This window comes from Stenella coeruleoalba (genome assembly GCF_951394435.1).
Source record: "Stenella coeruleoalba genome assembly, chromosome: 15".
Lineage (NCBI taxonomy): Eukaryota > Metazoa > Chordata > Mammalia > Artiodactyla > Delphinidae > Stenella > Stenella coeruleoalba.
Window position 1 is genome coordinate 52800814 of NC_137161.1, and position 56038 is coordinate 52856851.

At 48.8% G+C, this 56038-nt stretch overlaps 2 protein-coding genes across 9 annotated transcripts; one reads left to right on the plus strand and one right to left on the minus strand.

The window, feature by feature from the left end:
- Nucleotides 1–3798: 3798 nt before the first annotated feature.
- Nucleotides 3799–30810, plus strand: HMOX2 (heme oxygenase 2). 5 transcript variants are annotated; one of them, XM_079945055.1, is made up of 7 exons: nt 3802–3898; nt 12034–12169; nt 25883–26003; nt 27900–28017; nt 28387–28878; nt 29814–29940; nt 30030–30810. In XM_079945055.1, the coding sequence occupies exons 3-7, from the start codon at nt 25918–25920 to the stop codon at nt 30155–30157; spliced, it is 951 nt and encodes a 316-aa protein (XP_079801181.1). In that variant the 5' UTR covers nt 3802–3898; nt 12034–12169; nt 25883–25917; the 3' UTR covers nt 30158–30810. The 5 variants fall into 5 exon arrangements, with proteins under 5 accessions (XP_079801178.1, XP_079801181.1, XP_079801179.1 ...); XM_079945053.1 differs by having other exon boundaries at nt 12034–12161; nt 25877–26003; XM_079945052.1 differs by lacking the exon at nt 12034–12169 and having other exon boundaries at nt 3799–3898; nt 25877–26003; nt 30030–30809.
- Nucleotides 30811–31056: 246 nt separating this feature from the next.
- On the minus strand, nt 31057–55219 carry CDIP1 (cell death inducing p53 target 1). 4 transcript variants are annotated; one of them, XM_079945060.1, is made up of 6 exons: nt 55089–55147; nt 35076–35159; nt 34396–34501; nt 34107–34262; nt 33097–33370; nt 31057–32975 (listed from the first exon to the last, which is right to left on the minus strand). In XM_079945060.1, the coding sequence occupies exons 3-6, from the start codon at nt 34478–34480 to the stop codon at nt 32864–32866; spliced, it is 627 nt and encodes a 208-aa protein (XP_079801186.1). In that variant the 5' UTR covers nt 34481–34501; nt 35076–35159; nt 55089–55147; the 3' UTR covers nt 31057–32863. The 4 variants fall into 4 exon arrangements, with proteins under 4 accessions (XP_079801186.1, XP_079801183.1, XP_079801184.1 ...); XM_079945057.1 differs by lacking the exon at nt 35076–35159 and having other exon boundaries at nt 54747–55219; XM_079945058.1 differs by lacking the exon at nt 35076–35159 and having other exon boundaries at nt 55089–55195.
- Nucleotides 55220–56038: the final 819 nt, after the last annotated feature.

Genomic DNA, 56038 nt, shown 5'->3' on the forward strand with positions numbered 1-56038 from the left:
ATTTATTTATTTGGCTGCACCAGGTCTTAGTTTTGGCATGTGGGATCTTTGTTGCCGCATGCGGGATCTAGTTCCCTGCCCAGGGATCAAACCTGGGCTCCCTGCATTGGGAGTGTGGAGTCTTAACCACTGGACCACCAGGGATGTCCCAAGATTCATTCTTTTAAATTTGATTTTGATAGCATAATGCATTTATTCATTCTCATAAAAAGTTTAAATGGTACAGATATATAGCACAAGTGAGCCTTGACATCCCTCTGTCATTCTAGTGTGTAAACCTTCCCTCTTTTGGATGCATTTACATGCCTAAACATGAACATGTAGAAAGATAACATTTTGCAGTTAAAAAAATAAAACAGAAAACAATTTTTAATATAAAAAATAAAAGGGATTGTTGACTAAAAAAATTAAATAGTCAATCTAAGAAAGAAATGGAAAATTTTATTCTCATCAACCTGAGCTCTGAGAACTGTTCCAAAGAGGTAAGGGAGGAGGCCAGAATATATGTGATTTTGATGAAGGGTTACATGCAGTCAAGCACACATCCTGGGAGAAGCCTACTGCTATTCATGAGGAACAGATATCTTAGTTAATTGTTTTAGTGCTTTTCTAAGTATGGGAAGATACAGGAAACTGGGTTCTTAAAAATTTCTCCTGAAAATATCTGAGGGCCATTTCTGTCAGTTTTCCTAGAGCACAAAGTGCCTCATCCTGATCTTTGCTCTTTCAGGGTGGGTTGTAGGTCAGTGACTCTAGTGGCTAATGACAATTCTTGTAGAACTGGCTGGTGGGCAACATTCTTTATTTTACAATCTCCTCCCTTTCAGTCTTAATTTCAACCAAGTTTTGGGAGGCATTTTGTGACCAGTTTGTCCCATGGAACTAGGAATGCTCATTCTCAGGTCAGGATTTCATTGATAGGCCACTTAATGTACTATTACTGGACTAGGCCCTGCTTAGAGTAGTCAAAAGCCTCTGGACCACCTGTCTTACAGTCTGTCATGGTCAAGGAAATGATTCTCTCTTGTTGCTTCTTCCCATATGTAGAGTTATACTATTACAATCATTGATCTTCTAGAACTATATATAAGGTCAATTGTTTCAAGTTGCTTAATCGTCATTAATTTGATCTGAGGCTCAGTCACACATTTGGTAATGCAAGAAACATTAATCTTGTAAACGTAGAATACAAGTAATTCAGCTAGTTACATTAATAAAGTCATAAATAAATATTTAAGCTAAGAACTTCCATTAGGTGCAACCCAGTATCTCCCCAAGATATCTGCATCCTGACCCCTTACAGGATTGAGAAAGGAATGTTATGGTCTCAGGAATTTCATGACTGGCTTCAGAAGGGGAAAAATTGGTATTTATGGTTGAGCAGGTATTTCTGCCGCTAGGGAGGGCTGGTTAATGCATAAAGCAGATACACATAATGCACACTAGAGGGGAGGGAGGAGGCCCAAACAGAATTTTTTTTTTTTTTGGCAAAGTTGTGAAGCTTGTGGGATCTTAGTTCCCTGACCAGGGACTGAACCCGGGCCCTCGGCGGTGAAAGCGCAGAGTCTAACCACTGGACAGCCAAGGAATTCCCAGAATTTTTCTTGTCTCAAAATGTGAATTTTTACTTCATCAGTATCATATTGAATATATTTTTCCCCTGAATTTTATTATGAAAATTTGTGAACATAAAAAAAACTTGAAAGAACTCTATAGTAAGCAGCTATATATTAATACCACTTTCATTCTTTTTTTTTTTTTTTTTGGCCATGCCATGTGGCATGTGGGATCTTAATGCCCCGACCTGGGATGGAAATCACACCCCCTGCAATGGAAGCATGGAGTCTTTTAAAATTTTTTTAATTATTGTTTTAAATAACAACAATTTATTTAGTTTTTAAAATAAATTTATTTATTTATTTTTGGCTGTGCTGAGTCTTTGTAGCTGCGCGAGGGTTTTCTCTAGTTGCAGTGAGCGGTGGCTACTCTTCCTTGCGGTGTGAGGGCTTCTCATTGAGCTGGCTTCTCTTGTGGAGCACGGGCTCTAAGCCTGAGGGCTTCAGTAGTTGTGGCTCTTGGGCTTAGTTGCTCCGTGTCATGTGGGATCTTCCTGGACCAGGGATCAAACCTGTGTCCTCTGCATTGGCAGGTTGATTCTTAACCATTGGACCACCAAGGAAGTCCAAAGGGCAGAGTCTTAACCACCGGACCTTCAGCGAAATCTCACCACTTTCATTCTTAACATTTTGCTATATTTGCTTTATCAGATATCTATCTAGCCATCAACTAATCTTATTTTTTTATGTTTTTTTCTAGTGAGTTGCAGACATCAGTACTCTTTTTTTGTTTGCGGTACGCGGGCCTCTCACTGTTGTGGCCTCTCCCGTTGTGGAGCACAGGCTCCAGACGCGCAGGCTCAGCGGCCATGGCTCACGGGCCCAGCCGCTCCGCGGCATGTGGGATCTTCCCGGACCGGGGCACGAACCCGTGTCCCCTGCATCGGCAGGCGGACTCCCAACCACTGCGCCACCAGGGAAGCCCCATCAGTACTCTTTACCCTTTAACACTTCAGCACACACATTGTTTAGAGTTCAATATTTGTTTTTAAGATTAAATTTACATACTATCAAATGTATTTTAAAAAAATTTTATTGGAGTATAGTTGATTTACAATGTTGTTAGTTTCAGGTGTACTGTAAAGTGAATCAGTTACACATATACATATAACCACTCTTTTATTATTTTCCCATATAGGTCATTACAGAGTATTGAGTAGAGTTCCCAGTGCTATACAGTAGGTCCTTATTAGTTACCTATTTTATATATAATAGTGTGTATACGTCAATCTCAATTTCCCAATTTATCCCCCCCCCCCCAGCCTTTTCCCTCCTGGTAACGGTAAGTTTGTTTTCTACATCTGTGACTCTCTTTTGTAAATCAGTTCATTTGCACCATTTTTTTTTAAATTCCACATGTAAGAGATATCATATATTTGTCTTTCTCTGTCTGACTTACTTCACTCAGTATGACAATCTCTAGGTTCGAATGTATTTTTGTATTTTCCTACCACTTGCTTTTCCCCCTTCTACTTGATGTCCGCCCTTCCTTTTTTTTTTTTTTTTTTTTGCGGAATCCTAGTTCTCCGACCAGGGATGAAAGCGGCCGAGACCTAACTACTGGACCGCCAGGGAATTCCCTGCCCTTCCTTTTTATTCGGCACAGCTCTGTTGAATAGATGTGCCCCTGTCAACCCCAACCCCATCGTCTTTTGATAGACGTTAAGGTTGTTTCAAGGTTTTCACCGAAATGCTGTTGCAATGACCTTCCTTGTTTGTGTCTCTTGGGGTTCTTGTGTTTCTCTAGAACAGCTACCCAAAAGTGGAAGTACTGGATCAAAGAGAATGCCTATTCTGAATTTTAACAGATATTTTGCAAAACTGTTCCCCCTTTCCCAATATCTCCCGCAAATACCGCTCATTCCCCACACCTTTGCCAGTACCGGACAATACGAGTCTTTTAATCTGCAGCCAGTCGCGTGGTTAAGGAAATGACGGGAAACCAGTGTGGCTGAAACAGAAGGGACAGGTGGAGCCCAGTGTTAGATGAGCCTGAAGAGGATGTGACAAAAGGCAAGAAAAGCGCCTAGCCCCGAGACGTCCTCATAAACACCCCCTCTAATGAATGGATCATTCAGTCGCAAGCACTTTCGACTTCCGCAGCCGACCAGCGTTCTGGGATTGCAGCCACTTGCCCGCCGCAGGGGTGTGTCCTCCGCAGGCCCCGCCTCCGCTGCGTGCGCACGTCGGGCCGCCTGCTTGGCTGCGGCGGCCGCGGCGCTGAGCTAGACGCTGAGTGACGCGCGGACTCGGCGCTGACGGGCAGCAGACCTCAGCGGCCGGTGAGTGTCCGCGCCCTGCCGCCCCTCCCTCGGGGCTCCTCCGCGGGCCTGGCCCGCCCGGGCCCTCGGGAGCTGGGCTCGGTCGGCCATGGCCCGCTGCGCCCCAGCGCCCGCTTGAGGGAGCCGTGGCGGGCCAGGGGCGGGGGGCGGCCCGGAGAGGGCGAACGCGGCGAGCGGGGTGGGGGCCGAGCGGGGGGACCCCGCTTCCTAGACGGCGTTTCAGAGGCCCAGGGAGGCCTAAGCCGCGAGTTCGCGTAGTTGTGCCCCGGGGGAGGTGACCCCCTGGTCGCCGCGGGCGGACTTGGCGTTCCCGCGGGGCCTGCAGCCTCTGGCCGCCCAGCCCGCACGTCTGTCCACCTTGGGCCGGCGAGGACCCAGACCTGGCCCGGCGGCGGAGAGCCGTGCCTGGGCTGTTGGCGTGGGCCGGGGCTCTGCCCTTCCTGCTCTTGACTCACCTCGGTCCGTAGGGCCCTTTGAGTCACTGTCTTGACTGACGGAGTGACCCGCGGCCGCCAGATTGCGAGGGACCAACGTCAGGGGCAACCGGTTAGTCTGGCAGGGAGTCTGCTTGTCACCTCATAAGCGCAGTGCCCTAGGTGTATTAATTGTCTCGTAAAAGCTGCCAGGACCGCCTTGCACAGTCTTTGCACAAGGCCTGTGTCATGTCATTTAAATGACTTCTGATGAACTGGTTGTTGTGGTCTGTGGCTGTTCATCCTATTGTCTTGTATTCATGGCTCTGTGAACCACACAAGGCGGAGCATGATTGAAAAAATATAAACATCCTATGGCGCTCTACAGTTCAGGAAGCCCTCTCACTCTCAGCCCCTAACAAAACCCTGTGAGTTGATAGTTTTCCCACAGGTGAAATGGGTTTTAATGATGAATCTTGAGTTAAGAGATTTAACCTGCATCCCACAATCAAGAAGATGGCACAGATGGCCTTGTACCTGGTGGTCTGCTCCCAGATCCCATGCTCTTTCCTAAACAGAGCCATGGAGGTTGGAAATGGATTATGTTATTTAAACTAGACATTTTTCCCTCTCCCCCTAAACTGCCCTCCCAAGCAGAAGGAAACAGGGAGCTTACTGGTTTTATGTATTTGAATTTCTGTTAGGCATTAACCAGGTGTTTTGATTAAAATTTTAACTGTCATATTAAAATTTTTAGGTTTTCTTTTGCGAGGAGGAGGATAAGGAATATAAATGAGTAAATCTGTGCTTTTAAAAAAATTATTATTTTATATTTATTTATTTATTGGCTGCTTTGGGTCTTCGTTGCTGTGCGCGGGCTTTCTCTAGTTGCGGAGATCGGGGGCTACTCTTTGTTGTGGTGCATGGGCTTCTCATTGCAGTGGCTTCTCTTATTGTGGAGCACGGTCTCTAGGTGTGCGGGCTTCAGTAGTTGTGGCTCGCGCACTCTAGAGTGCAGGCTCAGTAGTTGTGGCGCCCGGGCTCAGTTGCTCCGCGGCATGTGGGATCTTCCTGGGCCACGGCTCGAACCGGGGTCCCCTGCATTGGCAGGCGGATTCTTAACCACTGCACCACCAGGGAAGTCCCTAAATCTGTGCTTTATTCATTATGTTTTTTTCAAGAAACATCACAAGACAAGACATCACAAGCTTACCAAGAGCTAACAGTTCAGTTGGGCATTTCAAGTTTACTTGGTGAAATTGGGAAGAGTTTTCAAATACAGTACCTAAGCCAAAATACTCTTGGGGGTATGGGAATTCCAGGGAGCTTGGAAACACACTTACTGAGTGACCTTGTCAGACTGGCTATGTGAAGAGGAAAAATCTGTGATTCCCCCATTGTCTGACTTGATTTCCTTTTTTCCTTTGCCTGAGCCAATGAGATGATATGCTGTGAGTCACCAGAGTCAGGAGTATGAGCTACTCCAGAAATGACAATGCCAAGGAGAAGGTGAATTACAGAAAGTAAAGTATTCATTGCCTTTGGCTTACCGTTCCTTGAGTCTGTTGAAAAGCAAAATAGCTGGGACCTTTGGGCTACCTTGGTTTTTTGGTTTCTTTTTAAAAGCTGACTCTCTTCATAGGATAGTTGGGCTCTGTTCATAGGATAGTTGGGCTCTGTATCAGGTTTGCACCAAAAACTGAAATATTACTCCTCTAGGAGGAAGATATTTTTGAAAATTGGAATTGTATATTTCAGTGTAAAATTCAGAATTTAGTTTGTAACTCCTTGGAGAGAAAGATTTGAACAATACATTACCTCCTTGTATATTATTGACCATAGTTAACTAAAAAGTGATAAATAGACATTTAATGCAGTCTCTTTTTCTGATACTAGTTAATGGGAGAATTAAGAGATCTGGGTCACATTTCCTTTTGTGTTGAACACAGTGAAGGTTTTTTGCTTTTTAACTTAATTTATTATATCTGTTAGGTTTGTTTGTGTAAAAGTATAGGACGAAAGCTCTGCCTTTTATTATTTATTTATTTATTTTTTTAAGAAGATGTCGGGGTAGGATCTTATTAATTTAATTTATTTTTGCTGTGTTGGGTCTTCGTTTCTGTGCGAGGGCTTTCTCTCGTTGTGGCAAGTGGGGGCCCCTCTTCATCGCGGTGCACAGGCCTCTCACTATCACGGCCTCTCTTGTTGCAGAGCACAGGCTCCAGATGCGCAGGCTCAGTAGCTGTGGCTCACGGGCCTAGCTGCTCCGCGGCATGTGGGATCCTCCCAGACCAGGGCTCGAACCTGTGTCCCCTGCATTAGCAGGCAGATTCTCAACCACTGCACCACCAGGGAAGCCCCTCTTCCTTTTATTGTAATCTGAATAATCTCTCAGGGTATTTTTTCCCTGCTGAGAAGCAGTGCCATTACTGATTAATTCTTGCCAGCAATGAGAGAAAGTGGAGGGGGCATATCTTTAATTGGAACAGTTAATATAACTGCTTATACTGGGGTCTTCCTGTTTTTTATATGGAAGTTATTTCACTCTGGTGACCACTCGGGTGCTCTGTGATAGTTCACTCCAAGGTTTACTTTTCCCTGTTGACTTCATTTATTTACCATAAGATGTCTCCCATTATATTACACATTGTAAAGCCAGCTAATGAAGGCATCTGGCTTTAAATTCTTTTAAACTTTCTAAAAATCTGACACACAGTACTGAAATACAGCAGCCCATAACTGATGGTCTGGTCTAACAGTGTTACATATGTTTACAGGATATGCAGTTACATTTATTCATAAATCCTTTCTGTATGACCAGTGTCTTTCCATTAAGAATAACAATGGTTTTGTAGTTCACTATAGATAATTTAGAGGTGCGTAGCTATTATAAAGGGAATATGTTTACAATCAGCCCATCAGAGGACTGCATCTAAATTGCGATTGTGGCTGACTGCAGTGGAGCCAGGAACTCTTTCTGGGTCGTCATATCAACCACATCTATAGTCAGACCTTACAAGGTAATATTCTAAACCTTAACTAGGCATTTCAAAACAGCAGTTAAATTCATGAGGCTCTTCTCAGTGAGCAGGTTTTAATGTTGCTTTGATGTAATTTTAAAAGGCTTTTAGCAAACGTGCATTTCCCTATGTGATACATTTCTTTTAAGCAAATATTTTAATAGTAATCCAAGGGCTGTTTAGTCTGCTTTTGGAGTAGGAATTGCATCAGATTGCGTGTCTTCTTGCTGTTCAATGATGTGATGTTGAGGAGGGTTCTTTTTTCAAATGTATGCTTAAGTATCTCTCTCTCTGAAAGTCTACATATACACTAACTTTTTGTTTGCACTTCAAAATGATTGGATTAAGTACAAAATTGAGCTGATTAATCAATTTGTAACCATTATTTTCACAAACAGCTATTCAACACTAGACAATGTTGTTTTACATGTGTGTATATGTATCCAAATAATACATATTAATTTATATTAGAAAGAGTGAAAAATAAACGGTTTGTTTCTCCCCAAAAAGGAAGCTGTGGTATATTTTTGATCATGAGAAAAACATTAGCCCCTTGAGCTGCAGTTTCTGTGTCTGAAAAATGAGATTAATTCTTGATGAGCCTTCAAGTCTTGAGTGCCTTGAATGCTGCTTTTCAATCTAAGACAGGGGTTTCCAAACTTTTCTGTTTCACTAAGTTTGGGGTTGGGCCTGGGAACCTGTGTTTTTAAAGTTTCCCATGTGATTCTTGTTTGGGGCCTCCTTGTCTAAAGCCCAGGCTGGATGGAAGAGGGAATAGATGGTAGGAAGGCAGAGAAGTAAGCGACAGGATACATGAGGAAGGAGACAGCAGAGAGGACAGGAAGGGCGGATTGCTGCACACAGTGACTGTGGTCAGCTTTTCTGCCAGAGGCCCAGCAAGTGGATATTCTTTTCTCTCCACTTAGGGGAAAAATTAATTTTTGTCACACGAATAGATTTGTTTCCTTCCCAGGAATATCATAAGTCTAATTATTGTCATAGTTCTCAGTAACTTTAAAAGGGCTTTGTGGAAGAATGGCATAAAGAGACAGGTGTCTAGCACCCCGCCAGCCTGACTTTTTCTCAATACTCCCAGCTTCTTGCCTTTCTCCCAGTGAGCTCTCTCAGTCTTGGAAGCCTCAAGTTTCACTGTCTTGTATTATATTCAATCCCGCAGTTACCTTAGGGCTATGGGAAGGTGCTAGCATGATTAAAAACAATTTGCCATCATGCTTTTAGCTAATCTAGTTGGCTGACCTGCCTCCTCAGTCACTGGGGTGATCATATTTATTATGCCAAACAGTGGGACCCATAGTCTGAGCATACAGGTATACTGAAGGAGTTGGTGAGACAGGATATTTGAGTCAGAACTGTCCTGGAAAATCTGGAACATAAGGCTCCATCTTTAGCACTGTTGTCTGTACTGCACAATTAGCATTTATACTATAATATACCTGTTACGTCATTTATCTTTCTATTTCTCTCTGTCTCTTTCTCATTTGAAAGCTGCTTGAGGTCCTGAACATCTTAGGCCTCCTTGTAGTCGTAGAGCCCATGAGCATTATAAGTGTTTGTTGATGATAAGATGGCATGTCACATGCCTTCCTTAGTACTGGATCTGCTATTCTCTCTGGCAAGACCACTAGGAGCTGCTGCAGAGGAGCTGTTGTCACCTGGAACTATTTCCAGGGCAATTTGGAGGAGGGCAGGCAGATGAAGGGGAACAATCGGTGAGCAAAACTGAGTGTGGGTGGGAGTGGGGACTAGGTAGTAGTGTTTGAAGGCAGATGAGAAAAGCAGACGTAATGAAGTGGCATTAAACCTTTACTCCCTTGATTTTCTACAGGAAGGCAAGGGAAGAGTCACGCCTCCTCTTTGCTTAGTAGTAGCAGGTATCCCACTAATTAGAAAAGAACTTTTAAAACACTCTATTCTGGGACGTCCTTGGCAGTCCAGTGGTTAAGACTTCGCCTTCCAATGCAGGGGGTGTGGGTTCGATCCCTGGTTGGGGAGTTAAGATCCCACGTGCCTCGGGGCCAAAAAACCAAAATATTCAAAAACAAAAACAAACAAAAACACTCTATTCCTCTGCCACACTTGGGTTTTTGTCAGCCTCAGCAAAATTTCTAAGTGTCTGTGCTCAGTGTCATGTTTGTCTTGCTTTGTAACACTTTTTGTGTTTGCAAAAAGTCTTACCGGCAGACCCAGAAGGAACAAAGTGGGGTGACTGGCTGCTCTAGGTTATGCTTTCTTCCCTTTGCATGTGGCTTTTCCGGGACTTATGCCCAGATTTTAAAGTCAACACATTCAAGTGCAAATGCCTACAGGTAGAAGGACAAAGAAGCTAACTATCTGCCCATTTGGCACACATGTCTTGCCTCTATGGTGTGCAGACTATTGGCACTGAGGGGATGTACAAAAACAACAGCAAATCCAGCAATCCTTGTTCACAGGGGGTTGGCAGTCACCTTGAGGAGGTGCAAAACAGTAAATTCACTTTGTATGGTTTATGTTTGTTGTTTTGACACTCAATATTCTGCGAGGTCAGGGAAGTATGGAGCTGAGAAGTGGAAAAGATGATAATTTGAATGAAACCCACTGGGTTAGGTAAAAGACAGAGTAGGAAGAGAAAAGAAGGAAGGAGGGGAAACCCCTCTTTAATGAATAAGCATTAAGGGGTTTTACTAAAAACATATTACCCACAAAAGGAATGTCTCTCATAAAGTAACTCATCTAGAATAGGGATTCTTAACCTGAATTCTCGGTCCACAGGTGAACTTTAGGGGCCTGTGGTTGCTCTGGAATGGCATAGGTAGCATTTTTTAAATATATAATTGTTCTGGAGAGAGAGTTTGAAGTCTTCATCTGATTTTCAAAGGGATTTGCAACTTCAAAAGGCTAATGATTATTATATTCTGACAAATACCCTTGCTACCCATCTTCAGAAGTGCACGTCTGTGAATTTGTATCTTCAGATGAGGAGGTATTTCCATGGAAGATTAGAGACAGAAACCGTAGGATTCCTTTGTAAACAAGAAGCCTTCTACCAAATATCAAGTGTCATGGGACATACTTGAGTGTTCATGCAAAGGGCAGCATGTTCCCACATACACAGTGGTCTAATCTGGTTCCCAGGAGTGGGGTAGCTAAAGTGCCTTTACCTGACTGGTGTGAGTAAGGCTCCAGGTCTGCCCTCAGGGACCTTATAGTCAAGTGCAGCCAATAGAGTGTGTACCTGTCTGTGATACAGAGCTAGAGCCAAGCAGGAGTGTTGGGGAGAGGGTGAGTTGGCACAGAAATCACATGCTTTTTGGAAGGTCAGGATGTTTTTCAGAAACTACTAGACTGTTGGAAACAAGGTATGAAAGAGTGGAGGGAGCCCTGGGCAGGTCTGTGAACAGTGCCTAATTCAAGACCAGCTTCCCTCTGCTGCTTTGGACATGCAGACCAGAGCTGCCGTCACTTAGCACACACGGCGAGAATGGAAACCATCTGTTTCAGAGTGAGTGCCCTAGCTGCCCCAGACCACAGCCAGCAAAGCATGCTGAGCTCAGGGCTCCTGAGGGCGGAGGAGGAGCTGAGCTCCTGCCTCGCACCCGCCCTGACTGCTTTAACTGTGGATGCTCCACTGTACTTGCTCCATGTATTAGCCTTCCGTGTAGGGTTTGGTTTGAGAAAAGGGGTGAGCATACCTCTCAAAGCCCTGGAGCACATGATTCTCTTCCTTTCTTGACATTTGCCCTCCCCATCGTGTCTACCTTTTTTACCCCTAGTTATTCATTCATTATTGCCTAATCAGGTCCTTAGTCAGCAGTAGATGTTCTGGGCTATTTGAGTTTCCTCTCGATAATGATTAGTGGTGACAATGATGTTTGACCAGTTCTGGAGACCTCTTGGGAATTACAGGCACCCATTTCATGTATCTTTTTTTTTTTTTTTTTTAATTTATTTATTTTACTTTTGGCTGTGTTGGGTCTTTGTTGCTGTGCGCGGGCTTTCTCTAGTTGCGGCGAGCGGGGGCTACTCTTCGTTGCAGTGCATGGGCTTCTCATTGCGGTGGCCTCTCTTCTTGCGGAGCACGGCCCTAGGCACACGGGCTTCAGTAGTTGTGGCACGTGGGCTCAGTAGTTGTGGCGCACGGGCTTAGTCGCTCGCAGCATGTGGGATCCTCCCGGACCAGGGCCCGAACCCGTGTCCCCTGCATCAGCAGGCGGACTCCCAACCTCTGCGCCACCAGGGAAGCCCTCATGTATCTTTAATTTATGTATTTTGTGCAGGCTGCCTCATGGAACAGGAAGTTATTCGTTTTACAGTGGCAAAATGCTGTTTTTTTAATTTTATTTTATTTTTGGTAAATTGCGATCACTGTAGCATTTTGCTTTTCCCCCTTGCAATAATAACCTAATGCCTTGGTGTATTTCCTCCAAAATGTGCTTAAAGACAGGATATGGGCATGTTAAAAGAAGGTTGACACCTTCCCTAGACTAACGAACATGAAGAGAATTCTGCTGTGAAATCCCTTCTCTAAAGCCAACTGGGGGAAAATAAAGGGTTTTCACAGAGGTGGACAGCAGGAAGGGTCAGTGGTTTGTGCATGCATGGAGTGGAGGAGTGCTGGTAAGTGTTTGTTACCTGGACTGTTAAAATTTTGCCTATCCATTTCTTTTCTTTGCTTTTTTTTTTTTTCGGCCGCGCTGCGCAGCATGTGGGATCTTAGTTTCCTGACCAGGAATCGAACCCGCATCCCCTGCAGTGGAAGTGCAGAGTCTTAACCACTGGACCACCAGCGAAGTCCCACCTATCCATTTCTTTAAAAAAAAAAAAAAAAAGGTAAGGCAGTATTCTGCTCTTAATCAGGCTTTCAAAGTCCTTAAAATCTAAAAGGTGTGTGGTCAATAGCTGTATCTGTAGAATGTTAGGAAGCCAGTTTAAAACCAATGCAGTGCAACATTTCTCTTTCAGTGAGCTATTTGAGCACAGAGCATCATGTGCTTGGTCCCCCTACAAGGTCTGTGTCACCCCCCACCCTCCATCAGTAGCAATTTCTGCAGTAAAAATACTGCTCAAAGATGCTTACTCACTAGCCAGGCATTTTTCTTATTTCTGGGATTCACTGTTAAATGTTCTCTTTGTCATCTGCTCTTTGAGAATACCTTGATTTTGAGAATACCTTACATTCTGGAAATTGTCTATTCACTCAGCAAACCCTGATTAGGTAGGTACCCTGTGTTGGGCTGTAGGAGACAAAGATAAATGAGCCATAATCCGGAAAAAAGACATGTGTACAAATAAATACTGTAACAGAATACAAGTGCTATAATAGATCATGAAAGGCTTACTTAGGTAGCCCTTAATGTAACATCATGCCTCCAATATCATCCAGCTCATTGTTATCTAGACCTTATTTTTACAAGCAGTACAACTCCATTTTCAGAGGAATAGGGGAGCTGCTCTGTCTGAAATGGGTGGGGGAAACCCAGTCTTTCCTGCTCTGCCTCCTGTTAAATACCATCTTCCCTGCAGCTCACTGAGAAGTGCCTCTTATTTTATAAATGAGGATGTTGGAGTTCAGGGCAGTCGTGTAATACAGCTAGCTAGCGCAGACCTGGTAGTGGAGCTTAGTTCTCATCCTTAGCCTACTTGTCAGTCAGACACCAGACTGATAAACAATAATTAGATTTTCTCCCAGTTTTATGTTCTATTCCTCCAAGAAGTCAGTGAGTACATTTCTGTCAGGGCTTCACCTCTGCCTGGCTTTGTTACTGAGCCTACTTTAAAGGTTTTGCCTCCTAGCGATCTAAATACAAATCAGTCCTATTCCCAGGAAGGTACTGTGACCCTTTTCATTGTCATCTGTGGGCAGTGCCAAGTTGCCCCACCTACAGCCTCTTCTGTTTTCTGGTGGAAATTCAGTTTCCTCAGAAATCTCTGTAAAGGATATTTGATGAAGGTGTGATGGATGGTGTGAAGCTTAGCCTGAAAACAAAGCTCTTCTTGTCTCTGTAAACTGATGAAGGGATGAGAGGTTCGAGCGGGGTTTTTCAGCCTTGGTGCTGTTGACGTTTTGGGCTGGATAATTGTTGTTGTTATTGGGGTGTGTGTGTGTGTGTGTGTGTGTGTGTGTGTGTGTGCACACTTGTGCTTTCTGTGGGATGTTGAGCAGCATCAGACCGACCTCAGACCCACTAGATACCAGTAGCACAGCCCATCCTCCAGTTGTGACAACCAAACATGTCTCCAGGCATGGCCAAATGTCCCTTGAGGGATAAAACGGCCCCCATCTGAGAACTGCTGGGTTAGGGATTGATCGGCAAGAGACCTAAATGGAAATCAGAATTTTCAAGTACATTTTTCATTTACCTAAACTTTTATTTACAGCGATGAGCTGCTCTAAAGAAACAGAACAGTAACATGTCCCGTCCCCGATCCTGACCCTCTGTGGCATGGAGGGGCTTCACCTAACTCATGTTCAGAGCCTCCTTAAAAGAATTTGAACTCTGGTGATCATCTTCCTTTAGGTCCTTTGCAAATTTTATTTTGCTAGAAATTCCAAGGTTTTTCTGTTCCTTTCTTGGTATCTAGTGTTATCAGAATGAAAACAGAGGTTCTTCACAGTGAGCATTCAACTCAGTCTGTGATCCCAGTATAGATTTGATGCTACCTGTAGGGCCTTTCATAGAGACAGGGGTTTTTCCATTTCTTAACTAAAAGTATACAGGAACATTTGTTAACTTTAAGTGACACTTTCTTTAGTTTATTAATCAGCATCATACTATATGGCAGTTTTATAAGTAAATTATCTCATTTTTATACCTACGTTGCAGAGTTGTTATTACTATCCTTACAGATGAAGAAACTGAGACTCAGAGAGGTACCTGGTCGAGGGCCACCCAGCAGGTGTGCAGCAGAACCAGGGTTTTCTCTCTATCCTGCCTGACTAGAGCCTGTGCCTTGACCACAGCCCTTTGCTGCCTCTCAGCCTGTGTGTGGCAGGGGATTCTCTCTTGGCTGGGCTTAGTTCAGGTCAGGTTTGTTGGACGCTTACCATAGGCCAGCTCTAGAGATCATCATGCAATTCAGTCATTGCCTCAACTCCTTTGGTGTCCTGTCAGCACATTAGCATTGTGCTGTGCAGGTAGGACTTCTGTGTGTATGGCTGCTGTTAGATTTGTTGAGCCCATCTTCCAGAAACTTTGAGGTGGAGGGATTCGGTCTGCATGTCATAGGATGTATACCGAAATACAAATACTTATATTTGTATCTAAGTTAATAGTCACATTTATACAGATGCTGAGCTACTGCCGGTGACTACTGCATGGGGAGGCTGTGTCCTGGGCATTTCGTCTTGGTGAGGAAACTAATGCACATGGCTGTGGAAATTTCATGGATAGACCAGGTAGAGTAATGTGTGATGATCTGTTATCTCTTACCTTGGATCTGAGAAGGCTTCAGTGAAGACCTAGAGTATCTAGAAAAAGAGTTTGAGGGCATTTTGCTAAGTAATCACTGTGCCACCTTGATTTTCCTGCCTTTCAAGTATGGTTTTGAGGGGTGTTGCAAGTAAATTGTTACTAACGGTGAAATTTTTGAATATTTTGTCTTTCAAAAAATAAGTTTTATTGAGTTAAAGATTATCCTTATAAGTCAGCTCTCATTCTGAGATGCTTTTTAGAGTGGAAGAGAGGGCTGCTGTTACAACTAACTGCTGATAACTTCACATCACCTACAGTATATTTTTTCTACCCTCTAGCTCCTGGCTACTCCTAGGGATATTTTCATCCATGTACAAATAGGCCAGATATACTGAGGGAGGAAAACAGTTGCGCACCCCCATTCCTAGGAGCTGTTGCCTCATTTATTAATACAGGGAACCAGAGAGTTGAGTGGCAGCAGGCTGCCTACTCTGTGCTCCTGACTGCTCCTCCAGTGGAGGCAGGACCTGCTGGGAACGCTGGGAAAGCCGAGCCTCTTACTCTAAGAAAGTCCGGTAGCTATTGCTGCTGGTCCCCTGCCACCATAGACACAAGCCTGTGAGGACAGGGCCAGGCTCTTGGAGTTGCCAGTTCTTGGTCAGGGCTTGTTTCCTTGCCACCACTTCACCCACCCCTTCCCCTGCTGCCAGAATCTAGGCAGTCGTGAAAAAGCCTGAGAATGACACCTAACTCTGTAGGGCTGTGGAAATATGTCAAGATCCCAAACAGGTCCAAAGTGAGACAGAGGAGCCACCTCATTAGATTATTAGATTGACCAATGCCTTGGCCTGTGGAGTTGCTAATCTTATAAGAAGTTTATGTTGATGTACTTCCTATCCATCACACTACTGTTTCAAAGGCAGATGTATTTTCAGTAGACAGAAAGGACTGAATAGGTCTTAGACACTTAACACATGGAGGACACGCTTTCAGATTCTTAAAACCAGATCTTCTGTTTCTCTGTAGTTACTATGGTAATAGGTACTATAGAAATGTGCAGACTCTATTGTGACTTCCTCTTGGTGTTGGGATGCCCCAGAGCCTCTGGCTTCATCGTCCACCAAGACCTGGCAGATCTGGCTGCTTCCTTCCAGGCACTGAGTGGTGGCAGGGGTCGGGGAATGGAGTCCCAATCCTCCCCCTTGGGACCAACCATCTCCAGCCTTGGCCTGCCGTGTTAGTCAACAAAAGTAGGGCTCTCCAGGGGACAACCTTCTCGGGTTGCCCTGTATTCTGAGTGAGCCAAGATGAGAGTTGTGGGGATGGGCAGCAGCAGCTTCTGAATCTTCAAATGGGAGCCTGAGCATTTACTTCTCAGAAATCATAGGACTGAGCTCACTTTTCATACTAAAAAAACAAATGGCACTCAGTGGTTTAGCAAACCCCTCCACTGTTAGCGTAAATGCAGTGTAATATAACCTCAGTTTCCATGTTGCTAGTAGTCTGTCATGACACCCTACTAATTTCACGTTCATGTACCACTGAGGGTTAGCTGGGGACACAGGAGGAATCACCTTGCATTCAGAAGGACTCAGGTTTGGTCCCAGCTCGACTGTTTACTCTGAGTGACCTTGGCCATATTACTTAATTCTCTTGATCTTAGTTCCTTCATAGTCATGGGATTCTGCTCGAAAGTGACTTAGTCTGGTGTGTCCACATCTGTTAGACTTTAGTCTGGTGCTCTTCCTCTGCACCACCCTCTCTGGGGTGAACTTGAGGGCCTTTGGTCCCTGCAAGGATGCTGCTTAGGTTCTGTTGATCCTGTTTGTACAGAGGAAATTACCTGGGAGCCCATAGCACTTCTAGGTTTTCCAAAATGGAAATTCAGCAGAAGCATCCTAATCATCCACTCTCTCCCTCAACTCCCAAATGCTATTTGTAGTCATCATTTATGAGAGAAGCTGAAGTCACAGGTGACAGTTGTTGCACCTGAGTGAAAGGAAATGTGGCTGATCACTTAACCCACAGGACATGTGCTTTCAAGATTGTTCCAAAGTTGGAATGATTTTTGTTTGATGGAGATGACCCACCAGCATTTACTCTGTTACAACCAGCCCTGTAGATGTCTGGTGCCTAGGCTTTGTTCTTATAAAATCCCAACCTAACCATTTTAGAATTCAGTCAGTACTTCAGCCCCTATCCCTCCAGGTCCTTCTCATGGGACTAAAGAGTCTTGTCTTCTCAGCCCTGAGACCCAGTGGCACTCAGGGAACAAGGGCAGGTCTTGTATTTATTTCATTTGTAGTAGGAAGTGGCGTCTTTGGTGCCAGCAGCAGTAGATTTCTGGCCTCTTCTCTGCTCTTTTCAGTGTTTCAGGTTTCGTCCCAGTGTTTGCTTTTGAATTCTTGCTCAGCTGTATTAGAATGTGCTACAGATGAGCCCACCCCTCCATAGTGAAAAAAGCCTGCCAGAGAAGTCTTGGACTTCCTGAATCACGCCAGTTTTTGAGGTTACTAAGAGACTAGTGCCCTTAGTTGCTTTCTGGTTGCTTGTTGCCCAAATATGCAGGTGTGTGTTGAGTAAATCTGATGCAAGAGCTTTGTGTCCCTGGACTCCCCACTTTTCCAGGAATCCTTGTTTGAACTTGCTCTTTGTCAAGAGGTTAATAGTCATCCATTCATTCAATGAACTGTGGGATTGAATTCACCCAGTGATCAAAATGAAATGGGTGAAGCTTGTGTGTAAGATTTCCTGAGGTATGGCAGCACCAGAGTTCAGAGACCTCAGGTCATTTATTCTTGAAACTCAGAAGGTATTGATCTAGGTGATGTGGTTTCCTCAGGGTTTTGGGAGGCCCCTCTTATAACTGCTTCGTAGGGTAAGAGCTGAGTCAACCCTGTGCACCGCTTCCAACATCCAACTTAGCCAGCATCAAGCAGCATCTGCAGTGTGGATTTTCTAGCTTCAGTGGTCACAGGTCTCACCTCAGAAAGAGCAGGAATTCCCATTTCCTGACACTGTCAGAGGATGAGGGCTGAGTCAGAAGTCCTCAGGTGTGACCTGCCCAGAATTATCTATGGATTCACCAAATTTCACATTCTTCCTCAGTGTTTCAGAATCACCCAGCTGCCCGTTTTCGCCAACAACTTTCTCAAGAGAGCATTTGAGCAGCGTTAAGTTTCATGAAGCACTTGTGCACACATTAGCTCATTTAGTCCTCACAGCACACTCGAGAATGTGGAGCAAAGAGAGTTTTGTTACCCAGTTTTATGGATGATGAAACTCAGCCTTCAGAAGGTTATGACTTACCTATAGCCATGGAGCTACTAAGCATTGGAACTCCAACCCAGATCTTTCTAACTCTAAAGACCATACCCTTTGTGCAGGGCCCAGCTACCTTTCCATTCCCGAAGGTGAGCTGGGTCTAGAGCAATAATCAACAGTAAGTGGGAGCCCAAAAGTGGCCCCTGTAAACTGACAGGTCCACTGAGCTCCCCCCTCCCCTGCATCATTCCAGCCCTCCCTGAGGTCTGGGAGCAGTGCAGGGACAGTCAAGGCTGTTTGCTACAGAAAACAGGTTGCACCTCCTCTTCATATCCATATGCCAGCTGGGGTGCAAAACTGGCCCTTGGTGCAGGGTTTACGCTTATAAATACTGGATTTTAAACAGTGCTGAGGAGAGCAAGTTTATTTCCACGTTGCATCCGGGAACAGGGCTTCTTCCCCCTGTTGAGAATTTCCTGGTGTCCTAGCACGGTCTGAAAAAAGCTCACCAGGAGTGTCTTCTAGGGTAGACCAGCTAGTAAACAGTTCTGAGTTCATTCTCAATTCTTTTTGTAACATTAACATTTGTTATAAAGTGGTTTCATGGTCATTATCCTGTTTGAGCCTAGTAATAGTCTTTTGTTGAATGCTGGGCAAGTATTCATTGCATTTTACAGGTGAAAAATGGAGAAAGCTGGAGAGATTTGGAAGCTCTGAAGAGATGCACCTTCCTGCCCCCTGGCTTCCTCTCTCCTTCTCCCTCTCCCTCCACAGTAGCCCTAGCATTGTTTGTTCCCCAGATGATATATAGGGTTAGAAGGAGGATGTTAGAATTTACTCGTTTTGTGTAGACAGATATTCAGAAAAGAACTTGCATGATGAGTAAGCAACCCATTTCTTTCTTTTTTTTTTTTAACATCTTTATTGGAAAAAATATGGAATGCTTCACAAATTTGCATGTCATCCTTACGCAGGGGCCATGCTAATCTTCTCTGTATCGTTCCAGTTTTAGTATATGTGCTGCCGAAGCAAGCACAACAACCCATTTCTTTATCTGCTGAGGCTTGCCTGATAGGAGTATGTGGCACCATTAAGAATTGACTTGGCCTGATTATGGGATTGTTCAACAGAAACAGGTATTCTCACTTAAAGGTGAAAAGGGGATGTAGAGAAGGAACAAATCCTATAGTCCAGGAAAGGGGGTGTCTTGGACTCTTGTATTCTGTGTTTATCATCTGAAAACATTTATGGGGCACATATTGTACATGGTTTCTGTGACAGGTGATGCATCGTTTTTAACTATGACCCTCCTGAATGTCACAATATGTGGGTGGGGTGAGATCATAGACAAAGATGTATACAGTTGAAAGGTATTAGTTCAGCCAGAAGAGTGGAAAACACACAAACACATCTCCATGGGCTGTGGGAGGAAGGCTGCACCAATGACCAGAGGCACCTTGAGACAGAAGAAACCAGAGGCCTCATTACCAGCAGTACTGGCTAAGAAAAGGAGTCAGAGCCTGCTGAGGCGCCTGCCCTCACAGGCCCGCGGGTGAGGAGCAGCCTTGCTGGGCAAGGGGAGAGAGGATGTGGGACTGGGCCTGTGTGGTGCTGTCAGAGGGACCCAGGGAGTCAGTGTCCACCTCTGATGTGGGGAGAGCAGCCCGGGGCAGGGACTATGGGGGAGACCCTGGGCTGCTGGAGCCCTGGGAGAGGACTCTGGGGGAGCAGCAGAAAAAACAACACTGGCTCCTAAACGAAAGCAACAGCCCAGCTGGGCCCTGTGAGGTGAGAATGGCCTTGGCCAGCTCAGAGGCATGGGAATTATAAACAAGTCATTAGTTAGAAAAAAACCAGACCACCAGAAAGAGGGGTGGAGGTAGAGAGAAGGAGGGAAGGAGGGAGGGAAGGAGTCAGATTTGAAGAAAAATAAAACCAGATTTCATACCATTTAATTCAGAGAGGTAGTACCCAACTAAATTTTTTTATTATTTTACTTGGTATTTTAGAATTTAATCCATATTTTATTGTCACCCCTCACCCGCCCCCTTCATTTAGCTAGCTTTGTCAGTAGGCATTTCATTCATGCATCAGCAACAATTACAGCTCAGGTTGGAGACTCCTCAGGGTGCTGTGCTGTACATGATTTGGAACATGGTATTGGACTCTGGGAAGCTCAGAGTATGAGGGAATCTTGATCTGTCTTGTAGGATGCTTATAGTTTAATGGGGTGGGAAACAGGCTGATGGCACTTGTGGAAGATGAAGAATAATCATCTCTTATAAATGTGACGCCACTTCTAGACCGGAGTGAACTCTGAGCCACCAACAGCCTTCTAGGAGGCAGGCAGGGACTTCTGGTGCCCAGTAGGAAGCCATTCGGTAGGGAGGGAGCAGCCACTCACCTTCCGTCTGGCTGCTTCCTCCTCTGTGTATGTGGGAAAACAGCACTAGCTCATGTTGTGGGCATCCCATGAGTTGCGGTAGCTGATAGCTGGTCACTGTCAATTCCAGTCAGGCAGGAGAACTGTTCTCATTTCAGGGAGCTGGTTGCCTGCCTTTTCTCCCCCTTCCCCGCTCCTTCCTCTCTAGTTCTGGCCAAGCTCAGCAACCTGCCCCCTTCCCTCACTTGTGGTTTTCCAGGGCAAAGAAGAAGAATGGGAATGAAAAAAAGAATTGTTACGGATGAAGTCTCCACTGTGCCTTTTGGGATCACCAGGTGGGGAAGGAGTGGTGATTGTGTTTCCGTCTGGCAGCCGTGTCCCAGGCTGACTGACCTGAGATTTGCTGACGTGAGTCTCTATGGAGGAGGATTTAATGTCTTTGAACATGACTGTTTTTTCAGAAGCCCTAGAGTCTTGATTGAGCCTGTCATTTACCAGGGCAGAGGCTTTGAAATGAGTGTTGTGGATCTGCTGGGCCAGGTCCACAGGAGGGAACATTGGTGATCGGGACGTTGCTGCCGCTTCTCTCAGATCAGGTGTAGGAGTGGGAGTGAAAACCAGTAGTGATCGGGTGAACAGCTAGGAGTACAGGAATTATGGAGTTATGGAAGTAGATTTTACAAACAGAAAGTCACAGTTTTCTGGAAGTAGAAGAGAGAGGGCAGATCGACCTTTCTAGAATTAGTAAGAGCAAAGTAAAGGGCCCAGGGGACTTCCTGGTGACCACTTGGTACAGTACAGGGTCTTAGCTGGTTTCCTTGGTCCAATTGCTCTCTCTCTCCCTCCTCCCATGCCTTTCCTTCCCCCCTTTCAAGAGAATTGAGCCACTTTATATGAAAGAAGGAGCCAGTTAGCTAAAAAGTCCAACAAATAACAAGTATTCATAGTTTTCCAAATTCCCTTCCTGTCACCATCAGTATACTTAGTTGTAGATAGTCGTAGTCAGTGTTTGGGGGCCTTTTTTTAACAAAGAAGTTTATGTAGACTTCTTTATGCAGGGGTAGAGCCCGTCAACTTGTTGCTGTGGTGCCAGGATTCCATTGTTTACTGTTGTTTGAGTAGCCCTGCCCTGTATTGTTAGACTGTGTGACTTTTTGCAAATGTCATAGTATGGCTACTTATCATTTTGATTACTGTTAATACTTCTTGAAGTGTATTTCCCACAGTGGAATATTTTGGGATCTTTCTGTTTTTGTTGGGGGGGTTGGGGCAGCTTCTTGTTGATAACAAGAGGTTGAAGTCTAGAAAGGTTCCACATTTATGATTTGGCCTCTGATTTTCTAGGGATTACAGTGGTTCCTACAAAGAAAAAAGGATTTGAGTGTAGAAGTCAGCCTGACCAAGTTTGGCCATGTAGCTTTTCAGAGAATGAAGTGATTTCTGTTTCTGACGTGCAAGGTGGCTCCTGAATGCTGCACCCCAGGCCACTCCCTTGAGGAACAGTGGCCAGGCCTCAGGAATGGACACAGCCCTCTTCCTGGCACCGAGCCTGTGTGGGTTGAATGTACTAACTGAGCCTTGCTGAGAATGTTCTCCTTCCCTGCCAGATGGAGTTTTTAGCCTGTGTAAAAACTCCAGGACTCAGTATTCTTGCCACTGGGATGGAATAAGCTGGTATCTGTCCTTGTTTCAAAGCAAAATCCTTAAACCGTGTTTTGAGTTTAGAACCTGTTGAAGTAGTGGACCGCAGAGTGCGCTTTGCTGGCCACAGATGCCTGCTGTTGGCGGCACGCATTACACCCACCTTCATTCCTTTGGATTTGTTGTTCAACATGTGTTTATGGAGAGCCTGTTATTTTGGGGGCCCTGGAGCTACAGCAGTGAAGCAGACAGCTGTGGCCACGCCCCTGGGGGCAGAGTCGGGCCTCCTGAGAGCTGGGAGGAAGGAATTAGGGGCTGTTGGGCAGGACCAGGTTGAAGAGCGTGGGCGGAGGGTGTGCCTGAGGGAGGACTGGCACAAATAAAGTGCTGCTGAGAAAAAAAAAGCCAAGACGGGCACTGGAGGAAAACTGGCTTTGCCTTCCTCTGTGTTTTTAAGAGAAGCAGAAGCCTTGTTGCTCAAGTGACTACACCTCCCAGAATGTGCAGTTATCAAGTAAAACAGTTAATGGTCAGATTTAATCGCTCATACAATCACTGCTGTGCAGCATGATGTTCAGGTGGAGGAATTTACCTAAGTTACTGCAGTTGGTAACCTAGGCAACCGAATGGCATTTGTTCTTGTCTTTGCCTGATTTTAGTTTTTTCCTGTAAGCAGCATGCGGGCTGCAGTCCTCAGGTGCCTGGGGCGTGTCCTCAGTGTGGCCGTGCACCTGCCTAGAGCCTCTGGGGCCTTTTACTGCAGCTCCCTCCTGTGGGAAGCCTAGAACTCTCATCTCAGCACCCTCTTCTCTCTGCAGTCTGAGTGCCGAGCAGCTGGGGACAAATTGTGGCTCTCAGGGTCCCTAAGGGAGTGGAGCTCAGATGTTCTTTCTTAAAAGTCTGGGGAATTCCCGGGTGGTCCAGTGGTTAGGACGCCACACTTTCACTGCTGAGGGCCCGGGTTCCATCCCTGGTCAGGGAACTAAGATCCCATAAGATCCCGCAGGCCGCGCGGTGTGGCCAAAAAAGAAGTCTGTAAAGTTGGGTCAGTATGAACAAGCTGGGGGAAGCTATGTGGGGCTTATTCCACAGTTGGCAGAGTCTACCTCGACCCCTCAGAAAGAGGACACATAGCTGGGTAGCCTTTCACCATCTCTGTGGACTGTCCAGTTTCTAGCTTTGTTCATACTGTTGCTTGATCTAGAGGCACTTCCTCTCCCCCATCCCAGATCCCGTCTGTTGTTGATGGTCTGCACCATACCGTCACCAACACTTTGATAGAGAAGAGTGTATCTAATTTGGAGTCAAAAGAAGGTCCCATTTTCTATATTTTGCTGTTTCTTTTTTTTTTTTGCGGTACGCGGGCCTCTCACCGCCGCGCCCCCTCCTGTTGCGGAGCACAGGCTCCAGACGTGCAGGCCCAGTGGCCATGGCCCACGGACCCAGCTGCTACGAGGCATGTGGGATCCTCCCGGACCAGGGCACGATCCTGTGTCCCCTGCATCGGCAAGCGGACTTAACCACTGCGCCACCAGGGAAGCCCTATTTTGCTGTTTCTTTTCTCTCTTCTTTTCAGCTTTATTGAGTTATAATTGACAAAATTGTAATTGTTTAAAGTGTGCAACGTGATGATTTGGTATATGCATACATTGTGAAAGGATCCCCACAATTAAGTTAACACATCCATCACCTCACATATTTACCTTTTTTAAAAAAATAAATTTATTTATTTTATTTATTTTTGGCTGTGTTAGGTGTTCGTTGCTGCGCGCGGGCTTTCTCTAGTTGTGGTGAGCGGGGGCTACTCTTCGTTGCAGTGCGCGGGCTTCTCATTGTGGTGGCTTCTCTTGTTGCAGAGCACGGGCTCTAGGCGCACGGGCTTCAGTAGTTGTGGTCTGCAGCCTCAGTAGCTGTGGCTTGCAGGCTCTAGAGTGCAGGCTCAGTACGTGTGGCGCGTGGGCTTAGCTGCTCCGTGGCATGTGGGATCTTCCCAGACCAGGGCTCGAACCAATGTCCCCTGCATTGGCAGGCAGATGCTTAACCACTGTGCCACCAGGGAAGCCCCTACCTTTTTTTTTTTAAGTGAGAACACTGAAGATCTATTCTCTTAGCAAATTTCAGTTACGCAGTACACTATTATCAGCTATAGTCACCATGCTATTCATTAGCTTCTCAGACCTTATTCAAACTGAAAATTTGTACCCTTTTACCAGGCATTACCCATTGCCCCCACTCCGAGGCAGCCCCCGTTCCACTGTGTTCTATGAACTGAACCTTTTTTTTTAAAGATTGTGCATGGAAATGGTACCATGCTTTGTCTGGCTTATTTAACTTTCTGCTATTTTCTAAGTGTTCTTGGGCAAGTACAAACCATTATATCTAATATTTACTGAGTGCTTACCAAATGGCAGGCACTATGCTTCCGTATTTTCACTTAATCCTTCCTGTCATTAATCCGATTGTATAAATACTAAATCTAAAGGTGAGAGAAGGTTCAGAAAGATCCTGCTGAGCAAAACCATGCCTTATAATATCCCCAAAGATAACAAAGAAGATGTTATCTAGAGAAAACTCAGGATATTTAGCAAAATACTAACTGGTTGTATCTGTGGGGTGAGATAGAGGTTGTTTTTTACTCTTTATACCTTTCAGGGACCTTTATGCCTTCTTTATACCTTTCAAAGACCATTTCTTGTACTTCTTTGTTCTGCTTGAACAAAGAAGTACCTATTTCTGGGTAGAGCTCAGTAATGCTCAGTAAGTAGATGCTGCTTGAGGTAGAAAGTTAAGGTCTCTTCTTTTCTTGGCTTGATTTGGCCTGAGTTGGTAGCCCTGGTCTTGCGTTACTTTGTTAGTTGTTGGTGCAGCTGTGCTGCTGTTCATCTGGAAAGTTCCCAGATGGGCTCCCACCCCTTTGCACTGCCGGAGTGGAGGGTGAGCTTGTTGTGTTCTGGGACCGTATCTCCCTGGCTGAGGAAGGCTCAGCCGTGGCAGCAAGCAGCAGGCACCGATTGGCTAACTTGTTATTTCCATCAGCCGGGCAGAGTCTGGAGTGGGCTGGGGACAGTTTGCTTGCGTGGTGACTCAGTGTAGCTGATGCAGGTTTTCAGGGGCCTTTCAAGCAGCTCTGCTTTAAAGCAGAGCTGCTCTGAATGGCCTGGCTTGACGTTCCACTTTGTGTGCTTCTCTGCACAAGGCCACCTGCCTTTAACAGGTAGGCTGGACTGGCTTAGATGAGCTTGCTGCCGCACTGAGAGCTGCTGCACTGCTCTTTTTTTTAAAATGATGTTTTCTTTGTTATTTTATGTTTTGGATAACTTTTAATTTTGCTATAATTTCAGAAATACAGAAAAGTTGTAAGAATAGTACATAGCACTCTTGTGTACGTTTTATCCAGATTTACCATCAGCATTTTGCCTCATGTGCTTTACTTGTGTGTGCTCCCCCCTCCATGTACGTGCCTGTACACACACACACACACGCACACGCGCGCTCTTTTTCTCTGTCTCTGAACCATTTGACAATAAGTTGCAGGTAGTATGCCCCGTTACTTTTGAATACCTCAGTATGTGTTTCCTAAAACAAGGACGTTCTCTTAACTAACCACAGTGCAATTATAAAAAACAGCAAGTTCAGCATCAGTGCAATACTGTCACCACTGTCCATGTTTTGTCCATATGCAGATATAGTCCCAGTAACGGCAAAGCTTTATTTTTAACAAAAACATTCCTGAGGCACGTGGGTGACTCTTTGCTTATGTTGCTCAGGGGAGAGCAGAGCCAGCAGGTGTTTGGGGGACGTGACTGTCGTGGGCGCCGCTTCACCTACTCCTCATGTCTCTGCAGGACCAGAGTAGTGAGAGCAGCAAGAACCACACCCGGCAACGATGTCAGCGGAACTGGAGACCTCAGAGGGGGTGGATGAGCCAGAGAAAAAGAGCTCTGGGGCCCCAGAAAAAGAAAACCACACCAGGTGAGCGATGGGGGCTGGCCATCTTGAGTCAGGTGGGCCCAGGGCCTGCCATGCCCAGCACACCTGGCTTTAGGTGCTGGAGGCACCAGGTGTGGTCAGAGTCATGCTGCTGTGGTTCCCGGACGCCAGGCTGGCACTGAAGAGACAGCATATGGCACCCTGGGCTGCTCAGCGCTCTGCCCGCTCCTTCTCACCGTCACCTCCATCATACGAGGAGGCAGGACGGGCACTGCTAGGAATGCTGAATAGTGGAACTTGATGATATTCCTGGTCCTTTTTTCTTCTTAAAATTCTAAGCGTTTTGTCATCTGGGGTGAGAAAGGGTAATCAGAGGCAAAGCTGGCACCTTTTCCAGTGTCTCCCACCCCCTCGAATGTGGGAGCAACTCTAACTTCAGGGCTTTCCTTACTGGGGAGGACCAGTTCACTCAAAGCCTCTAGTTACCTGGGCCTGTTCTTCACTGTTCTTAGCCTGTCCTTGTAGCCCTGTCATTGGCAAAGTTCTTTTTTTTTTTTTTCTGAATATTTATTTTTTATCAAAGTATGGTTGATGTATAATATTATATAAGTTACAGGTGTACAGTATAGTGATTCACAATTTTTAAAGGTTATACTCCATTTATAGTTATTACAAAATATTGGCTATATTTCCTGAGTTGTACAATACATCCTTGTAGCTTATTTTATACATAGTAGTTTGTACCTCTTAGTCCCCCACCCTTATATTGCCCTCCCCCTTTCAATCTCCCCACTGGTAACCACTAGCTTGTTCTCTATATCTGTGAGTCTTCTTTTTTGTTATATTCACTAGTTTGTTGTATTTTTTAGATTCCACATGTAAGTGGAATTTAGTATTTGTCTTTCTCTGATTTCACATAGCATAATGCCCTCCAAGTCCATCCATGTTGCTACAAAAGGCATTATTTCATTATTTTTTGTGGCTAAGTAATATTCCATTCCATATATGTGTATGCATGTATGTATTATATATATATATATCTCACATATTCTTTTTTTTTTTAAATTGGAGTATAGTTGCTTTGCAATGTTGTGTTTCTGCTGTACAGCAAAGTGAATCAGTTATACATATATCCACTCATTTTTAGATTTACTTCCCATTTAGGTCACCACAGAGCAGTGAGTAGAGTTCCAGCAAAGTTCTTTTTTTATATCTTGAAATAATTGCTAATAATAAACTATTGTCAGCACATGAGTGATATGAGCCAGTCTCCTAAAGAAGCCAACAGAGGCTGGGCTTCGAGAGGTCAGGTTTTTCTCACTCTAGTAGATGATTGGACGCTCACGTGTGGACGCACGTGAGCCCCTACTTGGTGCGTTCTCCACTTTGTCTGGTACTGGCTACTGGCATCTGTCAGCACCACTCCATCCTGCATAATTTTGTTAAGCAGCACAAACCTAGGTCCTGGCTCTAACCTCCCCGGCCTTGATCTCATTTGCATCCTCCTACTCCTGGACCCAGCCACATGTAATCCTGAAGACACTGTGGGTCCAAGGTGGGAGGAAAGCAGCAGGGCCACCCCAGGAGATGCATGGTCAGTCCTTCTCAGTGGTGTGGATTCCAGGAGAGACATTCCCAAAGGTTGTCTGTTCCCTGAAGCCAGCACACGCTGTGGTGTGTTTGTTCGGGCACTAGGGGGCCACAGTAGCAAAGCGTCATTCATTTGGGTGGTTCAGAGAGACACGGATACTGTGGAGGAGTAGGTCACAGTCATCCAGAGTATCTCCCAAGTCCTTGGAGCAGACTCACATCTGCCTGCCCTGTGCTTCTTGGTAAGAGGCTGGAATCAAGTTTCTGAGCAGCCTCTGCCTCTAGCTCAGCAAGTGGTCAGCCTAGAGCTGGGAAGGGCTAATACACACATGCATGCTCTCTCCATAGGATGGCGGACCTCTCCGAGCTCCTGAAGGAAGGGACCAAGGAAGCGCATGACCGGGCAGAAAACACCCAGTTTGTCAAGGACTTCTTGAAAGGCAACATCAGGAAGGAGCTGTTTAAGGTTTGTGCCCTAGGTCATGGACTGGGTCGGGCTGGGGGCCTTAGTCCCATGAGGAAGCCCCCCTGGAGAGCCTTTCTCCATACTACATGCTTTCTCAGCGTCAGGCTGTGGTTTCATGTCTTAAGTGGAATAACATAGTGATGTAAAGGAAGTGATCCATGTTCCAAAGAATTCACCGTGTCATTCCTTTAAGAAACAAAAGCTTCCTGCACATGTGAAATAATTCACTGTATAAAAGTAGGCCTTTGGGGAATGGAGGGGGGTGCTACTCGAGCTTTTGTCTACAGCTGCTCAGAAGTGTGGGCAGTGGGCTCGGGAGTTGCTGGCCAAGGTCTCCCTTTCCCATGGTCTCCCCATCGCCCTCGGCAGCTGGCCACCACTGCACTGTACTTCACATACTCGGCACTTGAGGAAGAGATGGACCGGAACAAGGACCACCCGGCCTTTGCCCCCTTGTACTTCCCCTCGGAGCTGCACCGGAAGGCGGCGCTGATCAAGGACATGGAGTATTTCTATGGTGAGGACTGGGAGGAGCAGGTGCAGTGCTCCGAGGCCACCCGAAAGTACGTGGAGCGGATCCACTGTGTGGGGCAGAATGAACCAGAGCTGCTGGTGGCCCACGCCTACACCCGCTACATGGGGGACCTCTCAGGGGGCCAGGTGCTGAAAAAGGTGGCCCAGCGGGCCCTGAAACTCCCCAGCACAGGGGAAGGGACCCAGTTCTACCTGTTTGAGAATGTGGACAATGCACAGCAGTTCAAGCAGTTCTACCGGGCCAGGATGAACGCCCTGGACCTGAACCTGAAGACCAAAGAGAAGATTGTGGAGGAGGCCAACAAGGCCTTCGAGTACAACATGCAGGTACTGCCAGGGGTCAGGCGGGAAAGGGCCTCTGACCGCGGGGGGCCGCTGTGGGTCTGCCTGAATGGACATCAGTGCACTAGGACAGAGGGGCTGCCCAAATGGGCATCAGTGCACTAGGACAGGAGCTACAGCCTGCCCGAGAGAAAGTCAAGGGACCAAACAGGCCAGAGAGCACTAACCCAGTCATAGCTCTGCCTTGTTTGATAGCCTGTGTGTTGTGTTTTGGGAAGGCGAGTCCCCAGCACATTGAGGGGTTGGGAAGGAGAGAGCCATCTCCCTCCCTCTCACCCCAGGATTCTGGTCTTAAGGAATGGGTTTCCCCCTTTTTAGCGAGGATTGCTATGAGAAGTCCTACTTGATAAGTTCAGGGAGAGAACCAAGGAGAGTGAGAATGACTCAGTTTACAAGTAGCTGTTAGATGGGCCCAAGTCTGGGGAGGCTGATTCTGTGTCCAGAGCCCAGGCCCAGCCCTCAGCACCAGAAAGTTGCCACGGGAGGTGGTGAAGCGCCAGCCTGACCACAGGCCTGGCAGCCCTCTAGTCTGATCTCAGCAGGCCTCTGAGGGCCACTTAGGCTAGATCAGCCCTGTCAGGGCCTCATTCTCCCATGTTCCTCCTTTTCTGTTGTTTCTTGCTAAAAATACCCAGTGGCTGGAAGTAGGGAAGTACCAGTGCTCACACAGTGTCTTGGGGCAGCGCTTTTGCTTTCTCCTATCTGTCCCCTGGTAGTTTCAGTTGTGGGCTGTCAGTCTGGGCAGCACAGGCGCGGCCACACCTCCCAGAGCTCGGCGGTGGGGCACGGACTGGGGCTGCTGCTCTGCACTCCTGAGCAAGCCTCGCCTGCTCCAGCTCCGTGTCCGGGGGAGAGAGATTTTTCTTTGAAAACAGAGGATACACAGTCCAGTGATGGCTGTCGATCCTCTGCACCTGCAGATATTCAGTGAACTGGACCAGGCTGGCTCCTTGCTGGCCAAAGAGACCCTGGAGGATGGGCTCCCTGTGCACGATGGGAAAGGAGATGTGCGGAAATGCCCCTACTACGCTGCTAAACAAGACAAAGGTAGGTCTCGTGTGTCCTGAGCTCCCCCCAGGGTGGTTGTGTCCGTGTCCCCCGCTGATGCCATGTCCCTTGTTGGTGCTGCCGTGCAGGTGCCCTGGAGGGCAGCAGCTGCCCCTTCCGAACAGTCCTAGCTGTACTGAGCAAGCCCAGCCTCCAGTTCATCCTGGCCGCCAGCGTGGCCCTGGCTGCTGGCCTCTTGGCCTGGTACTACATGTGAAGGACCCACCACCCATGCTGGCGCCCTCCTCCTGACCACTGGCCTGCCCTTACCTCCACCCACGACCAAACTACCACCTCAGGTGACTTTTTTTTAATGCTGGGCTTGAGAAAACAAGCAACCAATAAAAGCCAGATGCTAAAGCCTTTGCCTGTCAGCATCCCATCTGTGGGCCAAATGCTGACTTGGGTGCAGGTCCACCCTCCCTGCAGCCCCCAGGCCACGGCAGCAGGAGCAGCCAGTGCAGCTCAGCGGGCCAGCCTGGGCCTCTGGAACCAGCTCTGCTGCTGGTGCACCCACACCTCTGACCCCAAGGCTCTTTCCCTCTGCTCTTCCTCGTCATTTTGGCATTTAGGTGGGTATCTTTCCCCTGTTGGGAGTGGAGTAGCTAGCAAGTTCAGGCTCCCATATCCCTGGGGTCGGGGGGCTCCCTAGATGTGGCTGCTCTTCTGCAGGACCTCTCCTGGGGGCAGGGGCCACGAAGGGGGCAGAAGCCAGGCTTGCACCCTGCCTCAGAGGCCCTGGGAGCTCTGTCCGGGGTAGCCAGTCCTCATGCCTCTCAAGCAGAAACCTGAGTGGGGTCTGTTTGCCCATGGCCTGTCTTCTCTGACCTGTGGAAATGCTACTGCACTCAATAAAATGGACTCTGACAGCTGCCTCGCTCCTTCCTGGTGTGATGTCATCCTTCTCGATGGCCCCTGGCAGCCCCTCATGTGCTCCCAATACTGCTGGTCCCGTTCCAGCAGCGCACCTCTCCAGGGCAGAGTCACTGTGACCATCTCACAAAGACCCTTAAAGTCCATGTGGTCCCGTGGTTTTCTAATTCTTAGAGTGCTCTGGAGTTTTCCTACTTTTTGAGGTTTTTTTTTAATAACTAAGATAAAAGAGCAATAGAAATGAAGTACTTATTTTAATAGGAATTTATTACCGGTTTTATATATTGAGGATCTGTGAAAGTTTTACTCAGAAAAGGGTTCAACGGTGGGGACACTTTTTTCAATAACTGACTGAGCCCACTTGCCTTCACAAGTCAGATGAGGGGCAGGGGCAGAGCCAGCCAGAACCTGCGGGCCCAGCTGCCTGCCCACCCCCAGTAGCCTCAACCCCAGTGGCTCTGTCTTGCTTAAGGGAGTGAGGGTACCTCCCTGCAGGGTGGGATGACCCTGAGCTCTAGCTGGGGGTCTCCAGCTTGCAGACCCTGTGGGTGGATGCATGGTGTGGAGGCGGGTTACATATTATCAGTAAGGTGGCCTGACAGTCATGAAGCCAACTTCCTGGTGCAGTCACAGCTGGAATCCTAGGGCTCATCCACACTGGGCTCTGGCGGGTTTAATTAGGGACTGAGATAGCAGTGTTGTTCCTGGATAGTCGGTGCACCGACACCCTGAGGACTCAACCCCCCACCCTCTTTCCCTCGCAAAAGGAAGCCAGGCAAGAGAGCAGAGGCCTCGGGCAGGGGAGTGAAAGGGCCGATTTAATGAGAAACTATAAACTGAGACCAGCCACGATTCACAGTGACAGGAGGCCATGCAGTGGCAGTGCGAGACCAGGAGAGGGGCGGCAGCAGGATACAGTGGTCCACGTGAGCAAGTTCACAGACAAACCATTCAGGAAATAGACAGTGTGGGCTCAGGCCCAGGGCAGGGCTGGTGTCCACCAGGGCACTTGTGCCACTTGTGGCTGCTCCTTTCTCGTCCCCAGCCTGTCCCCCGTCCAGTGCTGCAGCTGCTCCTGCTGCAGTGCCCGCTGTTGGAGCGAGCACAGTGACAGGTGACAGCAAGCCAGCCAGGGCAAAGGGCGCAGCACTTACTGGGAAGAGGATCCGTGGAGAGTGCACTGCAGATCTGAGTGTGCCTGCAAGGAGGCCCCTCCTCTCTGTCACCTCTAGTCCCAGCTGGGACACACCCCACAGAGGTTGTGCCCACATGCAGCAAGGACGTGGTATACACTGATGGGCTAGGCTCCTGGGCATTCCTTCTGGCCCTAGCAAAGACCAGGGTTCACAGAGGTGTGGCTGGAAAGGGAGCTGGGCAGGGGCCAGAGGAGAGTCCCTTCTTGGCAAGCTAGTGCCCAATCTCTTACCCCATGGCCTGTAGGTGTGCCAATGTCCACATTATCCCAGGTGGCATCTGGGCACTGTTAAGAGTTCCTGAGTTCTGAGGGCCAGAGTCATTCCTTCTGACCATCATACCTGCCTCTAGCACTCCAAAAACAAACTCAGGCCTGCCTGGGTCCATCCCCCACTCTCAGCCCAGCAGATCAGAAATGACTGTGGCTACAGGCTAGGCCCCAGTGCAGGCCCCAGGTCTAGGGAACCAGCCACTGCTCTGGCTGCTTTTGGTCCCAGGAAGACCCAGGACCGAACCTGTACCTGGTTCAGAAATGCAGGAAGAGACCCCAGCAGGGAGACCATGTGAGATCATTCCCTGCTTATCTTTCTGATCACAAACACCAAGCAAACCAGCAGCACACAAGCTCAGTGCCATCCCCCTGCCACTTGCTGACCCTTGGCCTAAAATCCAACAGAATTTTTGCCAAAAGAGTCAGATGCTCAGGGAAGGGCAAGGTGAAGAGGACAAGACTTCCAGGGGACGGACTGGTGGAACAGCTTCCACCCCCAAGTGGGAGCAGGGAAGCGAGCCACTGAGCGCGGGGAGCAAAGCACAGGGGGCCAGACTGACAGTGGGGAGTCCAGTCCCGGCTCCGTTAGCAGAGGCGCTTGTACGTGTAGATGTAGGCTTTGCAGCTGGGGCACGTGTGCGTCACATCCTTGAAGTCGTTGATGAGGCAGGGGATCAAGCAGCAGCCCAGGTCACACCTGAATCGGAGATGGGGAGAGACAGGGAGGCCTGAAGAAAAGGCGCCGAGGGCCGGGGCCTACTCCAGCGTGGTGGTGGGTGGGCTCAGCCTCCCCACCCAGCAAGCGCTATACCACCTACCCCATGAAGCAGCAGAAGAAGCCCAGCACGAAGTTCATCAGGCCAATCTCGTAGGAGATCTTGGTGGTGATGGCCTGCTGGCAGTGGGGACACACCGTCTGCACGGGCGCACCCTCAAAGATCTCTCCCTGCAGCACTGTCACTGTGGTAGCAGCCCCTGAAGGGACCAGGACCGTGGCCGTATGGCCCCCAGGGCCAGGGTAAGGCCCTGGCGGGTAGGGCCCTGGTGGGTAGTAGCCCATGGGTGGATGGGGGCCTGGAGGAGGGTAGAAACCTGGAATGACACAGAAGATGGAGCAAAGACAGATCACTGCCTTGCCACCTGCCCCATGTGAGAGGTGAGCACAAAGCCCTGAGGCCCCCAGCACCCAAGGACATAGGGTGAAGCCTTGGGGACCAGGCCCTGGGCCAAAGTAACCATCGACATTCTCCCAACCTTTCCTGCTCCCTGTCCCATGGGGACCAAGACAGAGAAGCTACTTGGCCCAGCCAGATAGGGCAGAGAGCTGGGAACAAGGTCTAACCTCTCCTCAATCTTAGCTTGATGCGTTGGCTCCCTTGCGTCTGACACACAGGGGACTGAGCTGTGCTCAAGGACCTTGACCACAGGAGGGAAAACCTTGTCTCTCATCAGCCTCTCCTCCCCACCAGCATCAGGTCTTGCACTGTGGTGCCAGGGGCCAGCCCACCTGACCAGGGCCCGATTCTCCAGCCTGTGTAGTCTCTCTGAAGAGCTGCTGGGTGAGCAGGATCCCAGGCCTCCACCATGGACTCAGGTTCCTGGCAGCACCTCCCGGAGCCAGCCCTCCCCTGGCAGGGCCCGGGACACCTCTGGCCCACAGAACCTGCACCATGTTCTAGGGCACCTTCCCATGTCCACGTCCAGACCCACGATCAGCCCCCCACCCTTAAACACCCACACAGACAGACTACCCGCCCGCAGCAAAGGCTGGCTGGCAACCCAGGTGACATGCTGAGTGCTGGGCTAAGCGGATTCCTTTCCAGCTTACCTGGAGGCATGTAGGTGCTGTCTGCATTCACATGTGGGGGGATGAAGCTAGGCTGGGGCATTGGGTGACCCGGCGGCTCATAGGGTGGGGGGCCAATGTCTGCAGGGGGCAGTGACATGCCCGGTGGGGGCTGCATCACAGCTGGGGAGGTGCGGCCTGGACAGAGAGTGACACAGAGAGACAGGGAGAGGAAGCTCAGACGGCTCCAGCCATCAGCGGATGGCTGCTCCAGGCACCAGCTCCTAGCAGCTGGAAAGGGCAGGAGACAGCAATCAAGCGCTGAACCTACCTGGGGTGGGTGGAGCTCCACTTTTCTCCTCCAGAAGGGGGGCTGTGGGGCCCCCAGGGTAAGGAGGGGGCGGCTCATTCGACATCTTTGCTGCTTCTCCTGGACCCTGGAGGACAAACTGAGATGCAAAGTATGCTCCCATCCCGCCCCCCTCAGCCCCCCACTGCCAGTCAGGCACTGGTCTGTGATGAGGGGCTGCAGCACAAGGTGTGTGGTCATCCTCAGAGGCGCCCCTGCTGAGCCCAAGCACACAGGACCTCCTGTGGCTCCTGCAGGTATCCCCTGCCCCGGGGCTCAGATCACCTTTCACTCCCCTCCCCATAAATCTCCACACTTGTGATGGGCTGGGACCAATTCCTTCGAGAGAGCAGACTGGGCTCCCTGTAGGCCCTGGAGATGCCCCACCATTGCGTAGGTAACCCAGCCCAGAGCCACCATCCTCCAACCTCCAGAAACTACCAGCTTCAGGGGTCACCCACACTTCCTTTGTGAAAGCCAGACAGTGGGGTGGCCCTGGGAAGGGGACAGAACCCAGCAGCTTGGGAACCTAATCTAGGGCTTCTCACAGGGCAGTCTGGTCACTGGTCCTCTCCTCCCCTCCAACTTAGGGAGCACCATGCTGGCCTCCACGCCAGGGCACTGTGGCCTGCTTGTGGGAGGGGGTCTGGGAGAGTTTTTACCTCCAATCCCAGGTACTCAGAGGAGATAGGCAGGTGAGGCTCCTTCTACTGCCGGCCTGGGCAGACACACAGGGTTCTGGGGAGCTGTTTCAGGGGGAGAACAGGTAGCGCCCTCAGCAGCGGCTGCCCTGGGCACCTGGCCCCACGCAGCCACACTCCCTCGGCACTGTATGTCTGGTGTCTCCCCCGCTGCCCAGCTCAGCGCCGTCCTGTGTCCCTACCCACTCCTCAGCCCCCCCTTCCCTTCCCCACAGCTGCTGTCTCCTCAGGGCCACAGCCAGTCCTCTGTCCACTCCCCACCAGGCCCAGAGCAGCCCCCTCATGTCCACATGCCCTGTGGGAAGGAATCAGAACCAAGGGCTTCTCCCCACAGCAGCAGCGCTGTTTTGGGCGGAGAGTGGATGGGGCGAGAAGGAAGGAGGTAGTGTTGGTCATTTCCTTCACAAGGTCCACTGAGCACCTGCTGCCGGGTACTGGGGGAGAAGCAGGGGAAGCAGGCCATCCTCCCGCCCCTGAGTCTGTATTCTGTGTCCTTTAGTAAGACACTTCCTCCACTCTATTCAGCAGCATAAAAGGCTAAAAATTAGTAGCATTTTAAAGTGAGACTCATATTTTTAAACTGATATAATATGAACTAGAAAAAAAAACAGTATAAAAAATATATACAGTGAAAGCAAGTCTCCTAGTATAGCTCCCTCCTAGAGCCCATCAGTGTTAAGTTCAGAACGATGTGGGGATGGAGGGCCCCAAACAATCCTGCCAGGGGAGAGGGAGCCTGGAGTCAGTAAGTTTAAATATTAAATTTAACACATTAGTGGCAGGGCCAGAGGAACTGAGTCCAAGCAACAAAAGTGAAAAAAGATACAACTGATTTCATCAAAATTTAAAACTTGTGCTTCTAAGGATACCATCAAGAAAGTGGGAAGACAACCCACACAGTGGAGGAAAATTTTTACAAATAATGTATCTTTTCAGGGACCTGTACCATTTAGAATATATAAAGAACTCTTCTAATTCATTAACAAAAAAGATAACCCAATTTTTTTAAATGGGCAAAAGGATCTGAACATACATTTCTCCAAAGATAAACAAATGCCCAATAAGCACATGAAAAGAACCTGAACATTGTTAGCCAAAAGGAAAATGCAAATCCAAACTACAAGGTACCATTTCCTACCCACCAGGATGGCTAAAATGAAAAGGACAATAACAAGTATCATGTAGAGAAACTGGAACCCCCCACATTGCTGGTGTAGCCGCTCTGGAAAACAGTCTGGCAGTTCTTCAAAAGGTTAAAATAGAGTTACCACATGACCCAGCAATTCTGCTCCTAGGTATATACCCAAAAGAATTGAAAACTCATGTCCATACAAAAACTAGTACAAGAATGTTCATAGCAGAATTATTCATAACAGCTAAAAAGTGTAAACAACTCAGGTGTCCGTCAACTGATAAATGGATAAACTGGATATAAATATATATATATATATATTTCCACACAGAATATTAATTCAACCATGAAAAGAGATGAAGTACTGACACAGCTACAACCTGGATGACCCTTGAAAACATTATGCTCAGTGAAAGAAGCCAGACATAAAGGACCACATATTATATGATTCCGTACATAAAATGTCTGGAACAGGTAAATCCATAGGGGCAGAAAGCAGATTCGTGGTTTCCAGGGGTTTGGGGGGCTGGCCATAGAACAGCAATTACAGAGTTCCTTTAGGGATGATGAAAATATTGTAAAACTGTAATGATGGTTGCACAATTCTGTGAATATACTAAAAACCACTGAATTGCACACAATTATTTAAAATATTTTAATTTTTTGGCCACGCCCTGCGGCATGCGGAATCTTAGCTCCCTGACCAGGGATTGAACCTGTGCCCCCTGCATTGGAAGCACGAAGTCTTAACCACTGGACAACCAGGGAAGTCCCCGAATTGCACGCTTTAAATGGGGAAATCGTATGGTATGTGGATTATTGTATGTCAATAAAACCTATTAAACTGAAAGAAAACAAAATTGCCCAACCTTATCACCCTAATGCAGCCAGTCTCTGCATGTCCCTGCCAGTCTGTATGTATAGGCACCTATATTTTTATATAGTTGCCATTGTGACAAAGTTTTAAATCCTTTTAACATTGTGTCACATATATTTACTCCATCTTGCAAGACTCCATGACCATAGATTTTAATATTTCCAAAAATGGGCCTATCACTGTTTACATGACGAATCCCTATTAAAGCATTTAGAATGCTCCTTATTTCATAAAAAACTGGAACACCTTTGGCTAATGCTCTTTCCCTTTCTTGGGATTATTTCCTTGGGCTAAACCTGTCAGAAGTGAGATTATTAGGTCAAAGGGTATGGACATTTTATGCCTTCTGTGAAGGATGATGCTGATTTACAGTGCAAACTCTGAATACTACTGTTATTATGATTTGTAATGTTAAGATGACACTTGGTTATGTTTACTTCTTTGATCACTAAGAGGGAGGACATCTTCCCAAATGCTTATCAATTATATGCCAGCTCTTGTGAGTTGCTGCTTATAATTATCCCGTGAAGACATGGAGGCCAAGGAAAGACAGGACCTGTCTGAGGTCCCATGGCTTATTAGAGGCTGAGCCAAGCCTAGGACCCTGGTGTGACTCTTCCACCCCCACCTGCAGGTGACTCCTCATAGCACAGGGTCAAGAACAGTAAACAGCAGAGCCTCTAGAGGACGTCACAGAAGGTCCCTGTCCAGGGGCACTGGCTGTGCATGCTGGGCCTGAGGTCCCTTGCCCAGGCCACTGCCAGTGGCCACAGCCACCCCGATGGGAGAAAAAGGCAGCTTTCCTTAAGGGGCTTGACTCGAGTCTGCAGAAAACTCTAATATGCTGAGTCTGTTAGAACCTGGGCGGGCACCTGCTGCAAACTGCCATGCTCCGCCCATCAGGGATGCCTGTGGGGGTGGCTTACCAGGAAACTGGCGGGTCCTGGGTCGCTAAGCAGGCCGGGAAGAGCTGCACTGTGCTTGGCAAGGCACTTGAGCACCTTTGGGTTTAAGAGGGAGGAACTAGCCCCTCCATGTCTGGGGAGCAGGCACACACACACACTTCAGAGGATGCAGGAGTGGCCTGCCTTGTCACCAAAATCTCTGGATCTAATTCCATCATCTCCTAGAGCGCAAGAATTCACTCTGGAATCCCACCATCATAATGATGGCATAAGCCCTGCACACAGGGCAGAGGCCTCCCCTGGTGTCCAGCAGAACCTAGAGCAGGCACTGCTGCAGGACACTCATTACACTCCAGGCCCTGACCACACCACGGCCCAGCTGCTCCTGTCTCCTCCCCTCCCCTCCACACCCACACCCACGATGCAGCTGCCTTCCTGAACTGTGGCAGAGACTGGGGGGCAGGCCCCTCCAATACGAAAGAGAGGTTTCTGAAAAATGGCTCATGAAGATTTCAGGAATTCAAACCCCAGTTCCCCTAGTGCTTCCCAATATAAAATCAAATGTGTGTGTTCCCACAAAACTGCATTGTCCAAGGTGTAATCAAAAACCTCAAGAATGCAATAATCTTAAAAAAAAAAAAGGCACATGTCCAAAAGAACAGTTTTCCAATAAAAACGCACACTGCTCAAGTTAAACTACAAGTGCAAGCGTGGAATCTGATATCACAGCCCCGGCAACTTCACTGTTGGGCAGGTGCTGGAGCGTCCGTTAAAAGAGGCTCAGGAAGGGCAGCAAGTTCCCAACAGAGGAGAGGGAGGCCCATGGTCCTGGGAGCTTGATGAAGCCAACGTGCAGCCCCTGAACCCCAAGACAGGCCTCTCAGCCTCCTGTTTAGATATTGTAGCTACAGACTGTGAAGAAACAGAGTTGTCTGAAAGCCGTCACGAGTCTATCATAAACCAAACAGGAGCTCCCAGGGGGCCCAGAGGACGTTACACAGCACACCCCTTTATGCCCTCTGGACTTGGTGGATGCAGAGGTATTACCCAGTCATAGTACTGATAAAATACAGATTCTCTGAGAAGAGAGCTAGAGATCCAGCTGACCGCTTAGCAGCTGGTCAGCCAAGGCGCTGACCCCAGCAGCAAGTGGGTGTAAGGTGCAGAGCAGGGCGCCCAAGACCTGGGAGCTGACTCTACTCTGCCACAAGCTTCATGGATTTCCTATTTAAGGAGGCTTAAATTCCTGCTTACCTGATTTCTGGCAGTTTTGGGGATGCTGGGGAATTTCCACTTCACCCTGGATGAAAGCGAAGTGCCGCTGCCCCAGCCCTGACGGCTCCTACTTTAGAAGCCACCGGCCTTGGGAGACAGAGCACTTTCGAAAAGCTTAAGTCTGGGCTGGAACTAAGCAGGAGCTGGAAATGTGTGCACGGCAGAGGCTGGATTCCTAGGGCACCTGTCACGGGGCCCCCAAGATGGAACTGACAAAGGAGATCAGTGTCCCCTCCACTGCATTTTCAGGTTGAGGCCTAGCCTGAAAGGAATGTCCTGACTACGGCCACAGGGCAGGGAGGCAGCGTGGGGCGCGTGGCTGGCAAGCTGAGAAGGCGCTGTTGGGACTCTGATCCACGCCGTGAGCCCACAGCTTCCTCAGGAGCCGAGGACGGACCAAGGGACAAGGGGGTGTCCAGAAGCTCTGGGACCATCATCCCCTACATGGGAGAGAGGAGAGGGAGGGCCTGCCTGCACCCTGTTCCACCAGGGGATGGAATGGGGCCACTTAAAAGCCACATCTGGCCTCTGCCCCCACAACCAACACAGCCTAGCACCCCCTGTGCTCTTATGTAGGAGGGAATTATTCCGGTCACCCTAAAGTGAGATGAAGCCTGTCTCCACGTCTGTCTGTCTGTCTTTGGACCCACTCCCTGCTGCAATCTCATGTCACCTTCCCCAGAGCAGCAGGCACTGGGCCTCTGGGGTAGGACACAGGGCCGGGCACTTTCTGCAAAGCCAGGTCTCCCCATGTCCCCTAGTGGAGTTAAAAGCACAAGACCTCCCGGCCCTGGGAAACAGCTCTGGTGTTCTGCTCTGCTCCCAGCTACTCACTGTGCCCTGTGGAGAGCGCTGCTGTTGATCCAGGGCCAGAGCCTGGCCAACTGGCAGCAGCCTGAGGTGGCCCAGGTGGCTCCCCGGGGGAGCTGGGAGGGCCTGGGCCCGGGGCCAGCAGGATACACCCCTCACTGGCTCAGCCGCTGCTGCAAACTCCATTCTGCAGTCAGTCTAAGCTGTCCTGCACACCACCATGGGGGTGCCAACCCTGTCCCCAGTCCCCCCACCCCAGACAGTCTCTGCTGAGGAAACATACCCACACTGCCTTCTGGAGGAGGACTGGGAGGGCAGTGTGGAGCTGAGACGCATCTGTACATGAGTGCAGGTTCCTGGAGGACTGAGGACAGATGTGGGGGACGAGACAGAGATGAAGGGAGAGGACGCACCCAGAAGAAGGACTTTCTGACATCAGTTTTCCCTCAGGGTCTGCTAGAGCAGCGGTTCTCAAACTTTTTGGTCTCACAACCCCTTTACACTCAATTATTGAGGACTCCAAAAAGATTGTGTGAGTTATATATATCAATACTTACCTTACTAGAAATAAAAAATAAGGAATTGTTAAAAGTATTTATTCATTAAAAAGATTAACTTATTACATGTTAACATAAATAAAATTTTAAAATAACTACTTTCCAAAACAAATTTAATAAGAAGATGGACATTGTTTTACATTTTTGCAAACCCTTTAGAAGTCTGGCTTATCGTTAAAAAGTCTACAAATAACAAATGCTAGAGAGGATGTGGAGAAAAGGGAGCCCTCCTACACTGCTGGTGGGAATGTAAACTGGTGCAGCCACTATGGAAAATAATACGGAGGTTCCTCAAAAAACAAAAAATAGAGCTGCCATATGATCCAGCAATTCCATTCCTGGTATGTACCTGGACAAAACTATAATTCAAAACAATACATGCACGCCTATGTTCATAGCACTATTCACAACAGCCAAGACATGGAAACAACCTAAATGTCCATCAGCAGATGAATGGATAAAGAAGATGTGGTACATATACACAATGGAATATTACTCAGCCATAAAAAAGAATGAGGGACTTCCCTGGTGGCGCAGTGGTTAAGAACCTGCCTGCCAATGCAGGGTACACAGGTTTGAGCCCTGGTCCGGGAAGATCGCACATGCCACGGAGCAACTAAGCCCGCGTGCCACAACTACTGAGCCTGCGCTCTAGAGCCTGCAAGCCACAACTACTGAGCCCACGTGCCACACTACTGAAGCCTGCACACCTAGAGCTTGTGCTCTGCAAGAAGAGAAGCCACCACAATGAGAAGCCCATGCACCGCAATGAAGAGTAGTCCCCACTCGCCACAACTAGAGAAAGCCTGTGCACAGCAATGAAGTCCCAATGCAGCCAAAAATAAATAAAATTTTTTAAAAAATGAAAATAATGCCATTTGCAGCAACATGGAGGGACCTAGAGATTATCATACTAAGTCAAATAGAAAGACAAACACTATATGATATCAATTATATGTGGAACCTAAAATATGACACAAATGAACTTACCTATGAAACACAGACTCATAGACATAGAGAACACTTGTGGTTGCCAAGCAGGGTGGGGGTGGGGGTGGGGAGGGAAGGACTGAGTTTGGGATTAGCAGATGCAAACTATTATATAAAGGATGGATCAACAACAAGGTCCTGCTGTATGGCATGGGGAACTATATTCAATATCCTGTCATAAACCATAATAGAAAAGAATATGAAAAAGAATTAATATATATGTATAACTGAAACTGTTGTATAGCAGAAATTAACACAACATTGTAAATCAACTATACTTCAATAAAATAAAAAAGTCTGGCTTAAGAGAAGGCAGCTAGATGCTCATATCTTCTTCTCCATCCAATCTGTTGTGATGTTTTGGTTAAAGTATGAGAAAATCCAGCCTCCCACAGTAAGTAGCTGGAAAAGGGAAAGGTATCTGAATAGTCTTCTCAGCTAATTGTGGATATTCTTCAACACTACACCCAAACCTGACAGGTGGTAGTAGCTTCTTAAAGGTTAGTTGCAATATGGAATCTGAATCTTTAACAACAAATTTTTCCTATTATATTGAAAATCATTGGGCTACCTTGTATTTGGAATGGATCTTTTACACATGCCCCGTTTTATAACAGCATGCATGGGTCATTTGGAAAATAATGGTCCACGATTATGATATGAGCCCTGATTATGTAGATCTAGCAATGTTAACACATCTCATTGTAAGATACGCCTCCCTCCAAAAAATCACATTGTTACTATCACCACCAACCCCATCAGAAAAGTCTTTAACTACTGGGAAGCTGTCAACCTCACGGTGGCAGATACAAGTTTTCCAAAATTCTGACATTTTCACTTGAAAGCTCAAATTTTATCATTGAAAACAGTAACAAATTTATCATTGGCAACTTATACAAAAATAAAAGGTCAGTTGTTTTCCTTGAATTAGCAGGCTCACTTTGTTCACTTTCAAGAAAATGTCTGCTAAATCCCTAAGTCTGAATAACCATAGTCTGTGTGTCAGTTGTTGTTTTAAATAAATATGGAGCTCCATGAAAACGCTAGTTCAGCTCACAGCTCAAACAGCTGCACACATGCTTCCCCTTGAGGTCTCCAGCATGCTTCATGTGCGTCCTTTCATCACAACACAAAACATTAAAAAAATGTGTACTCAAGGGTCCAGATAATAAACTCAATAATTTTTACTGCTTTTTCTTAAATGAAACTGGCGTGAACACAACCACAACAATGACTAGCACAGCTGGGTGCCACGCCTCGAGCAGAGCTAAGTCCTGCTACTGTTGCACGGCCAATGCTAATGCCAACATAGTGAAAAAGGCAATATAACCAATAACGTCTTGGTGTCCTTATAAACATAGTTCTGACCTTCAGCCCCTGGAAGGTCTCAGGAAGCCTCCAGGAGACTGCACGTCACCTTTTGAGAGCTGCCGGGCTAGAGGAACCCCCACGCCGGTAAGAGGGTACCTGCAGGCAGAGCAGGGTCAGGGCCAGAGGGACCAAGAGTCCCAGGACCGAGAGTGGACTGCGCTGGTGAGTCTCTGAGCTGGCTGTTTGTCACACTGAGGCCCCCACCCCAGGAACATGCTTGCTGCAACGTGCAAGGCTTTAAGGAGGCATCAGACTAGTTCAGACTCAGCTCCACCACTTTCCAGCTGTGTGACCTCACTGAGCCTCAGTTTCTTGTTTGTAAATGGAGATAATCATGCCTACCTCTCAGGGTTGGAGCTAGTTTTATAATAAACAGCATAATAAGCAAAACACCCAGAGCAGTAGCTTGAGACCGAGCACACAAGAACACTGAATAAATGGCACCTGCTATTGTGGTCAATTATTGTGAACAACTTCCAATGGGAAGGAAAACAAAACAGGCACTGATGCCTCTGCTATGGCAGCTTCTGCTCCCACAGGAGCGGGGATCCTGGTGTGCATTCCCCCAGGATCCCGGGGTACTCGTAGTCAAGCCCAGCCTGAGCGGCTCAGCCCAGAAGAGGTCACTGTGGCATGGCCAAGTGGCGGCCAACTGCTCTGTGAGCCCCTAAGACAAGTTCTGGAAAGGAAGCGATACCAGCAATCATTCTAAAGGGCCATCGCTCCTTCCAGGCGACTGCCCTGGAGCTCCATGGGCTACAATGCCCCGGGAAGGGCACTCTGCCCAGACCCTGGCATCCACCCGAGACCCTAGTGGCAGCAACTGCAGGGCCGAGTTTCCCACAGCCGGGCTGGCATGCCCACTGCCTCCCGCCAGAGGAACTCACCCCCCACCCTCCAGCAGCCATTGCACCAGGATGCCAGCTGGCCTCAGAGGGGCTCCTCTGTCCCCAGGAGGCAGGTTCCAGGCGTCTGGCCAGAGGGGGCTTTGGGCTTTGCTGGGGAAACTGAAAGGCAGCTTTCCGCCTTGCCCACAGCCTTGCATCTGCTGAACCAAGGAGGCGCCCACTGCTCCGCGAAGGGTGGAGGCCCGGGGTGAAAGCCAAGTGCCCTGGGGGGGGGTCCCCTAGGGCCCACCCAGAGGATGGGGGAAGGGGAGCACACTCAGCCCCTGCTGAGCAAGGGGGCCTGGCCCACATCGTCCACACCCCGCCTGCCCACTGTAGAGGCTGCGTGGACCATGAAGGACCAGGCAACATGAGGCGTCCCTGTGGCTGGGGGCTTATTCACCAGGGATGGCCACTGACTCCCTGGGCGACGCCACGTACCGTCCTGTTCTCCCAAGTTCCCAGGGGTGGGCTTAAGGACAGTCTGTTTGGTGGCCACTTAACAGAGGCCCTTGGAGGGGGACGGCACTTCCTCTGGGAATAACCAACCATCTGTTGGTGCTGATCATTGTGTAGCACCTACTTTGCGCTGGGCACAGGCTGGGAAGTGTCAGGGAGTGAGCGGCTCGGTCCCTGCCTTCCAGAAGCTCACAACTGAGTGGGGGAGACAGGAGTCAGATACACACCAGAAACACCAAACCTAAGTACACAGTGAAACCAGTGGTGTACAAGAAAGTACGGAAAGATCAGACCCATTCCGGGGGTCAGGGAGCAACTCTCCAAGTAAGCCAGGGGGAGGTGGTGGGGTCAATGAGACTAGCAGGCAAAGGAGAGGACGGGACAGTGGCAGGACAGTGAGTCACAAGGCCTCAGGAAGGAGGCTGCGCCTGGTGTGGGTGGCCAGACAGCAGCCTGGAGCCATCGAGCCTCGGGACTGTTTCAGAGGCACGAGGCGCAGGGGCTGCCCTGCAGCGCACAGACCTCAGATCCCCACAGAGGACCTGGGCCAGTAGGCAGGATAAGGACCTCAGGCCACGCAGCCCACGCAGCCCACAGCAGCACCCCGGCCCTTCTCCTCTGAGCAGCCACCCCCCACCCCATGCACCACCCCCTCAACTCAGCCTTCAGGAACAAAGACACTGACTTCCTTTCTAGACCGGCAGTAAAATTTGAAGAGCGCCACCGATGGATTGTATGACCCTATATAATCTCTCCACGCCTCAGTTTCCCCACCTGGACCACAGAACTCCATTTTTATTCACGGCAGCAGTATCTTTGCTAAGATGTAGGACAGTCATGTGACCATGTGGCTAAGTTCTGGCGAATGAGTCACAGTAGAGTGACATATGTTCTTGTTGGAAGGTGCTAAAAGGGAGCCACCTCGGCAGGGAGATGGAGCCCATGTCCTCAGGCCCTCCTCCTGCCTGCTGCCAGGAAGATGGATGTGACAGCCCTAGCAGCCATGCTTGACCACGAGGTGACCTTGGGAATGGAAGCCATGCTAAGGACAACTGAAGGTGCCCAGGCCCTGGATGACCATGGAGATACCATTCCAGCACTGAATGGACCACTTCTCTCACCTATCTTGTAGTGAGAGAGAAACAAACTAACTTGTTTTCCCTGGGGTTACTGTGAGTTTCCTAGTAAATGCAGCCAGACCTCAATATCAAAGAGAAACAGAGAAGTTAGTTTTCCAGTAATTCTCAAATCCAAGGTAGCCAGAATCTACTTGTGATTGGTAAATTTCCAGTTAGTTATTAACAAGAAAGGAAAACAAGTACCATTAAAAATAAATAGTGCTCCTTGGGCCTGAAGGTATGTAAACAAGTGGTCCATCATTGAAAAGCTCCCATTAGGACTTCCCCATGCCTTGGCTTCCTCTAGCTCACAATGCCTTGCAGAGCAGGCCCATAGGAGGCCAAGTTCAGCCCTGGCAGACTGGAAATCCTGAACTCAGCCCCTTTTCCATTGTCCTTAAAGATGCAGGCAGGACAAGAGAGACAATCCCTCCCTCAGATAGCATCACTGGTGGCTGCAAACCATTTATTTTAACGCTCGAACCTGGGTGTATCTGATGCCTTGGGAATTCTAAACACTTCAAAACAAGCTAAAGACATGGAAAGGACCAGAAAGTAGATCTGGTTCTCCCATCTGGCTGCTCTCCTCCCACCCAGCCCTACACTCTTCTCCCTGATGAGTATCATGGCTCAACAGAGCTGATACATCAGCCTAAGCCAATGGCCCCAAATACCACAGCCTACGCCCTTCCCCAGGGAGGCTTGAGTCCTGATGTCACAGGCCAAGCAGGAAGGGCAGACTCCTCACCTGCTGGCACCCAGGCACTAGGTCCCACCCATCTGGCCACCTAATGTTCCAGAGTCTCAGTTTTCTCATCTGTGAAATGGCAGCAGCCGTCCTTGACCCACCGAGTTGTGATGAGGCGTAAATGAGGTCATGGATGAAGAGCTCAGAGCCTGTCACATAGTGTTCAATAAGCACAAATCATGGTTTGCATAAATACAAATAGCTGTATTTATGGAGACGCAAGCAGAGTGTGGGAAAAGGAAGTATACAATAAAACAGAAAAGAGAATACATTGGTTGCTCTTAATCAGAAGCAAAATCAAAAGGCAGACAGGACTCAAAGAATGGTTCTAAGCTAAAAAGTAGTAAGGCTTCTAGGAACTGTGATGATGATGAAAATCATAAATGCACAATTTACATCATGCTGAATTCTGGTCAGAGCCGTGGCAAACCACTCTGACTCCCCGTGACAGAGGCAAGGGCACCTGGGCCACAGCAGAGTGGGTTCATGCAACTCTTCTGGAGGACAATCTCACTCCTGTACATTCTTTTTAACACATTAATTCCATTTCGAGGCATTTGTCCTAGAAATAAACGAACACATGAGCAAAGGTTCACATGTAAAAATGTTTCTGTAGATCAACGTTTTGATGTTCAACCAAAGGAACTAGTTACCCATCTGGTTAACCTATACCATGTAACTATATTCACTCCCTCAAAATGATGTGGATCTACCTTTATTGACATAGGAAGATGGACTTGATAGAGCACCACGTAGCATGTACAGTGCGATCCCTTCTCAGAGAGACGTGTGTATTTACATGTAGATTACACACCAAATGTTAAGGGTGGTTTTTTCTGGATAGTGAGATTTTGGATGATTTGTTTACACACACACACATACACACACACACATATAGAGAAACTTTTTATTTCTGTGTAGTTTCTAGTTTTTATAGGGTAGGCAGCTCCTTTGGTTGGTTCCTTCCTCAAAATGCTCACTATAAGTGTGTTATATTTATGTATATTCCTCCTCAGTCCAGAAAAGGTGTCTCTGACCATAATCTAGTTCTGTCTGTAGGGAAAGAAATGCTCCAAGGAGCAAACCCAAGGACTGGGCTGTTCCCCTCTCATGAGTTGGAGTGGTCTTTGCTTCAGTTTTGTAGTAATTTGGTAACACAAGTCAGTTCTCTATACCAAGTCACTTCCCAGTGCTCCAGTAAAATTGAGGGTCTAGACCTGTGAAGCTGGAACATAAACGCCATCCGAGGTAGTTCTAGCCCCAGAGACCCTGCCTGGAGAGCCAGCAGGAAGTCACCTGGCAGAGGAGGCAGGTGAGAAAATCCCAACAGACACATGACAGAACTGAGACTGACAGCATCACAGGGCTTGACCGAGGTCACTAGCTGGAGCTGGCGCTGGGAACACAGGTATCCTCCTGCCCTCTGAGCCGCCTCCCAGGCAGGACCAAGCTCAGGAGCTTGGATTCTGCATGTTTTACCGTTGACACAGAAGAAGGAAGTACAGACAGGAGGGGGATGAGGAGCAAAGGGCAGAAAACAGATGCAGCTGCAACCACAAGTGGATAAACAAGTCATCTGCACCTGCTGGACAGGCAGGGCTTGGTAACCAGAAGGCTGACTAATTTTAGAAATGCAATGAATCTAAAGAACTATCCCTTAGGCAATCAAAGTGGAACCCTGAAAAGAAAAAGTCCTTAACTCTGCCTTTGTTGAGCTGACACAAAATGGAAGGCAGCTATGCTCACCACTACACCACCTACGCGAGCTGACACAAATGGACAGTCTTTGGATCGACTCTACTTTAACTGGTTATCTGAGATCAAGATACACCATCTTGATCCAGGAAAAAGCTCTAGGGCCTTAAGTGCAGCCAAGCCACGTGGCCACTACAAGTCCCCATTCAGCTGTAAGAGTCTTATTTTGGACACAAAGGCCTGCTGGCCTTGCTGGCCCAGGAGAGGAACTCAGCCTGCAGCTGAGCCTTGCCCAAGTCCCCCCATTCCGTTGGGGGTGGGGGAACCGCTATGCTCCCAAGAGAATGGCTTTGCCTTTCTGCCCTCATGAACTCCGAGTCCCGTAGGTACTGCTCATTTTCCGTGAGCACAAGGAGGGAGCGCCTCTGCATCATTTAAGTCCCTCCTGTTGCAGGCAGTGTCTCAATTCTTTTACACTAAGCACTGCTGGGTGAAGAACAGCAGCTGCAGTCAGTCCAACGTGGCACGCTTCTAGAGGTCACTTGGATGGAATCAGTGAAAAGAAAGAAGCCCAAAGCCAGCAGACACCTAGCAGACCAGTAATTATTCCTGGGGTAGGACCTCACAATTGCAATGCTTAGATGTGCCGTAAACACCCTGTGAAGGGGCACACGGTAAGAAGCTGCATACAGAACTGACGAAAAAACCCAAGAACACACAACAGCACAGGGATACTCTCCAGCGGAAACGCCCCTACGTGTAGCAAGGGGCACTCACACAACTGGCACTGACAATCCAGAGGAGCTAGCGTCCAGGACAAGGACACGATGTCCACAAAGGTGAAGGGGAAGAGCCGGAAAAGTGCCCTGGGAAACCTGAGTGGGGAACAAATCTAATCAGCATGTGAAATTACACTCCATGAAACAGTATATGGAAGTTGAACTAAATTCATATCACTCTAAATGGACATCTGACCCAAAGAGCTGGCTTGTGCCATTTGGGACAGAATTATTTTGGATCTTCTCTTTGAGGAAATGAGAGCTCACGCTGTATCTGGGGTTGCCTTATTTTCGGCCATGTGCGTATTTCTCTATGTTTCGTACATCTAGAGGCCACCTTTCAGGCCACAAGTGTCTCTAGTGATCACCAAGTCCAAGGTCTCAGCTGACATACGTTTGGTCTTCAGACATTACTAAGCACCCATGAAGGCAGGCCTGGGCGCGGTGCTGCATTTAACAGTGGGCAAGATGGCCGCGCCTGCCCTCCAGCAGCTCCCTGACGGGGAGCCTGGCCCAGCTGCTCAGACAAGAGTCGAGTCTCAAACCAGTGCTCCTTCCCACTGCAGCTGGCTCAGCCCCATCTCTTATCTCACACATTTTCCAAAATGTTTCTCAAAATTTTGCTTAAGCAGAATCTTGAACACCCAACAAAGTGCTTCACACAGTGGAATTCCATTGTGTGAGCATACATGGATTTCACTGCACCCAGGACAAAAGGAGAAACAAGTGAAGTGAGCTGACCAGTCCCTCCCTTTCTCCTGGAACAGAAGGAGGGCTCCTGCATGCCTCCCCTGGTGCCACCCAAGGCCTCCACAGGGCACCAGGACCGGAGGCCTCTGCCCTGCTGGCTGACTGCAGTCCTGACCACTGCACATTCACTAGGGAATTCAACTCTACGCAGATCTGTGTTCCCCACTCCAGGGAGGATGGAGCACACACAGACCACGGGCCCTATACCTCAAGGCTTTACCAGCCAGTAGAGAGATGGGACAGCTGAAGGGCAGACACATACATGATTTTATTCAACACACAAACAGCCAGCACGCATCTAGGCCCTGAAGATGGGGGAAACAGTTTTCATGTCACAATCCAGTGGGAGAGGGGCTGTAAAACACAGAAACTAGTAAAATACATTGTATGTCAGCTAGTGAGGCGTACCACGGAGGAAGGAGGAGCAGGGAAGCAAGGGCTTCTCTGAGTGGGGAACCTTCAGGCAAAAACAGGACGGAGGTGAGGCGAGAGCCACGAGCCATGTACACGGCTGGGGAAAGGCCCTGGGGAAGTGCAGTTCCGCGCAGAGGCCTGGAGCATGTCCACACGCCCGTGGCTGGGCAGGCAGCTGGGCAGAGTTGGGGCAGGAGTGAGATGGAGGGCTTCCCGTGCTGTGCCTAGGCACTAACGTGGGTCCCCAAGAGTCCTGAACCCTACAGTGCTTGGCCCCCACCTCCGGCGGGCACAGGTTCTTTTTGGCCAGTGTGACTGGGACCACAGAGAAATGGGCCCCCGTGTGGCCCCCATACTCCCCAGGCAAAGCAGGTAGACAGGTGACCCGAGCTCACCTAAGCTTGCCTCCATGGGGACAGAAACCGAGGCCTGCCCCGAGTGCCAGAGCTGAGAAGTGGTCACGTGAGCAACACAGAATTCCTCTAGCTCTGGGATTAGCCAATTTTATTCAGCAGAGCCATCACTACCCAAGTTTGTTTGCTTATTCTTTCTTTCAAGTGACTACCTGTTTGAAAAGACTTGATTCCTGACTCTTTAATTCAGCCAACATTTCATAGGCCCTCTATAGAGGCCACTCACCTCCCTGGTCCCTGCCCTCAGGCAGCTGCAGATCCAGCTGGAAAGCCAGCTCACACTTGAAAAAATTTTGCAGAAGATACTCAGCAAAACCCAAATGAGAATATGTGACAGCAGGTGCTCCAGGTGAGAGAGGGGGCGGTCTGTGGGTGGGGGCCCTGGGAAGGCTTCAGGGACCAGGTGGGCCCTAGGTAGGCCCTGCAAGGAGGTGGGCAGGGGTTCCAGGACTGGAGCAAGAGTCACTAGGAGAAAGGGGGAAAGAACTGTGGTCAAAGGCCCAGCCTCCCCAGGCAGACTGGCAGCTCCCAGAGGGCAGGGGTGGTGTTTGGGGCCAGTCTCTCCACAGCCCCAGGCAATACATCAAATATCAGCTGACCAGTTGGATGATAACACAGCCTGGCTGATACTCCCTGGCAGGAGCTCTGTCCCCCAGCCCACAGGCCCTGCTTCAGTTAGCAGTACCCCTGTCCCCAAGATGGACGTCTGAGAGATGTTCCAGAATTGTCTCTGCCCCTTAAAACCTGACCTGTCAGCAAGCCTTGCGAATGCCATGGTTCCCAAAGCTCTCAGAACTCATCTACTGGTCAAGGTTCAAGGTCAAGGTTTACTGGTCAAGGTTCAAGGGGAAAAGTCTGGACTTGGCCGTGTGTTCCAGATCTCTCTACCCAAGAGTGTAATTCGCCCTTTCCCAAACAAACCAAATCCCGCCCCAACCAAAGAACCTTTCCACCGACCCTTCCTTCAGCCTCCAAACCCTCTTTCCAGAAGATGGAGCCTCTCCTGTAATTCCCTGTGGTGGGGATCCTCTGTCCCTCACTCTTGTCACCCCACTGGAGAACACTGGGACTCTCCCCCTCATTTTCCTGGGACCCAGCTCAGTCCCTGGCACAGGTGTGTTGAATAAGCAGGTCGGTGAGGGAAGGCTTCCCATGCTGCCCCTAACCCGCAGCCACTGGCCCAGAGCACAGCCTCAGCCGAGCAGCAGTGTGCGGGCTTCCCGATGAGAGTGCCAAAAATCCAGACAAGAAGAGAAACCCTTTCTTGAGTCACTGTCGAGTCCAGGGAGCAGTTTGCACAAGGGGGCCGGGGGAGCCCCCATTTCCCTTCAACCCTGCTGTCTCAGGAGAGCTGGGTTTGGGGCTCTGCTCTGCCATTATTTGGCAACCCTGGACACGTCATTTGGTATTCTGGCTGCTTCCTCAGCCGTGAGACTCAGAGGTGCCTGAGCTGCATCTGCAGAGCTGACACTGCATGCAATGACAAAACACAGGTGAGAGTTCTGTCCAGTGGGAACAAAGCACATACAAAAGGCACACACTGCAGACAAAACTTCATTCCCTGCTGTTTCCCCAACTTGTAAGACTATTGCTCTTAATGTTAATTAGAACTGTGACAACCGTTTCACGTCTTCCTGAAGTAATAACAGGTTAGAATTCTCCTCAAGCTCCACCCAGGGAGACCCTTCCGCCATTCCCTACCTACTTCCACCTTTCCTGGCCTCTGTTTCTCCTTGAAGGAAAAGCACAGACACTGAAACAGATCTGAGTTTTAGACTGAATCAACACTTATTGAACACATTATGTATCCAGCACCTTCACAATTTTTACTGGACACCTCCTCGTGGTAAGAATTGATGGTCTGGATCACCCAGCGGACAGACCACGCAGGAGCTCACAGCACCCACAGATCAGGAGTACCAAAAAGGTGATGAGAAATGTTTTCTAGAAAAATGATCAAACATTACCAAAAACACATCACAACTGCTTTCATGGAAAGAATCAGAACGTCATTGGCCTTCCTTACCCTGCACTGCATGGTTTCGTGCTGTCTTCTGTCTAATATTAGGGGCCCCTAATCTTCTCAGTGCTTACAGCAGAGACAGACCTTCATCTGGGTGTTGCTCCTCACCTACCACAGATGCAGCAATTGAGGGTCTGGAAGGGCAAATGACTTGTCACACAGCTTGGAAGCGACAAAAAGGCCTCTAGCGTGGTCTGCAGGGCCCTCTCAGGGTGAGAGGCTCTGCCTGCCACAGGTCCCAGGCCAGGTGCCCCCTGTCCCCTGCAGCACTAAGTTGCATTGCAGCCTCTACCACCTCCAGGGGAGATGTGTCTGGGAGAGTCCTGACTATGCAGAGAAGAGAGAACGAAGACCTTTGTGGGATCCTAGAAACTGGCACATTTCCATTCTGTGCACTGCACTTCCAAGTCCCTTTGTGGGGCACAATAAGCCTCATGCCACCACTGCCAGCCTGGCTCTCCTCCTCTCTCCTCCCCACTAAGGGCCGAGCTCCCACTGCATGCTGCTTTCTCACTGGCACAACTGCCTTCCTCCTTGTAAGGGTAGAGACATCAATATAAGATGCCATGACTTTAACTGCCACACTTCCCTGACTGTGTCCTATATGAGTACAAATACGTTCGTGCCCTTTGAATAGTGTTTCTGAAAGTGGAGACGAATTTTCACAGGACCTGTCTCTTCGCTCCCTTTCAGACCACTGAAGAGGGTCAGGGTTGGTATCTCTGGCTATGGAATAAAGTACCTGGGCCCAAGGGACTCAGAGCTTGTTCACTGGGCTACGAAGCCCTGTGCCCCTAGGGCTTTAGAAAACACACCAAACCAGCAGATTCAAACCGGGAAAGCTTATAGTGTAAAGAGGAGGAATGGCTTGCAAGCTGACGACTTACATCAGTCCCTGCCAACACAATATGTGGGGCGACCTGGCCATCGGGACACATCCCATCAGTTCCCCCTCAAAACAATTTTGTTCCCTGAAGTATCATTCTATGTCACACAGTCCATGTTTTTGCTCTTAGGGTGATTCTAGAACCATGGCCTGCTGTTTTCAAATCTTTGCAAGAGCACATATAAAGCTCTTTCTTGGTTCCAGAGGCCCATCCTATAGAAAAACCTCCAAAGTCCTCAGCTCCTCAGGGATGAGAGACAGAGAGAATGACTCTCAAATATACAGTCAGTTAAAAAACAAGAATTCTAAGACTAATTAATAATATGCATGTTTAACTATTTAGGGGGGGATAGACCGATATCTGCAACTTACTCTGACACACATAAAAACAAAATAATCAGATGGACTGCTGGATGGTTAGATTTGTGATAAAGTACAATAAAATGTTGGACTTTCCAGGTGGCATTCACTGTAGAATTTCTTCAACTTTCCTGTACGTTTGAAACTTTTCATAATTAAACGTTTGGCAGAGGGCAAGGCAGAGCTGGCGTGCCTCTCCCCACCAGACTCTTAGATCAGCCCTGAGGGAAGAAACAAAGCACGGAGGAGCAAGGTCACACTTGCTAGGCACTGCCCTGCCCAGCAGCCCACAGGACACACACGAAACTGGTATAAACGCTATGCTCGTCTTCCATCCTCCTCACACTAAGACCAAGGTTCTCAACCCCAAATGAGCCCGAGAATTATCTGTGGAACTTATTAAGTAAACTCCTGGGGCACATCTCATAACTGCTACATCTGAACCTCTGGGGGTGGGTCCCTGGAATCGGCCCTTTTAACGAGGGCCCCGATGTCTCTGATGCAGAGGATCTTAGGCCCATACTGGAGAAACTTATAGCCTCTTGCTCCTTACCTGACACCTGTTGAAAGGCCTCCTGGGAACATTTAGAGGAAAGCAAAAACACGCATACCCTTAAATAAGTCAAGTGCCCAAACCCGGGCTCGCATGACGCCGTGAGTTCAACTACACCAAAGTCCTCGATGGTATGAGGTTGGGCCCAAAGATAGGCCAGGTCACTGCCTCCACCCCCGGCACCGGCGTGTGCGGTCAAGAGCGGGCGCAGAGATTTACAGATGTAGGCAAACCAGGGCGGGCGGGGGAGGGAGAGCCGCGCGGGGCCCGCCTGGCCTGCCAAGGTCACCACGGAGCTCAGCAGAAGCTTCTTTGTCGCCGGGACCCTCCTCCCGACCCCCCCCCTCCTTGAGGAAACAGCCCCTGCGGAAAACCGGGGATGGTACTTCCCCAACCTTCCCTGCAGAGGATGTGGGAGGCGTGATAGCGGGATCCGAGGAGCGGACCGTCAGCCCTCGGGGCACCGAGCACGCCGCCTGCCGAAGCCTGGCTAAGCTGTCACCGCAGCCCCGCGGGTGGCCGGCCAACCCAGCGACGGTACGACGTCAAAACCCCAAGGCTGCTCTGGATCGCATCAGCATCCTGGGAGGAGGCGACCGGCCCGCTGCGCCGCCCCCGTGGTCCCTTTACCTCGAGAAGCCAGCAGCCCAAGGCCGAGCGAACGCCGAGACAGCCCGGGTCCAAGCGCTCGGAGGACAAGACCCTCAGCCCCGCGGGGCTTTGCGCGCACACCACCGCCCCCCGTCCGCCCAAACGCCTCTGGGAGATGTAGTCCGTCCGGGTGCCCGAAACGCGCTCCGCGGGCCAGCGGGACCACAGCGCCCGGCGTGCACCGCGCGGGCGCCGCAGGCGGGGGCAGGGAGGGGACTGCGCGGTGCAAGGTCTCACCAGTCCCCGCATTGGCCGCGAGTACCCAGCCCTGCTCCCAGGAGTCTCCGCGGGAAGCCGTCTAGAATGGTCGAGGCGACTCACCGTCGCCGCGGCGGCCGCGGCGGCCGCAGCAGCAAGAACAGCCGCCTCCGCAGCTCGCAGTGGCGCGTCTGTCAGAAGGAGGCGGGTAGACTTTGGAGCAGGGTCGAGGCCCGTGGCGTCACAGCGAGGGGTGGAACCATGCGGTCAGAGGAGGGGCCATGAGGTCAGTGCAGGGGCGGGGCCTCGAGGCGGCACGTGACTAGCCCTGGTGACTTAACGAGAGCGGGAGCCCTTCGGCCCACGCGAGGCACGTGACAGGGCGTGGGGTCTTTGTCAGGTGAGGGAGCAATCAAGGGAGGCCCTGCTAGGTCTCCCTCCCGGCTCGCCAGACCCCGGGTATCCACCAGAGCTAGGCGCACCTTTCTTCCTTTCAGGCGCATTTGTTCGTTTATTCCACAAATATCTGTTGGGTTTAGGCGCTGGACATTATGTGGACATGACCAGGTGGAAAGATTTTAGTTGCCTGATGTGGCGGTTCCAAGCAGAGCTTAAATGAGACAACACTCCGCCTTTTCCTTTCAGCTCTCATACTGTTAACAAGTGTTAGTGGGCATTTTTAATGCCATGTTTTTTGCAGTTTTTTTCCTTTGGTTGGTTTTGCTGTTTAAAATGGCCCCCAAGCATGGTGTTGAAGCGCTGTCCAGTGTTCAGTGAGCATGAGAAAGCTGTGATGTGCCTTACACAGAAGGTACCTGTGTTATATCAACTGTGCCTGTGTGAGTTATAGTGCCCTTGGCCTTGAGTTCAATGTTACTGAACCAATAATATATATTAAATAAGTTGTTTTTAAACAGAAACACTCAAATATGGTTATGTATTAATTAGTTGATACAAATGTTATGACCAGTGGCTGGCAGGAACCTTACCCTGCATTTCCCCTGGAGCAGTGAGTGGTTCACTGTTCACTATTTCAGTGTTTGCAGTGACTTTTTTAAAAAATAATTTTTATT

What these genes read in the sequence shown, in the direction of transcription:
- CDIP1 (XM_079945057.1), bottom strand. Translation starts at nt 55,016, where the DNA reads ATGCGGGGACTGGTGAGACCTTGCACCGCGCAGTCCCCTCCCTGCCCC. An exon ending in TGGGCTGCTGGCTTCTCGAG is followed by an intron (nt 34,502 to 54,746) that starts GTAAAGGGACCA and finishes TTTGTCCTCCAG; the next exon opens with GGTCCAGGAGAAGCAGCAAA. An exon ending in TGGAGCTCCACCCACCCCAG is followed by an intron (nt 34,263 to 34,395) that starts GTAGGTTCAGCG and finishes CTCTCTGTCCAG; the next exon opens with GCCGCACCTCCCCAGCTGTG.
- HMOX2 (XM_079945052.1), top strand. Translation starts at nt 25,918, where the DNA reads ATGTCAGCGGAACTGGAGACCTCAGAGGGGGTGGATGAGCCAGAGAAA. An exon ending in GAAAAAGAAAACCACACCAG is followed by an intron (nt 26,004 to 27,899) that starts GTGAGCGATGGG and finishes CTCTCTCCATAG; the next exon opens with GATGGCGGACCTCTCCGAGC. An exon ending in TCAGGAAGGAGCTGTTTAAG is followed by an intron (nt 28,018 to 28,386) that starts GTTTGTGCCCTA and finishes CGCCCTCGGCAG; the next exon opens with CTGGCCACCACTGCACTGTA.